Source organism: Sphaeramia orbicularis, chromosome 6 (assembly GCF_902148855.1).
Source record: "Sphaeramia orbicularis chromosome 6, fSphaOr1.1, whole genome shotgun sequence".
Classification (NCBI taxonomy): domain Eukaryota; kingdom Metazoa; phylum Chordata; class Actinopteri; order Kurtiformes; family Apogonidae; genus Sphaeramia; species Sphaeramia orbicularis.
The window spans coordinates 48,568,640-48,636,593 of NC_043962.1; the positions used below are offsets into that span (position 1 = coordinate 48,568,640).

Sequence of the window (67,954 nt, forward strand, 5' to 3'; positions counted from 1 at the left end):
TAGAATAGAATAGAATAGAATAGAATAGAATAGAATAGCCTTTGTTGTCATTGTGCGCTCAAGGAAATTAGGAGTGCTCCTCCAGTCAGTGCAAACAATATGAATAAAAACTAATATGTCAGTAAATAAGAATAGAGCAAGTATAAATTTACACACAAAAAAGTAAAATAAGAAAAATAGAAAATACAATTTTACAAAAGTCAAATAAGAATAGAACTTAGGTAAAATAAAATAGGAATAGACAAAATATGAATAGACACACTATTTACAATATTAATAGTACTGTATATCTATGAATATTAGCAATATTAACAGTGTATATCTATGAAAGTATAAAAACAGTGCATTTGTATTTGAATGAATATTGACTAAACATGGCATAAATATTGCATTTTTATTGTAAGAACAGGGGATTATTGCAAGACTATATGCACATAATACACATGCACAGAGTTGTTGCACATTATTGAAAGTGATTGCAATAGGATACATTTAGTGAACTGACTGTACAGAAAGAACACTGGAGTTATTATTATTTGCAGTTAAGTGTGGTGACAGCTCTTGGGGAGAAACTGTCTGCAGAAACTGAATCTATTTGTCCTTGTTCTGAGGAACCTGTAATGTCTGCCAGAGGGCAACAGGTCAAACTGATGGTGAGTGGGGTGGGATATGTCTTTGATTACGTTGCTAGCTCTGTTGTGGTAGTGAGAGCTAGCAATGTCCTCTAGGCTGGGCCGGGGGCAGCCAGCGATCTTTTGGGCGGTGTTGATCACCCTCTGCAGAGCTCTCCTGTCTTCTGCTGTATTCCCAGCATACCACACTGAGATGCAGTACGCCAGGATGCTCGCCACGATGGCTCAATAGAAAACCAACAACAACTTCTCTTCCAGGTTATATTTCCTGAGCACTCTTAGGAGGTGTCACTGTGAGGTATGTGACAATTATGAGGTTTTCACAGATGCAACTGTTACATTTTTCTTTGCTACAACCTCAGATATAGAAAAAGCAGATTAAAAACAAAGCAGCGATATTAAAATGTACTTTGATTTTAATTTCTTGTTTGAACTCAACATATTTCATTTTATTTTTTATTTTAGTTCTATTTTATTTTATTTTCTGGAGAGGTTAGCAACACTGCTATGCTCAGGGTATTTCCGACGTGCAAGTTATACATCACGCACTATACGCTGCGCTGCGTCACCGCCCCTTTCATTCCGGAACACAGGTCCGCTGTGTAAAAGTCCAGCCTATCTCACCTCTGTTACTCCTTTGTCTTGGCTGTGGAAATCGGTCACTGGTGGAAAAAAGGCGGGATCACCATCTCACCTTTTTTCCAGGATCTCTGTGTAAAAGTGGCTTTTCAGTCTAGCCCAGAACCTGCACCCTCCCCTTCCTTAGCCAGGCCATTGGACGATCCTTCAGTTGCATTTCTTCCCAAACATCCTTGATATATTGGAGCCTGATCCATGTTTTCATCGCAGATGCCTCCAAGCCCAGAGAAGTCCACAACACTTGTGGACACAATTAAGGTGTCCTTTAGGCTCAGCAGTTTGTTAGTAATTTGCTTCAAACATGTAGGAAGGACAGACACCTCAAGAACTCAATCAATCAATTGTGCAAACAGAAGTATAATAATAAATAGAAAGCAAAGCAGACTGTTTCTCTACATACTTGAAAGGGAGTGGGAAGAAGTAAGCACTTATTTAGTCCTACCCTTTCATACTTCATACTTACACATATACCTATGCAAAAAAAAAAAAAAAAAAAAACACTGGAAAGTAATACACAGCCAGTAATAATCAAACACCTGACATATTGGCATTAGTGTCTTTAACTTCAGATTATAGAGCTGGACAAAGGTTCTCTACAGTAATCCCAACCCAGCTTTAGATACAGATATAGATGAACTTTATTGATCCCAAGGGGGAAATTTACTTCTGTCAAGTTTCCAGATCTCTTCATATCTTTATTTGAGGCACATTGTTTTAAATCCTTCTCTTATGCATTTGTCGACACACCCCCGATCCTCAGTCCATCTTTGCTCCTGAAGGACTAAACCTAGATGCTGCTTTTGGACCATATTATTGATCACAATCACCCATTAAAAGCAAAACAGTTATTTAATTCATTATTACCCATAAACTGTCCCTATCCCAACTTTTTTTTGGAATTTGTTTAAGGCTTGAATGTGAGGAATGGATGAAATATCAGAACTAGAATGAGAAACAGGTAGGTCTTCACATTTTTTTTTTCTATGGATGCCGTAAACAATAGCAGTAGGCAATAAATGCACATCAGATACTGTATAGTGTAATGAATATAGAACAATGAACAACATGAACATAGTGCAAGGCAAACGTCATAAACACCACATGTGTGTATGTGTTGTTCATACAGTAAAGCTTTAAACCCCATGTTAGTTCAATGTCCAAAGTGGTCAGATGCAAATCTGTGGCCACTGCGCCTCATTTTACTTTTACACATATTTTTTAAAGGCTCTGCTGACTATTCAAATGAAATATTCTATTAAGATAAAAAGCACAAAGGCTATAGAAAAGTATTATATTTTCCTTTGTCGGACTGGGGTGGGGGTGGTCAGCGAACGGACGGGGGGGAGGGGACCAGTCAGCTGTCACCTCCTCCATCATCACTATCAGCAGCAGCAGCAGCAGCAGCATCATCAGCTCATTGGATCTGATGTATCTGTTTGAGCCGCTCCAACCCCCAAATAAAGTGACATTTTCTTAACCCACCCCAGCCCCACCCATGGGTCCCACGGGTTACCCCTATCAATGATCTATGATCTGTGATCATAGATGATCAATAATGACAATCACGGCCACGTCCCTAAATCGCTTTATCCCTTGGAGGTAACTCAATGGAAATGTGACATTCCTGCCAGTCCGCTGAAATGAAGCATCGAAACTGTGTGAACGCGGGATTTGGTTACGTCTCAGGACGGGTACACGGACCTGGCCCACATCAGTGTTACATGTTTACGCCAGCAGCGCCGGAATTTAATGGAATGGAACAAGTAAAAAAAAAATCACGGGGGTATATGTCCTCTGATATGTCTAAACCTTTTGGAATTAATAATAGTAAATAAATCCATTTAAATATAAAAAGCCTCATAATTGAATAATTAATTATAAGTAATCACATTTTTGAATAAAGGAATGAGAAAAAAAAAAAAAAAATCTATTAGTTGTTTCATTAAGTCTACCCCATTCAGTGAAGTTCACTGGTTCAGTTTGTCCAGCTCCACTGTCATCCGGATGCCGATGCATGGACACACTCCACACTATAGATGAATACTGTGATTTTTTTTTGTTCTGATTTGCTGTATTTGATTCAAAGTATGTCAAACTAGTATGATGATTGGTGTAACAGTTTTTTCCGAACATAACTCTGTTCACCTCAGTCAGTTGTATGTCTGTTTTAATAGAATAGTCGGTTGTTACAGTCTGGAAAGGGGAAAGCTGCCATGACTGTGTCTGATGAAAAATAATGATTAAATAATGTAAATTATTGAATAACGATTGAAAATAAAAATTATAGTAATGTTGTGTAGTGAGTTTTGAGGCGCATATGGATGCCAAATGCTAGTTAAGAGGTGAACTTCAGTCACACATTACACGGTAATGTGGTGACCAAAGTTACTATTAGCATCCGTTTTATTAGCTAACATGCTATGCTAAGCTATATGATGGTCATATAACAGGGCTGCAGACGAACAGTCTAAAACTGTGAAAGTAAAAAAAAAGCTGAACGTGGATTAATGTCTGAAAACTATGATCGTCACCAAATTTTGTGTGAACATATCTAATCATGTCAACTCTCACCACTCCTAAAATCAAAATGAAAACCCTAATATTATGGATGTTGTCCTGTTAAGCTTTATCAGGCGCACATTAGAGAAAAAGCTTAAAGTAGTTTCATGTCAGAAAACAGCGGCGGATCAACAGATTACAGATGGACTTGTTATTCTTATTCTATTCTATTGTTAAAGGTTACTTATCATTACCATTTATTAGATGGATTTTTCATATTTAAGATACACGCACACAGACAAACAGACAGACAATTTATTAAATAAATTTGTTGATGATTGATCGCAGTTTTTGGACATTAAGGGCCAGATCTATGAAGACCATAATTTGAGTGTAGTAATTTGCTTGCACAATTTTGCGTGTGGGGCTGGACTGTGGTTTGAGGGTGATTTACAAAGATTGCGCAAATAACAACAGGTGCAAAGTCTTGCAGACCGCCCTATTTAAATAAGGGTTTTGTGTGCGCTACTGGAGACAATACACTGTAGAAACTGCTGTGGGGTACACTGGCACTAATGGTAACAGTGCGCTGAATGATCCAGACACATGGAAATGTAACGTTGGAGGAGTTTAGTCATAGAAGGTATTGCATGACTCATTCATGCATTCATTTTTCATTTTAAAGGTGTGTGGGTGTGGGTGTGTGTGGGTGTGTGTGGGGGGGGTTGGATTGAATATACTGTATTTACATTTTCGCCTCCCAGCACACACACAATTGCGTTGTTACATATTCATTCAATCTGTTATTGTCAAGCCTGCCTCCAGACGATAGTCTGGTTTGTCTGTCTTTTATGTTGTCTGTCATTTCCTGTTTTATTTTGTTAAGTTTCCCTCGTGTGTCTTGTCTGGTGTCTTTGCTTCCTTTCCCTGATTGTGTCCACCGGCTCTTGATTACCTGACTCCGCCCTAATTTGTTCCACCTATGTCTCATTGTCTTCCCTCCCTTTTGTGTATGTAAGCCCTGTCTTTCCCCTTGTTTGTCGCCAGTTCGTATCGCCTTGTGTGTTACCTACCAGCGTTTTTTGGATCCTGTCTGTCTGTATGACCCGGTTTGCCATCTCTGTTTTTTGCCTGTTTGCCTGATCCCTGTCTGTACTTCAGCCTTCTTCTGACTCATCGTGTGTTCGACCTATATGCCTGTTTTTACGGTACATGAGCTAGCCTGATCCCTGTGTCCTGTTGCCTGTCTGACTGCCTACCCGTGTATGACCTGGTTCTGCCATTGACCTCCCTCTGCTTCTCCCCAGTCGGGATACCGACGAGTTCTACCGAACCGGACGGTGGGTTTTCGTCTTCGGTCCGGCGTACTCACCCGGAGAAGAACCCAGTGACCATTATCCTCAAGATTTTGTACTTTATCATTTTCATTGAACTGTCAGTGAGCTTGGTGTTTATTAAACACTGTGAACTTTTCAGTCTGTCTCTGGGTCGTGCATCTGGGTTCAGTTTTCGTACTCTGAGCATTACAGTTATGTCATTTATGCGCTCTTCCCACTGTCACATACTCAAAGGCAGCTATTGGCTTACCTGAAAAATTATTTGAAAAAATATTCACTCTGTTTGTGTCTATTTTACATTATAGGTGCTGTGAGAAAATGTGGCTCCACCAGATCCGCCACCATTGGAGTCAGCAGCTAGAAGATGGTTTGGACGGAGCAGACGTCAGGAGAGGGAGAGAGGCGTCAACGCTGAGCCAGGCATTAAGTTTTTGTTTTCGGGCTTTTCCAGTCAGTTTGACAGTCACTTAAGTTTTTGTCCCAATTGTCATGATCTGTGCCTGTGTGGCCCTCAGCTCCTCCCTCTCTGCATCTCCTCATTTACCCATTATCTGACTCACCTGCTGGCGCTGCGTGGCTGCAGCCAATCACCTCCCAGCCTATTTAAGGCTTAGGTTTGCAGCCATGCAGCGCTGGTCCATTCGTCTCCATCACCCACTCCATAACCTGGACATTCATCCATCTTCCTCTACGGACTCTGACCCAGGTTTTGTGTTTTCCGTTGATTAGTTTTCATTTATGTTTAATAAACTTGTGGTTTTTTTTCCCTTCAGTACCGTGCACTTGAGTCCTCTCATTTCCCCCATTGTGACAGAATGGACCAGCCATACCTGGACTCAGCCGGTACTGAAGGGACCCGTTTTTTCGTCTCTCCGTGTTTTAGTTTTTTATCTCTGGTTTCGTTCGCCTTTCCTTAGTTCTCTTCTGTACCGTCGCTCTGCGCTTCCTTGCCCCATATCCGGCTTTTCCGAGACTTACCTTTGTCTCCACCCTTGCCCTCAGCGCCGGTGGCTCGGTCTCCTCCATGCCGGTTGGTTCGGGAGGTCCCGGAGCCGGGTGCACACCCCGGTTTTTTCTCCCAGTGCATCTCTGTCCCCTGTTTGTTTCCTGCCTTGTATTACCAGCGTTCCCATGTCATGTGGGGCCCCGGACCATGTGGAGTCCGGGCTCTCCTCCCGTGTTGTTTTTCCGGTGCGTCTCTGTCTCTCGTCCGTTTCCTGCCTCGTGTTTCCAGCGTCCTGTTCCATGTGTGGACCTGGGTCTTCGTGGTGTCCGGGTTCTTCTCTTATGTCTTTTCCTTCGTGTGTCTAATGGTTTCAGTGAGTTCATTAGTTCTGATCTGTCTGTCCATGTTAGTTTGTTTGTTCTGCCTGTTTTATTCGTTCCTCCCGGTCTCTCTCTGTCAGTGTGTGTGTATTTCTCAGTGGGTGTGAATTTTTTAGTCAATGTGTGTTTATTGCAGTCCATGTGTGTTATATGTTCCCTGTGTTTCTTCAGCCTCCATGTTTTATGCCATCGGTACTTTGACTAGTAGTTTTGTCATTTGTTTTCCATTCATGAGATTTCTATTTTCTTGTCTCGTTATTTCTTGACCTTTGGCCTGCTTCATGTTCTCTGTTTTTTGTTTTTCTTCCTCCTGCGTTCCTTATGTTGTCTGTTGTAGAGCTTTTGTCCCCTATCATTTCAGTTCGCTTGTCATTTCTCCTGGTCCTTCATTTCTCTTTAGCTTGTGTGGTTAGCTCATGTGTTTAGCTTGTGTCATAGTTTATATTTTTTAGTTTTTGTCTTTAACTCATGCCTTCAGTCTCTGTCTTCAGTCTCTGTCTTTATACTCTGTCTGCAGTTTCTGTCTGCAGTTTCATCTTTTCCCCTGCAGTTCAACTTTTCCCCTGCAGTTCATCTTTGTTTCTCTGCAATTCAGCCTTTTTCTCCTACAGTTCAGTTTCTGTCTCTGCAGTTCAGTCCTTTTCCCCTGCAGTTCAGCTCTGTTTCTTCGCAGCTCATATCTTCAGTTTTTCCCATCTATTCAGGTCTTCTCCTAAGTTCTTCTCTTCACTTTGCCCCTTTTCCTCTTTTTTCGGTTCAGTTCTTCTCCTCAGATCAGTTTCTCCTTAGTTCAGTTCTTCAGTTCCATTTCATCCTTCTCTTCAGTTCAGTACTGTAGATTGTCTCTCTGCCTGTCCGTGTCTCTGTGCCTGTCTGCCCATGTCCCACTGCCTGGCCTCAGTCCCCTTTTCCTTAGTACTACCCGGAGGCTAGTACGCCGTCTGGTAGTTTCCCCCCTTGAAGTCCGGTCCGTCCATCCGTGCAGTGTTCCTGAAGTCCGGTTCTGTCCGTCCGGTTCCGTCCGTCCGCGCAGCGTTCCTGAAGTCCGGTTCTGTCCGTCCGCGCAGCGTTCCTGAAGTCCGGTTCCGTCCGGCAGCGTTCCTGAAGTCCGGTTCCGTCCGGCTGCGTTCCTGAAGTCCGGTTCCGTCCGGCAGCGTTCCTGAAGTTCAGTTCCGTCCGGCAGCTTTGTGTTTCCCCGTCTCGGTCTTGCTCTTCGTGTTCCCCTGTCTCAGTCTCACTTTTTGTGTTCCCCCGTCTCGGTCTCGCTTTTCGTGTTCCCCTCAGCCCAGTCTCAGAGTCCGTAGTCCTGTCAGCCTTGTCTCAGTCAGCCAGAGTCATGGGTCCAGCCATAGTCCAATTCCAGTTGATGTCTGTAGTCCAGTCATAGTCCGGTCTGCCTTGTCTCAGTCAGAGTCATGAGTCCAGCCATAATTCAGTTCCAGTCAACATCCTTAATCCAGCTAGAGTCCTGTCTGCCACAGCCCTGGAGGTCCACAAACCAGGGGATTTTTCTATGTCCTGTTTCGGAGGGTTTTTCACGTCCTGGTCTGGAGGTTTCTCCATGGCCCGGTCCGGAGGGGTTACAACATCCTGGTCTGGAGGTTTTTCCACGTCCTGGCCCGAGGTTCTTCAGCCCATCTACCTAGAGGCTCATCACGCCGTTCCATCAGGAGGTTCTTCTGCTGTCTGCCCTGTGGTTCTTCAGCCAGTCTACCCGGAGGCTCTTCACGCCGTTCCACCGGGAGGTGCTTCAGCCTGTCCGCCCTGGGGTTCTTCAGCCTGTCTGCCCTGAGGTTCTTCAGCCAGTCTACCCGGAGGCTCTTCACGCCGTTCCACTTGGAGGCTCTTCAGCCTGCCTGCCCGGAGGTGCTTCATGCTGTTCCACCAGGAGGTTCTTCTATCTGCCCTGAGGTTCTTCGGCCTGTCTGCCCGGAGGCTCTTCAGCCGTCTGCCCTGTGGCTTTCCATGCCATTCCAGCGGGAGACTTTCCACACCGTTCCGCCGGGGAGGTTTTTCACACCCCGTTGCCAGGATGCCCCCTTTGCCCGGATCCCCTCTACACTCCAGGATGCCCTGGTCTCTGTAGGGGCTTTTCATATCTCTGGGGACGTCAGGAGCCATCCCTTGAGGGGGGGGTCCTGTCATGATCTGTGCCTGTGTGGCCCTCAGCTCCTCCCTCTCTGCATCTCCTCATTTACCCATTATCTGACTCACCTGCTGGCGCTGCGTGGCTGCAGCCAATCACCTCCCAGCCTATTTAAGGCTTAGGTTTGCAGCCATGCAGCGCTGGTCCATTCGTCTCCATCACCCACTCCATAACCCAGACATTCATCCATCTTCCTCTACGGACTCTGACCCAGGTTTTGTGTTTTCCGTTGATTAGTTTTCATTTATGTTTAATAAACTTGTTTTTTTTTTTTTCCCTTCAGTACCGTGCACTTGAGTCCTCTCATTTCCCCCGTTGTGACACCAATTTGCTGTGTTCTATCAGTTGTTTAAATTTTTTCATCATGTGTTTGTTAATATGGCCAAGCGTTAAATAAAACTGTTTCATCTACATGGACTGGTTCTTGATTGAAGATCTAGTTGTACAGACAAACACAATGATTCAGACTAAAAAGTAAGCCAAGTTAAACAGATACATAGACTACATCCTTGATTCAGCTTCATACATTCATTTGCATATAGAAATTTTTGGTCTTAATTTTTCCACAGTCAGGTATTAGCCCCTGCAAATTCATGACCTGTCTAGACTGATCTGATCTTGGTATTTTGCATATAGTCTAAACAACGACAACAGATATTAGGCCAGTTAATGATGATAGTTATGGTGATAATAATAACAACAATAATAATTCCATACATAACCCAGAGAGCAAAGAGATGCTGGTATAAGCAATGTTTCTGTGCTGCTGATTTATAGATGATTTTTTCATGCGGACTGACAGTATGTAATACAGAGTGCTTTTATTGTGAAGGCAGGAAGTGTGTTATGTGTGTAAAAACACAGGTTGTTCATGCTGGTGTTGAAGACAGTGCTGTGAGGAAATAAAATGCCTCCAAAGTTAAAACTGTCATCCTTTTTACACATCATGCCGTCAGGGCTCATCTTCCAGACGCTCGGTTACACTGGGACAGATCTGGAACAGAATCGCTGACCGATTCGGCCCGAAACCATTTGGCGGATCTGGCCCGGTGTCCAAATGCACATCGGGCCAAAACAGGTACTGCTCCGCAAAACGGATCTTCTACAGGGCTAACGGGTCTCGCACCAATCTGGCAAACGGGTCTGAAATGCATCTGGAATGCGGGAGACTCCAGCACAATGGAGATGGGCCAGAGCTGGACCGCTTCTGTAGAAGATCTGTTTCACGGAGCAGTACCCGTTTTGGCCTGATGTGCGTTTGGACACCGGGCCAGATCCATCAAACGGTTTCGGCCCATGTCGGGGTGCGATTCTGTTCCAGATCCGTCCCAGTATCTCTTTGCTATTTGGGACGGAACTGGGCCAGAGCTGGACCACTTCTGTAGAAGATCCGTTTGGCGGAGCCGTACCTGTTTTGGCCCGATGTGCATTTGGACAATGGGCCAGATCCGCCAAACGGTTTCGGGCCGAATCGGTCAGCGATTCTGTTCCAGATCCGTCCCAGTGTCTCTTTGCTATCTGGGTACTATCTGTAATGGTAGGCAAGTCAAAGTGCATTTTGATATTATCACTTTTATTATTAAAAGTTTTATATATATATATATATATATATATATATATATATATATATATATATATATATATATATATATTAGACCTGTAACGGTACACGTACTGAACCGTTTCAGTACACACCTGTTCGGTTCGGTACACAGCTGTGGTATGGTGAGAAAAAGAAAAAGGAACGAAAGACGTCGTTCGATGCAGTTCGGATGCAATCCGCGCAAGTTTCACACGGACATATTGAAGGACGCACACATTGACCCGAAATACCAAATAGCAGCTGATATAAGGTTAAAAAAAAAAAAAATAAAATATGGTGTGAACCTGGAAGGAAGAGACTGGAGACCCTCCACCATCAGTACAGTCCAGTTTGGATCAGTTCAGGTTCAGGTGAAAGACAACAACGAGGAAACAGACGTTAATAAGACGGACGTTGTTGGGCCCCTATGAACTACGGTAGTTCTAAAACACTTACACTAGCTCTGTCTGTTTGTCTGTCTGTCTGTCTGTCTGTCTGTCTATCATGCATGCTGTATAATAGAGGAATAAATAGAACACTGAAAGTATATAAAGTTTCACTTTCGTTTCACGACAGCGTTCGTTACATTAGTTATAGACCGCACCCCCAGGTATATAACTGTGCAAAAAAAAAAAAAAAAAATCCCCCGTGCACACAGGCACACAGAAATACACACAGTGTTCTAAACAGTTTGTTGTCTGTCCTAAAATACATAATTTGGTTCATTGTGTTGTCAATGTTTCTCTTCAGTTTGTTTAAACAGAATACCAGTTTGTCCTCCTGTTAATGTTGCACTTGATGTGGAATTTTTATGTTATTTTTATGCAGAATGTGAACTGACAGAACTGTGATTAGATTTTTCTTGTTTGTTTGAAACTACCTTTCAGGGAAAAGTGCAATACTAATGTTTAAAATACATTTAGTAATATTAATAATTTATTTTATTTTCTATTTGATTTATAACAGCAGAATTATATTATTCCTGTTTTTCTGTATTCTATTGTCTCCAAAAATTGGGGGGAAAATGTTAAAACATTCATAAATGCATTAATAGACATTTTGAGGGGTTTTCTTTCTTCCCGTACCGAACCGAAAGAAAAACGAACCGAGGCTTTGAAAACCGAAAATGTACCAAACCGAAAATTTTGTCTACCGTTACAGGCCTAATATATATATATATATATATATATATATATATATATATATATATATATATATATATATATATATATATATATATATATATGATCACTTTTAAAAGTACTTTTTTTAATTTGAATTTTCCATTCTTTTCCACTATTTCTTATTGAGGTCATTGAGTCTAATTCCACCTCCAGCAGAAACAACAGTAACATGATGAAACCCTGATGACTCACTACTAATTAAGTATTAATATCACATTAAAATATACATATCAGTGTTTATTTTAGTAGATACTCATACATTTTCAACTTATACAAGCATTGACGCATTTTTCCTGTGGACAAAGTGTTTTTATTGGCTCACCGGCCAATTGGCAATGAACTATTATGTAGGCACTGTGTCCAGCATTGTCACTGTCTTCTTTAGCTTTTCTTCAAACATCTTCTCTGATGAAACTACTGGTTGGATTCTTTTTTCTTTTTTTTATTATGTAGCTTCCTTGGGACATTGTCTACACATTCTATTCACAATTTTGAGAAATTCGGATTTAAAATTTTTAACAAATATTTGAAATATTAAAAATTTGCCTTTACTTATAATGGTCCATATTTTGATGGCTTTTAACATGGAAATGCTTAGAGATGGAAAGTCATATATGAACTTTCATTTAATTACTTGAGTTCTATTCCGGTGAAAGTACCACCCACTTCTGTTGGGAGATTGCTAACTAACATACTAACTAACACTAACATAGCGGCAGAACCTAACAACCTCGCAAATTCAACTTGTTATTGAGTCTTGACAGAACATGCCGGTAAGATACAGGGACATTCCTCCTATTTTTATTTGTCAGAATGGTATTTAATACATCCACAATAACACTCTTATTAATAGCTATTTCTGATAGATTATTCTTGGCAAAACTACATTTAAGATGAGAAATAAAAATCTTAAATTACTAAATGTAGCAGGAATAAGTATGAACTTTAACCTTTAAAGACTTAAACATAGTTAGGCATGCTATTGACCATGACCAAAGCATCTGCTGATCTAAAATATTTAATAATTTTCAAACTGCTAATCCTATATCTATATCGATAGATCGATAGATCGATAGATAGATAGATAGATAGATAGATAGATAGATAGATAGATAGATAGATAGATAGATAGATAGATAGATAGATAGATAGATAGATAGATAGATAGATAGATAGATAGATAGATAGATAGATAGATAGATAGATGATTATTTGCTAAATGTAGAGGATAATATTTTAATACATGGTGATAAATCAAGGATAAATGTAGAGGAAAATGATTTTGAAGTCAGACAAATATAGTTTTAGGTCTGTAAGGGTTGAGTATCCACTTGAGAATCCCCTCTTTGATCCTGGATGCTTTCTTCTGTGTAATATGTGAATAATATAGATTTTCTCTGTTAATGTTCATAGGTAGTAGGTTGAAATTCTGACTTGGAGGAACTTGATCTGAAATAGTCATGGATTCCTGCTGTTACATATCAGAAGGTCTTACCAAACCACCTCCTGCTGGTCTCAGATCTGAACCCTGACATGCTGTCATCACAGCTCATTCATAAAATTTCACGATGACATTATCATGTGTTGATCCTGTGAAGAGTCGTCTTTTTGAGAAGTAGGAGTCTGGAAGTGATGGATGAGAGGCGACAGATTAACACCACATGTCAGTCTGGAAATAAAACATGTCACGTGACTGAGAGTCATTAACGACTGTATAATAACAGCAAATTGTGATGGTTTGTACATTATTTGCGGCAGCAGGAAACGACACTGAAAAAACATTATAACACAAGGTGAAGCTACAGGAAGACAGAAACAAAGGAACAACGGTAGGTTATGATACTGTTTGTTCATTTATAATATGAAGGTTTTGTTCAGTTTGAGAATGTTTCTGTTAGACGATAGAAATTAAAAAAAAAAATGGTTGATTTTATTTCAGTGCAATAAGACTATTTTAATGCGTTTCATTTATTCCTTGATGCTCGTTTTGTGATTTTCTGCTCTTAATTCTCTTTTTTATCTGTGTGTCTGATCTCAGCAGAGCTAAATGTGCTTTATAAATAACCTGACTTGACTACTGTAGATATGAAGGAGAGGCAAAAAGTTCTCAGACAAATGTAATAAAAAAGTTTATTGATCAAATAACAAAATTATTTTTCTACAAGCTCCATTAGAGTCCAAACACTTTTGCAATCTACAGGGGTTGGACAAAATAATGGAAACACCTTAAAAAATCAACAAAATATAATTTAATATGGTGTAGGTCCGCCTTTTGAGGCAATTACAGCCTCAATTCTCCGAGGTATTGATTCATACAACTTGTGAATTGTTTCCAAAGGAATTTTAAGCCATTCTTCAGTTAGAATACCCTCCAACTCTTTTAGAGACGATGGCGGTGGAAATCGACGTCTTACTTGAATCTCTGAAACTGACCATAAATGCTCAATAATGTTGAGGTCTGGGGACTGTGCCGGCCATACGAGATGCTCAACTTCATTAGAATGTTCCTCATGCCATTCTTTAACAATTCTAGCTGTATGGATTGGGGCATTATCATCTTGAGGTGAAGGTGTTTCCATTATTTTGTCCAACCCCTGTATGTTTCCATCAGTAGATTCTTTCTTTGTAGAATTGCTGGGGCTGTCTTTGACATAGTCTTTGTTTTTGACATTTGTCTGAGAACTTTTTGACTCTCTCTTGTATAGTTTCATTTTTGACACATCTTGTGCTCTCTCAAGTTATTTTTTTATTATTTATATTTTATATTTATATTATTTATACTTCAGTGATGGCTCTTGTCACAATGCTTGTGCTGACATTGATTTCTCACTGCTGGAGTGCACCTCATGTGAGTCAGAGCTGGAAAAATCATTTCATGTTTCAACTTAATTAAATCACTTTCAATTTAATGCATCAATTTGTTTCTCACTTATGTTTTCCAGCGGAGAAACTGGACCCCTCAGGCTATACTGTATCTAAAAGGAGCACGTAAGACATCACAGAGAACACATAGCAATTATGAATCATGTTCTTATTAAAATACAAATGTTGATATTTTGTCTGTTTTTCTAAACAGAAGGACATCGTTCAATATTAGAGCGAAGCAGTAGAGATGAAGGGGAAACTTTACAAGTAGGTGAGTCAGAAACATCTCCATAATGGTGAAATGTCAAAAAATGAATTGAATGAATGAATCTATTTTTAAAAGAAAAGAAATGACCACTGCATTGGCTGCATAACTACTCAGACGTATTTAAATTTTTCTTCTCTGTGGAAATTTTAACCAAAATAATTTCTCAAAACTACAGTAAATCAAACAATATAATGGAATCATGAAATACCCACTAAATTATCTATTTTAATCAGTTTGTGTTCTCTTTTTTATATTTTTCATGAAGAATTTTTTTTACAATTCTCTATTAGTGAAGAGAGATAAATGAGGAAAGTGCAGAGACATAAAAACTCATTCTTAAGAGATAATGTGTGATTTTTAGTTCAAAATAAGAGGTTTTCGTTCCAGGGGGCTCAACAGGACATTCAACCTGCATTTATTCTGCACTTATTTTTCATATGTCAAAAAGCAGGTTCAGATGATGAATAAATAAATATGCATCATAAGTATATATATATATATATATATATATATATATATATATATATATATATATATATATATATATATATATATATATATATATATGTGTGTGTGTGTGTGTGTGTGTGTGTGTGTGTGTGTGTGTGTGTGTGTGTGTGTATATATATATAGTATACATATATATATATATATATATATGTATACAGTATATATATATATATATATAAATATATATATATATATATATATATATATATAAATAAATATATATATATATATATATATATATATATATATATATATATATATACTATATATATATATATATATATATATATATATATAAAACCATGTTTACAGGAGCAATCGTTCAAGTAGAGCATGGTTTCAGGTTAAAATGTGAATAAAGTCAATACCTCAAGCTATAAAGGCTTGGGATAAACAAATTGAAACATTAGACAGGAAAGACAAACATTTACACCTTATGTGAGATTAAATATGAAAAACAGAAACCATATATTTTGCTTTATATGATCAGATGAAAGTAATAATAATAATAATAATAATAATAATAATCACAATCATACAGTTTAAAATGAAATGTATGATTTTCAATACCCAGACACCATGAAAATGCAAAAATAAAAATTAAATAAATGAAATTTTTTTAAAAACTGATCAAACAAAAAAGGCCACTGTCTCTCCTTGGTATATGTTTCAGTATCAGTTAATTCTGCCTGTACATGTTCTTATTTTTCTTATTTGTTTGTTTTTGTGCAGTCACTCTCAACCATGACAGTGATCCACAAGCTGGAACATCATCAGCTGCTTCCTCTTTTCTGGATCTTCTGCAGCAAATCATGGATGAAGGTAAAACTCTGCAACTATTAACAGACTTTGAAACCATCTGAGCCACTTTCAGTTTCTGTAAATGCATCTCTGTTTCCAGGTGGACACGATCCGTATGAGGAGCTGAATTACTTCTAAACCTGTTTTCAGTCGGTTTAAGAGTCGTCACTTGGACCCTCCTCTTCCCTGTTTCTGCTTTTGTTGCATTTTGTCTTATTCTTGTGTGCCTTTTGTTGCTTGGACTTCAGTGTTTAATTAAATGCTCCATATAAGGCCTCTGAGTTTCATTTCATCTAGACTGTCACACATCATTTTACAACTTGTTTAAAAGAAAAAAATAAAAGGTTTAATTAGCTCCGGGCAACAATTAAGCCATTCACACCACACAGTGATGAATTAACACCACAGTTATCACTCAAACATCATCACACTGTCAACCTGATGTTTGGGTTAAACGAAGGTCACAATCAGCCCAGTCGGACTCTATATTATGGTGTCCAATCTGAGAGTAAAACCTCTCCACAGGCATAAATTCAACCACGGCACCTTCATTTACAGTAAGATAAAAATTCTAACCATCCTGAACATTTTTCTTATACATGCTGCAAATAAATACACAAATATCAGTGCAAGAACCCCAGGTGCTTCAACCCAAACAGGATGGTGATTACTGTTGGACCTACAGCAGGAAATTGCCACAACCACAAGAGACAGTTTGAAATATTTTGGAACAGCTCTGATTCAGTCTAATGGGCTCTAATACAGAGGTTTACTATTCATAGAGTGTTATGCTCATATCTAGGAGTACATTTAGACAATTTACCACAACTTACCTTCAGAATGTGCAGGCTCAATAAGTGGTGTTGGCACAAGTTTAGAAAATGTGTCTTTTTTACATGTTCATCACTCCAAATTATGAACACGAGAAATTCTGGTTTGAGATTTGGAACCAGCCTGATTTGGTGAAGATCAGATGTTTTTCTTTTGTTGCTGTCCAGTGTCTTATGCACGATGTACCTGCTTTGTGTTATGAGAGCACATCTACTGGTCATTGGCTGTTTAATAATGAGAACTTAAAATAATATTAAACCAATCTCATTACGTCTGAATGTCAAGACAGAAAGCTGGCTTCAGACTGAGTTTTATGACAATATCAAACCAAATGATTCAGACAATGGAGCCCTCAACTCCATTAGAACTCTGACACTGGAAAGTTACTTCTGAAATTGCTTGAAATGGCATCTGTGTGGTTGACTTTAGAGAGGTGGAAGAAGTATTAAAATCCTTTACTCAATATTAAAACAAATGACTATTGTAAAGGTGATGCACATTGAGAACAGTGGACATCACTGTTGGATGTATAGATCTGTGTTGCATTGATCTGATTGACTGCTGTTCTAGTTGATACGGTTCATATGCATGGGAATATAAGTGATAGGGATCTAAATATTTTTTCTTTGACCATAACCTCTCCGTCAAAAGCATTTGCAGCAGCACTGTTTGCATTTATATTTGTTTTTTTGAAATTGTTACATCTTTTAGTTTTGTTTTAGAATTATTCCTGCTGTGATGTGCAGCACTGACTTATTACAAACATGTGCCAGATCCCTAATGTCGATCCTAATGAACCAACTCACCTCCAGAGTTGGATACCTGCAGCTTTCAGCCTGAATATCATCAGAATAAAACCAGAGTAAACTCACTTAATACTAACATTTTCACTGATAAAAAAAAAGTACAAAGTTGGATCCCAGTCCTCAAAAACCTAAACAGCAGCCAGAGACCAAATGCATATTTTGATGTAGAATGTTTAATACTTGTTGAACCACTGATTGTATCAATGCATGTAAATAATTAAGGTAAAATGCAGTTTCTCAGCCTTTCATTAGATATGACACATTCATTATTTAAATGAGTCATATCTAACAAATACTGAAAAATCTCTTAGGAACAGATTAAATGTACAGAAAAATTCCTTTGAAAGTGACCACAAAAATAGATCTAGGTCATTAAACGTTAATGTCACTGACATAGAAAAACAAACTCATAAAAAGTGCACACTTTATTTCAAGTACGCATTTACAAAAGTTACAGTAAAACACCTTCACGATGAGCATCACTTTGATCAGTTCTGGTAACGTTTAACTCAGTCTTTTTTGTTTGTAATGTACAAATCTTCAGTAACTCTTTACTGATCAGTTCAGTGGTCCAAAGTCAGTCCATAAATAACAAACTGGAATGATACAAAAACAAAGACCTGCTTCAAGTCTTTAAAAAAAGGAATCTCTTGGTAACGTCCAGTGGCACAAAGTACAAAACCATTTCCTTCTCACAGGAGGAACATTATGCGATCAAACATCTTCTGGCTCTTTTCTGCAGTAACATGTCTGGATTCACATTTGCTGCTTTGAGGAATGCTAAAGTTCTTCTGCGATAGAAAAGGCAGCTGTTATACCATAGTGTTGCTCTCTCCAATTTTATCCACCAGCTGGAATTAAAAGACACAAAAACAGACTTACTAAAAAACAGAACTCAACTGGATTCAGATGAAAACTTGAAACACAAATATCTTTAACATGAATAAAGAATTTAGCAAAAAAAAGGATAAATATTTGTCTGGCACTGAAGTAGAAGGACAGACTGATAATTTTCATATCCACTTCCACTAATAAGGATTGTAATAATACAGCTTAAAAAATTATTATTATTAATAATAATAATAATAATAATAATAATAATAATAATAATAATAATAATAATGGATTAGATTTATGTAGCACTACTCCATTTACGCTTACTCAAAGAGTGTACATTAGATCCATTATTCATTCCCCCGACCACCACCAAACATTCACATGCATTCATAAACCAGTGTGAGTAGCAAAATAATGCAAAAAAAGAGTGTTTTTGAGCAACTAACACTGACAGCAACAAGTAAGCAATCAACTAAAGAATCTTCAAATAGAAGCTTTGATGTCTGTAGAGTCGGGCTTTGATCCCTGATTGGTCTGAAAACTCACTCACCCACCAAGTCAGACAATGTAATACAACACATTTTTTCTTAATTGAGAACTTTACTGTAGATATGGTCGACAGATTTCACCTGAAATACTGTTAAATTACTTTTTTAATTAACATTTGATGAAGTTCACTGATTTGCAGTCAGTAAGCTAGCATATAGCATTAGCTCATTATACTACTCTCCTGACTCTTTTTGAGCATGGTAGCAACATGGTAATGGCCAAATCACAAACTAATAATAATAATAATAATAATAATAATAATAATAACAATGATAATAATAATAATAATGGATTAGATTTATATAGTGCTTTTCTATGAATACATACTTAAAGCACAATTTAATACTTACAGTTCGAATTCCTGGTAAACTAAGTAAAGACCCAAGCACTGGTACTCGTCTGATGAACCCCACCGCCACTGGGAAGAATCCCCTGTTACACAGACAAAAAAAGAGGTCAAACTAAAAACAATAAAAAGACACATTCATCTGAGACATGAGAGCAGTATCTTCTCTTTCTTTCTATTTGAGCTGACCTGAACAAGAGGAAGAAACCATACAACTCTAGAACAACTCCAATGATCGGCCAGCCAATCAGCACCACAAACACCCCTCCCAGGAAGAAGCTGGTAGCTTTCACTTTGTGTCTCTGGAAGAAAAATCTGAAGGTTCGCTCCAGGCCAATGACAAAGGACAGGCCTGACACAAACAGAATCTGCACAAAAAAAGACAAACTGAGTGAAAACTTTCAGATCAGATGAGGCAGATATTCAACTGTCGGTTTCATGATAGACTCACGTTTCCAATCGCAAGGAGAGCTTTGTCAAAGAAGAGCATCATCCCAAAGAAGAGGAAGAAGACACCGAAACCAGTCAGCCCCATCCCAATCTCTGCAAAAAACAAAGACATTATTATGACTAGGGCCAGACAATTAAACAATAATGAAATGTATCATGATATATTTTTACATCATAATATTCATCAAAATGTCAGAATCAACATTTTTCCTTTGACTTTATGGTTTAAACTGTTCACATTTTCCGTTAAATGTAATGCGTTTTGGTCTTACATCTTATTAAGTCTTTTACATTTGCATCTTTTACTTTTTTCATCTGTTGCATTATTTTAGTCTTTTTGGATCTCTTGCATCATTTTTGTTGTGCTGCATCATTTTCAACAGTTTAATTTTGCTGTAATTTCAACATTATTTTCTTCTTACTGTGACTAACATCATGTTTGGCTTGTTGCATCTTAACAGCATTTTATGTTTTGTGTCATTTTTGTGTCAATTTTTGCCATTGTGTAGTTAAATCATGCATTATTATTATTACAATAAATATCAAATTCTTTTTAGGAAATAACAAAATGAGCTGCAAAATAAGAAGTGAAAAGGGATATTTAAAAGGGATGCAAATATCGGTGAGACATTGGCATCGCCTGATATTTGCTGGTATCGGTCATTCAGCATATCAGATGTATGTTCTCATCTAATGTGTTACATTAAAACAAATATGTGTGTAGGTTTGAATTTGTTCATTCAAAGATAATATGATGAAACACTGAAAGACTTAAAATAGTGTATTTGCATTATAATGACGATTTCTTTGTTAAGGGAAACAACAAAACAAAACTAGAAAAGCACTCGGAGAGCGCAGACCTCCGCCAAGCGCAAAAATTCCCCACATAATCGGTGATACAAATCCTACATTTATTTTTTAAAATAAAATCCGCCTTCTGGATCAGATCCGGATCAGCCTTTGAAATGTGATAGAGGACCCCATTGTCAATTCCTGAGTTAAATTTCATGAGTTTTGGTCAATAATTAAGCGAGATATTTGGAAACGAAAATTTTGGCCCCATTTACCACAATGTTAACGAAAATTTCAAAGTGATCCAGAATCCAGGATTTCTTCCGGATCACCCCCAAAAGTTAATCATTTCTTCCTTATCCCATTTCCAACAAACCCTGAAAATTTCATCAAAATCTGTCGATAACTTTTTGAGTTATGTTGCACACTAACGGACAGACAAACAAACAGACAGACAAACAAACCCTGGCAAAAACATAACCTCCTTGGCGGAGGTAATAAAACAGATAGTAATATCGGCATTTGCATCCGCTATGGGCCACAATATCATTTTATATGTTGGTGAAGGTATCTACCAAGAATACTGCAATCAGTGCAACACTAGTATATGTTTTAAAATATGCACACAATATGAGTCAGTATTTTATAACCATTAATTTTGTAAACCTAGGTCTAATATATCTAATATAAAACCTACTATTCTTCTTTTAAATTTTTTTGACACTATAAAATGGTCGCCACATTTTCATACATCAGAAATTATTTTATCTAAACACGTATCAAGTAAAATCAGCAACTGAAACAAAAAAGAGGAAAGTAACACATTTTCTGATATAAAAGCGGAAATTTGGTTGTTATATTTATTTCTACAAACACATTAAATGCATATTTCCTTGGTTGACTTTGATCCATATATCCGTATACAAATTTATTTTACACCTAATTTTAATGTTTTGATGATTGTTTTAAATCCTTAATGGGGTCCTGTTACGTACAGACTTTCAGCCAATTGCGTTTGAGCTGCGAACATCATACATTTAACGCAGGAAACGCTACAAAGACAAAGAACGGCGGAAACACCAGATATAGGCTAGTCTTACTTTGTGAATCCGTGAGTGAAATCATTTTTGCAGCTGCTGGACGATTTACTAAATCAAACCGAACACGTACAGACCCGAACCGGCGGATTTTGATGCTAAACTAAAGTGTTGACGCCGCAACAGCGTTAGCAGTTTACGCCGGTCTACGCAACGTTTTCCGGCGCCACGCAGCCACGTCGTCTACCGAAGATCGTCCGACACGAGGAGACTCACTCCCATTACATATTGTGGAAGCCCAAGCCATTAAATGTGTCTTACTTAATGCCATTATCGATATTTTTTACTTTAACTTTATGGTTTAATCTGTTTTTATTTTTATTTTATTGATTTATTTAATAGGGACCATGCAAATTTATGAACATTGTTATATGAAAAATATACCATGTGAATATGCCAGAATTAGTAAAAAAAAATAACTACTTTTCATCTGCAGTCCCTGGGCAGGTGACAAAACAAGACATAAAACAGCCGAACATAAAACAGCCAAAAAGCCAACACTGATACAGCACTCACCTGTCAGTTAAAATGTGATGTGTTATTATGTCTTTTACAACATGTGCATCTTTTATGATTTTAATCTGTTGCATCATGTTTGTCTTGTTGCGTCTTTAACAGCATTTTATCTTCTTGTGTCCTTTACATTTTTTCATTTTTGCCATCTTGCTTTTCAAGACAGTTGAATATTTATTGTAATAATAATAATAATAATAATAATAATAATAATAATAATAATAATAATAATAATGTATAATTTAATTACGCCATCATAAAAAGTTAATTTTAAAAAAAAGACAAACATGTTAAAGACAAAAACAATGTTAAACACGAAAACAATGTTGAAGACGTATCAAAAAGAAAATTCTGAAAATGATGCAGCAAAACAGAAGTAAAATCTTATCTTATCTTATCTTATCTTATCTTATCTTATCTTATCTTATCTTATCTTATCTTATCAAAGCTGTACGTTACTTGTTTTTGTCCATTGAATTTTTTTTAGAGTGAGCTCTCTGCATGTTTTACTGCTGTTGTAATCTACGCATGTCCATTCAAACGTCTTCGTGCGTCCGAGCTGCGCAATGGACGCGCCGTGTAGTCGATTTGTCATTATTACTTAAATTTTTTTAACCGATATTTGTGTTATTATTTGTTAGAGTAGTTATATAAAACTAATTAATAAATTCCGTCTAATGCACAAAGAGTTTTGAGAGCAGTGCGTACGTTTTTCCTTGATTTCATTAAGGGACTACAACTCCCATGAAGAGGCAACGCGGAAGAGTGGATCTCTGATTCAGACGTGTTCAACTGAATCAGGAGTTTGTGTAGAAGCCGGGGTCCTTTTAAAAACAAAAAAATTGCCGCTTATTTGTAACGATGCACAGATCAAGACTCCCCCTAACTAAGTGACACATTTTATCTGTGCTGTGAAACAAAATGGGGCCAGTTTTCGCCACAGTTCTTGTTTTTGTCGGATGCTGTAGTAATGTGGTGTCTCTGGAGCTGCTTGTAAGGTCAGTGACAAACTTAGATTGTTTATGGACCTGCTGGACTTAAAGTACAAGTTTCACAGCTGGACTTTAGTCTTATTTTGCGCTTTTGTTTTTGTATATTTTGACATGAGAAAGTCTCTTTGAAATCAAGTGTTTTGTTTTATAAGATTCCTAGGTTCTGATAGAGAGAATTTATAGCAAATATAAGCTAAAGAGCTAAAAACAAGGAGCCATAAATACACAAGTGACATTTTAAAGAGTGACTAATATAAAGACCATAAACTTTTCTTTGTGATGTGAGGTTTCCTGCTTGTGTTGAGATAATATTTAGCAACTGAGAAGTTTCACTCCTTATTTACATTTTAATGGACTTAAACGTGTTTGTGGGTTTTACCCTGTTTTCATTATGGAACAGTTTTCGCTCATTTTCCATGTTTTTGTTCTTCTCTAGACATAAATATCAGTTACGCTCTTGTATATAATCATTATGATGGTCTTGTATATAATCATTATGATGAATTATAAAAATAGATTTGACAGACAAGAGAAAATACCATTTGTTGTTCATTAATGTCTATTACAACATTGTAGAATAGAAAAAAAAACTGGACTGAATGATCAATATTTAGTGTATGAGTTTTTATCAAAATGTGCGATATGTTTTAATATTGCTCTACCAGACAAACATTCTGGATAAAATCAGGCAACATGATAACAATTTTTTTTTTTTTTTTTTTTTTTTTAAATGGCTTCTGAAATCCTGGAAAAAGTGTGAATGTCCTGAAAATTATTTCAGCAGAACAGTACTGATTTTTGGAAGGTAAGATGGAAAATGAGCACAAACATACATTTAAAAAATTTGAAAGAAAAAAGGAGTCTGTTCAGCCTCAACAGAACTAAATCATATTTTAGGGTTTCATCATTTCATAATTTACAGTTGTGGAAGTTGATCAACATGCACTGAGGACATGGTAACATATAATACATACATAAACAAAAAGGTCTGTGAAATGCAAAATAATATTATTTTTCAAGTCTAGTACATTCAATATTAATATATAATTGTAGCTATCTGATGAAAATATGACTTATTTTAGAGAAAATATGAACCAGTAAATCATAGGGACAGAAAACTTGCTGAAGACCATTAAATATGTTATATGAGGCAGGGAAAGTTTTGAGTTCACTTTCACTTTTAGGCATTAATTGGAAATATTTTACATGATGTTAAATAAAATTTGATCCCAAATGAGTCATGATGAGGTAAATCTACAGCAGTCCTAGTTGATGTAATCTCAGGACTCTTCCACATTTTAATCTTCAAAGCTTAAATATAGTTTAATACATGGTAAATTCTTCAGTCTACCCTGCAAGGTTTATTCTGTGTTGATTACTTTTGATGCTTTTTGCTGGTTATAATTTGGAAATTGCAGGAATCTCTGCACTGATTCAATGTAAAGTAAACATTGATATATTGTGGTGGGAGTACAGTAGTTCTATCATCCATTAGTTTAATTTGGTTGTTTTTTTTTTCTTCAGGGAGTTTCCAGGATGTGGCAACATAGTCACTTTTGCGCAGTTTTTGTTCATTGCTTTGGAGGGTTTCATCTTCGAGGCCAACTTTGGGAGGAAGAAACCAGCCATCCCTATTAGGTAGAATAACGGTGATGGGATATACATATCTGCTTCAGGTCACATTTAGAACAAACACTGACAGTTTTTGTCTTTTTTCGCAGCAACTACGTGATCATGGTGACCATGTTCTTTACCGTCAGCGTGATCAACAACTATGCTCTGAACTTCAACATTGCTATGCCATTACACATGATCTTCAGATCAGTGCGTGTTGCTATTTTGTTCCTAAATCTTAACATGTTTCATCCAGTGCTTCTTCAGGAACTTGATCTATACTTATTGCATCTTTTCAGGGATCACTAATTGCCAACATGATCCTGGGGATAATCATCCTGAAGAAAAGGTATAAATCCTTCTCTGGACGAATTCTGAAGTGACACTTGAGAATCTCATTTTTCAGGCTTGGATAAGTTAATAGAATCAGCGAAAGTTTTGGAAAAGTCATGGCATTTAACTGTCACTGATGCAAACTCCATACATTTTGGTGAAATTATCATTTTGAGGTAAAAATACAATCTCTGAGATTAATGCAGATGCAAGGGGAATGCTGAATAACAACTGACAAATATGACCTTGTATTGTTCCATTTAACATTAAAAAAAATCTGAAAATGAAACAGAAATAACTTCCTTATATTCAAAATAAGATGTACTCAAAATAAGTGTGGTTATAGAATGTCTTTAAGAAAACATTATGAACAGAAATTTTTAAAGTCATACGTTTTGATGAAATAAACAGAAATACATTTGCTTTGTAGGAGTAAAATTAACTCAAGTGCAAGCTTTTCCCCTTCATACTGATGCAAAAAGATTGACTATAAATCCATATTTTAAAGCTAATATTACAAAATGTTTCCTCTTGGTGGAATTTGTCCCTGAACTTGAACTTGTTTAGATATTTTGGTTCTGTGTTCAACAGTCTTCATGTGCTGCGTCAGCTGATAGTTTACATTTTAGCTCAGTTAGACAGAAAACAGTCATAGTAAAACCATAAATTATCTCCATTTTCTCTATGGTGTAATGAACATGTCTTTACCTCTGCCTGTTTGTAGATGTTCTGTGCAGAACCACAGTACATCAACTATGTTTGTTTTCTTTTCTGCAGATATTCAGCCAGTAAATACCTGTCTATAGCATTAGTGTCTGCTGGGATCTTCATATGCACCATTATGTCTGCCAAACAAGTGGTGAGTCCTAACATTTTAGACATTCATACTAAGTGAAAAGGGAGTTCCTGGTTATATAGTAAGGCTTCTGGTGTACTGGTATGCAAACCAGAGTATGCGAGTCCAATGGGGAGATAGAATGTCCTCCCCCTTTGGAGTGAGCAATGGTGTGTGGCAAGGGGGGCTACTTTCTCCTGCACTCTTTAACGTGTACATGGACGATCTATTGAAACAACTTAATGGTTGCAAAGCTGGTTGTGTGTTTGGTAATAGTAATAATAATCACCTCATGCATGCTGATGATTTGGACATTTTTTCCCCTAGCAGCGCTGGGTTTCAGCAGCTGCTGAATATATGTTCTGATTATAGTCTAACATATGATGTGCAGTACAATACTACACAGAGTACAGTTTTGATATGCAGAACAAAAGAGGACAAGGACCTAAACTTTCCTAATTTTTACCTGTCAGGACAGGTGCTGAGTTTGAACACCAAAATAAAGTATTTAGGCCACTTTATTATGGATCAAATGTCTGATGATTATTATTTGTACAGGCAATATCGAATGTTATATGTGTATGTATATATGTTCTTTAATTAATTTGTCATTTGTTTTATGCAGAATGTGGCCAATGAGGGTTCAGAGGAACAAGGATTTTATGCCTTTATGCACTGGCTGATTGGTGAGTTTAGAACATTTTATTTTAGTCTGTAAATACTCAGTGTCCATTATAAATACCCAAAGACTGATTATGATTCTGGATTCACTGGTCAAAACTAAAGACTCAGCTGCAGTCTAGTTATCATGTAAGACTTACTTTAAGGCATATTATTGAAGTGTTTACTATATTTGACACGGAAATCAGAGGTAGGGAAGAATATCTGCACACAGAGATGGTAATGTGTTCTTAATTTCCTAAAATTACAAAACACTATTAATTACCTTATTTACTGTATATATTGCATTATATCACCATATATTGCATGATACACATAGTATCTTTTTTTAGCTTTTTTTTCTTGTGTATTTGTGGTTTTCAGGTATTGCCATGCTGACATTTGCTCTGCTGATGTCTGCAAGGATGGGCATATTCCAGGAAACTCTGTACAAACAGTATGGAAAACACTCCAAAGAGGCTCTTTTTTACAATGTAAGTTTTTTTTTTTTTATGGTCTAATATGCAGGACCCCTCACATTAAAGCAAAACAAGACAATAGCCTCTTTTACACAGCACTTCTGTTCTAGGACTATTTCACCTTAATTCCAGAAGGACCTCTGTGTAAACAAATTGGTGGGATCAATTGGTCCCACCTCTGTCACGGCTCTGTAACACCTCTGGACGTAGTAACAGAGCCGTGATAAAGGTGGAATCATGATTCAGAAAGGCTTTGTAAAAGGAACACCTCTCGCTCCGCAACCAAGGTGTGACGTTTTGATGACGTATTGCATGTGCGACCTCCACACCGGGGGGATTTAAAAATGAGCACTGTGTACAGTAAACAAACATGTCAACGCAACCAGAAAGATGTGAAACTGGGGAGACACCGCGATCCGCGAGCTGTTGTCACTTCGGGTGGAGGACTGTATCCATGCTAACATTTGTGGAACTGTGAAAGACGGGAGAGGTTAGCAACACCGCTATGCTTGGGGTATTTCCAGCGCGCAAGTTATACGTCACACTATATGCTGCACTGCGTCACCGCCCCTTTCATTCCGGAACGCAGGTCCGCTGTGTAAAGGTCCAGTCTGTCTTACCTGTTACTCCTTTGTCTTGGCTGTGGAAATCGGTCAGTGGTGGAAAAAAGGTGGGATCACCATCTCATTTTTTTTCCGGGATCTCTGTGTAAAAGTGGCTAGTAACAAAGCTGTGATAAAGGTGGAATCATGATTCTGGAACGCTATGTAACAGGAACATCTCTCGTTCCACAACCAAGGTGTGACATTTTGATGGCGTATTGCGTGTGCAACTCCTGCACCGGCGGGATTTAAAAATGAGCGCGGGCCATGTACAGTAAACAAATATATCAATGCGACCAGAAAGGTGTCGAACTGGGGAGATGCCGAGATCTGCGAGTTGTTGTCACGTCAGGCGGAGGACTCTGTCCATGCTAACAATTTGTTGATTTGAGAGCCAACACCACTATTCTCAGGGTATTTTGTGCAAGTTATATGTCACACTCTTCGCTGCATCACCACCCCTTTCATTCCGGAAAGCAGGTCCGCTCTGTAAAAGTCCAGCCTGTCTCACCTTAGTTACTCCTTTGGCTTGGCTGTCTGAATTGGTAAATGGTGGCAAAAAGGTGCCATTTACTGCTTCATATCAGGTTCATACTTCCCATTTTGATGATGAACTAGCCAGATTGCTCTGCATTAAGTAGAAAAGAAAAATTGTTCTGCTTAACACTCATTTTTGCCAAGGACAAGATTATCAGCATTACGTATATCACTAAAAAGATATAAATTATGCAGATAAGACAGTCCGTGTTCAAAAACGAGTATGACTGACACCCTTTTTTTTTGTTTTATTCTTTCTTTTTAGAGTTAACTCACAAAGAAAATTCACCTCTACCACCAGTTTCTACCAGATCCACATCAGACGATAAAACTATGAGAACAGTTCTGGCCAAAGTAAAACAAAAGCAAAAATAAAGTTTCAGCTAAAAGCAAATCAGTCAGATGTGAATAACAGAAACTTCATAGGTTCATCCTGGAACTCAGAGCTTTGGTTCTTTTCATTTCAGTTTTGTTTTCAGGTGAAGCACAGGCACCCAAACTAACCCTCCAATATAGTTCTGCATAGATATCACATGATTCTCAATCCTGCAGATAACCCTGAACTACCCCTGTCTCACACCTACATCTCTGTGTGACTCTTCTTATCCCTCTCTCATTCCTGAATCATGCGGTAGCTGTAGACTCAGCATTAGGTGTAGTTAGAGATGCCTTTAACCTCATAATTTGTCTCTGTCTTGTGTTTCTCAGCACTGCCTGCCTCTTCCCGGTTTCCTGATTCTGTCCACAAACATCTACAAACACTGTGTTCACTTCAGCCAGAGCAGTAGGTTTCAGACATCTACTGAAGTTTATCTGCTACTTTTATATAAATAAGACATAAAGGACTTCATTGTTTCTTTGCAGCTCCCGTCATGGTTCCTGTGGTTGGACTGACTGTGCCAATAATGTGGATCTACCTGTTCATTAATGTCATCACACAGTATCCTTTAAAACCATAATATGCTGTAACAGTTTACTGATGTTGTTGTCTGACGTGACAGAATATAAACATAACTTTAACAGACTGTGTTTTGTTAAGGGAGAGCAGCTAGCTTTATAGATCAATCAAGAAGTTCTTGAAAAAGATATTAAATAATAATGTAATAATGAAAAAAGTTTATATTTCTGTAAAAAATATGGGGGAATGTGGTTTAATGTAGTGCCATTTTATCCACTTTGTAAAATATTCATTATTAAAGCTGACAGTTACTGCATGTAATAGAGTAAAAAGTTTGATATTTATTCTGTAATGTCGTATAGTAGAAATATAGAGTAGCATAAAATGGAAATTAGTACAAGTACTGTATCTCAAAATTATCCGTTGTGGAATAACAAAGCAACTAGTTGAACAATAATAAACAAAGTAATGAACAATTCTCAAAATCAGCAACGTAATGAACTAAAATAAATAATGAACAAAAATCAACAAAATAAACAAAGTAAACCAAACTTAAAAAGTAAGCATCGAAATTGACAGAAATTGACAGTTTAAAAAAATCAACAACAAATATGGTTCAAAATAAGCAATGAAATCAATAAACATGAATGAAATAAGCAATAAAATTAACAAAATATGAAACAAAATGAGCAAAAGAAGCAAGAAAATGAACAAAAATCCACAAAATAAGTGAGAAAATGACAGAAATTGCAAATTTCAACAAAGCTAACAGCAAAATTAAAAATGAGCGATATAAGAAACAAAATGAAAAAGAAATACACAACATTAATAAAAACAAAAAAACAAGCATCTAAATTATAAGAAATTTACATAAAAAGCAACCAGGTTAAATAAAATTAACAAAATAAGCTACAAAAACAGCAATGAAATGAATATAAATAATCAAAGTATGCAATAAATGACATTTCACATCACGATGAAACATGAAGTGAGCAAATTCTTGTTCAGACTTAACCAGTTTCTTCAGGTACGTGTGCATCCGTGGAGTTTTCATCCTCACCACGGAGTGCACATCCCTCACCGTCACTCTGGTGGTGACCCTCAGAAAGTTCTTGAGCCTCATCTTCTCCATCCTCTATTTCCAGAACCCGTTTACCACCTGGCACTGGGTGGGCACGGCTGTGGTCTTCCTGGGCACGCTGCTGTACACTGAGGTGTGGAGCAGCGTCCAGGCGGCGCTCGGCCGGCCGGGCATCAAAGAGCAGAAGAAGCTTGAGTGAGGAAAGACTGCAACGGATTGATCTATGGACTCGGAAATTACTTTTGGTTTTATATTCTGCAGTAGTTTTCTACAGTCATGTCTTTTTGGTTAAAAACTGTAGACAATCATTCACACACGCAGCAGTAGAGCTGAGTATTGTTAAAAAAATAACACCCTGGCTTTGATACGGTTCCTAAATAATACATCTTTTACCTTAAAGGGGTTCTATGTAGTATTGCAGTGTGAAATTGTGTACCAGAACACACATAGGACTACCACAACCACCAACAAATTAACACTATGTATCCACAGACTGTATCACTCCCTTAAAGTATAAAGCTCATTGTTTTACACACATCTGTATTACGCTATCATCAAGATTTCTTTTTCAAACTAAAACTCAAAGATGCTTATTTTGACAGTCAGTCAAAAAAACACTGTCTGATGAGCTTCATGTGCTGCATCAGCTAATAGTTTACCTTTTAGCTCTGTTAACTTACCTCTGTTTTTTAGACAGAAAACAGACACACAAGTGCTTCTAGCTTTTATGAGTTAATTTCTTTGACTTTAAAAATATTTGTGCTTCTCATCCCATCTGGCCACTTTCTGACACTTTGGTCAAAGGTCCTTGGGGTTTGTTTTCTTCACCATGGGGGACCAGGAGAGTGACTCACTACTAGTGGTCAAATTAATCCCTCGGCCAGTTGCTGGAAATAAATTCTATTCATATCTCTACAATACAAAACACAAGCATCTTTTTCAGAACTTCAGAGCCCTTTATTATAAACATTCAATGACAATTCATTTTCTAATATTTGGAAAATAGAAAAAAAGACAGCTCTACAGCGTAAAAACTACTGTTAAACCCTTTCATCACAGTATAGTTAAACTGAACTGGTTTGTTTTTGCCATGAAACTTGGCATTAAATGACTGAACACTCAAAGTTTGGTGCCCAGCCCTGCTCAACACAGCATAAAAACTGAACAGAACATGTTTTAATTTTCAACACATCCTCTGAGCAGCTCAATACTATCAGCAGTTTAGTCCACTTTCAAATCAAGACCAGGAATTAGTTATCAGGAGACTTACAAAAATAGAGTCCATATTGTCATTATACTGTATGCACTGAGCTCAGGAGTGTGTCTCCATTGTTTTTTTTTTTTTTTCATGGACAGCTGTGGAAAAGAATGAGATGTACTTTTAACCTAAATGTCAGCTTTTTATAGGATTTGTTGCATTGTAGACAGTTTTTCATCATCTAAAAGTGGGACCTTGTGAACTTGACATCTCCTTTTGAATATGTATTTCTTAGACAGAATCCTCCAGTGGTAACATGAATATTTAGGTTAAGTATTTCAGTTAATTGGAATAAATGTTTTAGATGCAGCTGGAATATTGAGTATGCAGAGGTTAATTTATGCACATTTCATTAGGCCTATTGTTGTCTCAGGTGTTTAGGACCAGTTTACAGAAAATGTGTACAGTATTTACACTGCCTGCTCATTGAAATTAAACTGAAAACCTGGCTGCATTAAAGAGGATTGTGCTTGGTTTGTTGCAGAATGGAATCAAATGTAGGTGGTTTTATTATTGATTTAATATGGGACACAATGTTCCCTTTTACGCATAGGCTGCGCACCAATCCGGAGCGGCAGTGTTCAGCCTCAGCCAATGGCAGCAGCTGTTGTAGACTCGCAAAGAAGGAAGGGCACAGGGTTGCAGCTGTTGGGAGGTGTTTGCACGCCGCTCAGATCCACGTTGGGGATTAAATATTTTAGAGTAGGTAACAGGTAGTGGTCCGTGGCGCGGCACCGGGTACGGATGGGGGGAAACGGGCCGAGTCACTTCTCTGCAGGGGAGGATGAAGGCGGAGGGGTTACTTTTGTGAAGGGCATTCGGGTGAGTGAAGGAAACTTGACGAGCAACATTTCAAGACACATTGTTTCCACTGTGGCGCATTCTTATACTTTATGCACGTATGATTTCTGCAGGATTTATTTACATTCAGTTTTCAGCTTACTGCACAGATAGTTATCAATAAACTGAGGAATGAAGGTTTGTTTACAGTCACCTTCAGTTTAGCGTAACGATGAACAGGGAGACCATGTCCAAAAAAAATAAAACCTAAAGGACACGGGGAATGCCTATGTGGGATGACTTGGATATAATATCTAACTTTCGAAATGAGCAAGCACAGCATCAGTGATTAAAAACACAAGGATATTTTGTCTCAGATTGACTTCTCATGATTTGACATTTCCACCTCCTCCTGCATGAAATAAAAAGAATAAGAAAGAAAATTTAACAGCAGTGAAGACTGAGTGTGAAATGAGCAGCCAATCAGCAAAACAATAAACAATTGAACAAGAGAAGCATCAAATTAAATGAAAAATAACTTAATATGCCTGAAAGTTTTTTAAAAATGTAAGAAAATGAGAAACAATGTTGACAAAACAAGCAACAGAATGATTAAAATTAACAATATAAACAACGCGAACAATGTTTTCGTACAAAATGAAGCTCAGTGAATTAAGTAAGCAAAAAAATCGACATGAATCAACCTAAATGTTTAACAATGTTTCCCTACGGATAAGAGACAAGAAACATTTTGTTTAGTCCTTCATACAGTAGGTTAAAGTGGTCACTGACTGGACTGATGAAGCAACGTGAAAACTCTGGGTTTTAGCTTCAATGTTATTTTTCTTTTTTTTTTGCATATGAATTATGTCAAAAAGAATACTGTTAGAAAAAAATGTCCTGTTGAATGTGTATTATATTATTAAACTGTTATCAGCGTTTTCATTATATATTTAAATATAATTCTCCTATTTTCTCTCTTTAACATCATGAAGCAAAATATAATTTTTGAGAATGAAAATGTAAAAACTTTCTTTTCACAGTAATTAAAGGGTGTTTCAATCTCCTTGATGCTATGTGATCCATTAAAATGATGAAAAAAAAAACCTAAGTTTAAATTTTACAGACTTTTTTTTAACCGTTCTTTCATCTCAGCTTTCAGACAAAGTCATAAACCGGATGCGACAAGGCCCAAAGGTCGTTCCTCCGCTGCCTTCGCAGACTGGACGACCTCCTGCACCACAGTCAGAAAGCGCAGCACCCACTGCACCTCCAGCCCCCTCTGTTGAAGACCTTCTGCCTCTTCTGGCTGCTCCTGCTGAAGCCCCACCTTTACCTTCAGCTCCAGCAGTAGAAGTCAGTCCTCCAGTAAAAGTCATCCCTCCTCCACCAGTGAAGTTCCACTCCCTCCCTCCTCCCATCGTGGAGCCTCCAGCTGCAGCAGATGTCTCTCAGCCTGAAGCTAGTCCACCATCTGTACCTTCTTCAGTAGTAGAAACACCTGTAGAGCCTCCACCTGCTCCCGAGCCAGTCCCACCTCCTGTTGAATCCTTCATTCCGCCTTGTGTAGAGCCAGAAATCCCATCTGCACCACCTTTAGCTGAAAGTGGTCTGGTTCCTCCACCTGTAGAGTCAGTTATGGAAGCCAAAACCTCACCTGAACCTGTAACTTTATCTCTGCCTCCTGAACCAACAGCTCCAGCTGCTGAACCTTCACCTGTACCTCCACCTTTTGAATCTGTCCCATTGACTCCACCTGAACCTGTAGTTTCATCTGTAGCTCCTGAACCTCTGGAGTTAGCTCCTCTAGTTGTCCCATCACCTCCACCTGAACCCTTATCTTCATCTCTTCCTCCTGAACCGACACCTCCACCTGCTGAACCTGTTGTCCCATCACTTCCACCTGAACCTTTAACGTCTGTGCCTCCTGAACCTGTGATAACAACATCATCTCCAGCTGTTGAACCTCTGGAGTTAGCGACTCCAATTGCCCCATCACCTCCACCTGAACCCCTACCGTTATCTGTGCCTCCTGAACCGACACTTCCACCTGCTGAACCCGTTGTCCCATCATCTCCACCAATGGAAACGGTTCTGCCCTTAGCTGATGTCCAACCGGAGACATTTCCAGTTGAACCTGTTGTTTTACCTCCTCTTGTTGAGCCTACAGTTACCGAGTCCTTAGTCCCGTTAATTACAGCAGAAGAAGTTTCTCCATGTGAACTTGTTCCACCTTCTCCGGAGCCTGTGGCAGCACCAGAGCTGCCCTTTGAGGAGCCCTCCCCTCCATGTCACTGTGTGGAACTGGCTGTTTTACCCGCTAATGCACCTGTAATCGAACCCCTTGTTGAACCTTTAACCTCCTCAACTGCTGAACCAGCTCCACCAGCTGTGGAGACCACTGTGACCCTGCTTGTGCCCCCCACTGTAGAAGATGAAGCACCTGTCATCGTCACAGCACCACCACCTGCAGCAGGTGATTGTGTTCTTTCTCTCTATCATGGTTTGACAAGGTTTCTGCAGGTCTAAAATCATATCATCTGAATTTTACACCATAAAGGAACTATATCTAATATTTCTATTTTCAAATATTTAAAAAATGATCTAAACTTATCATTAATGTTTAGAATAAAGAGCTCTGAATTTATGCCCAAGACACCAGTGTATTGGATTGGACAGATATGAATTAAATTTATTTACACCAACGGGCCAGGGCATTTATGTGACCACAGTTCAGACTAAACTGTGACAGTTCTGACCTTGTTTGGACATTTCCAAACAGATCTTTTGTGCAGTTATGGATAACACAAAACCGTACAGAAAACTGAGGCCATTTGTGTTTTTTCTGTGCCTGCTGTCTGTCTAAAGTCAGAGCTAAAAAATTAACAGAGCTATAATGTAAACTATCAGCATGTGAAGATTATAGGACGCTATTATTTTGAGCAACTGTCAAAAAAAATTGTTTTTTTTTTTGTTTTTTTTTTTTCAAAGTCAGCTTTATTGTCAGTTTTGCCATAAGCACAGTGCATATAGAATACAAAAATTGCAAATGTCTTAGGCCGTTGGTTTAACTATGAACATAGTGGAAAAAATAGAGTACAATTATAAACAGAATATAACTAAACAATAAATAAACAATGAAGTGGCAACAGTAAAGTGACAGATGAGTTATTGAGTTACAATGACATATGCAATTAAAGTGTCAGTTGCAATGGAGTGGCTGGAGCAGACCCTGAGCAAATGAAGAACTTTGTGTTTAAAGGCATTGGAGTCACAGTCAAAGTTAAAAATATCCTTTATATTCTTAGGGAAATCTGGTTTAGTCAGGAGTAGAGTATACAGTTGTTATGGCACATAATATAAAAGCAATGCAAAGGGCCTTGTGCAGAAACATTTTTATACACACATCATGACAAGTGACAAAAATCAAAATATTAATAAAAAATCAAAAATATGTTGAGTGCAGCAAGTTCTCCCTAATTCATTTTTATGTGACATTTATAAAGTAGTAGAAAGTGTAATGCTATATCAGGTCACAGAAGTAAATGTGTATCATGCTATGAAAGAAATTCCCCCAAACAAAGAAAAAAATAAAAATTTGGTTGTCAACACCTGCCTTTGAGAATCATCAGAGTCACCAAAGTTCAGCCCCCGTGATACCGCATTCAGTCCAATCTTACTAAATTTTAATCTTATTTGGATATTGTGTAGGTATCCATGTAGGCTGATTTTTGCCATTTCTACTGTGTTCATTCAGATGGTGCCATTCCTCATGAAGTGGTTGAGGAAGAGTTGAGGAAGAAGATAAAAGCAGAGATGCAGATGAGTCTGGAAGAGGAGATCAACCAGAAGAGACGGGAGCTACAGCAACAGTAAGGACAGATTATTGTCAATATTAAATGCAAAAATAAAAACAATAAACTTGATTTTTACAGCATTTTCTAAAACAAAGTTCGATATTGCTTTTACAAGACAAATGGTAAAAGCCAAGTAGTTTATGTGTGGGAGGAGATTATGTATATTGTATTCGGATTGTATGTTAGCCACATACTAAAAAAAAAAAAAAAAGAGATGTCATTGATTAATTATGACCTTGTTCTTCAGTTTTAACCCCTGACTGGACAAAACAACAACTGAAGTCTCAGATCAGATTATCAGCAGCTATGCACAATATGGATCTAATAAATTTAGGTATGACATATTTGCAGACTCTTTATCAATATAAGACAGAGAATCTCAGGCTGAGACACAAGAATTAAACATCATCAATTCACATCTAAATTAAGCTTATGATGCAGATAATACAGCTAACATTGTGTTGCAATAGTTGTATTTGTATCTACAGAAAAAATTCCATTGCATTCATCAGTGTCTTGATTCATGTCAAATTCCTAAGTAGATGTTGGATGTGGACCAACTCTAATCCTAATCGAATGTAATCTACTGAGATTTCTGACGTTGATAGAATTTCATGCAGTGTTATCTGGGACAGTGTCCATCAGTAAATGTCTCTCTCTAAGAACGCTCATTTTTAGCCATGACCAAAGACATCACAATATTATGTCATCTTCTGTCTGAGATAGAGAAGTGAAGTCCTACCCCTTCAACTGTGACCCATGGCAAATATTAATGGTGGTCATTGGCAAGAGATTTTAATTCCATTTGGATTATGGCATAATTGACATATTTAGAGGATAATTTTATCAGTCAAAAAAAAGATAGTTAGTGGTATCTTTACCACTTCATGTTGCTCTCTTGAGCAACATGAAGTTTTGTGTGAAACATCTGTGAACTGCGTGTTGTGAAATGCATCATGATGGCATAAATATGTTAGGAAATATTAGAAGGGATGAAAATAATTTCAAGTCTGGTCATGTTGCACCTGGAGAGACTCTTCAACAGCAGCTTGTGGAGAAACAAAATATGGATGACTTCACTTCTGCAACTTTTGGGTGCGCCGCCTTTTTAGTACTAACAGTCTCATACTTCAGCCATTTTACAGCAAACTGATTTGACTAAATTACAGAACTCTTAAATTGACAAGACATAATATGTGTAATTGAACTAGGACTGGACTATACAATTTTTCCAACCAGTTTGATGTGAAGCCAAATACTGGACTGAATTGGAATTTTAACATGAGGCATGGTGCTTCCATTCGGCAGTAGGGAAGAAATTAAACTATCAAAGCCCAGGATTGAGAGTGTAATGACTCTAGTCCACTTGATGGCAGTAGTTTACCTCAAATAGTGTTTTTCTCAAATAATGAGAAGAAAAAGCAGGAGCAAGAAAGAGACACTGTCCTCAGTGCTTTGGAAACGTTGCTGGATATTTGGCACTAGAACACTATAATTGCTTTCTTCCTGCAACATTTACATGCTGCGTCTTTTTTTTTATTTTTATTTTTTTTATTCATAGCCAGTTTGACAAAAGAAATATCGCCATAACGGTGCAGTTTTAGGCTCATGTTCCGCCAAAAGCACATGAACTTAGTATACGACGGGGCATTCCCCTCCCTCAGCAAAAATGTGATTCTCCTTCATGATGCCATTCTAGCTTGGCAGTAAATCATGTATGGCTCATCAGACATATCATTGTGTTGCTTATTATGAGGCAAAAAAAGATGGATTTAGTGATATGAAATGTCACTTGATTTGAATAAATACAACTGGTTTAAACCTCTACACAGGACTGGACTGAACAAACCGGAAATCGACTCAGCTGTAAATTGAAGACATAACTCAGAAGATAAGGAAAATATTTTACAACTATGCATATTTTTTTAATTAAGCAGCACAAAAGGCTGGACTTCACCTCTCTGTACCTGACTTCAGGAGGGGATTTGTGTTTTTTGTCCACCATAGGGCAGGGTGAGGCAATCTCCAACTTTACCACTAGATGTCACTCAAATATCATTCACTGAACCTTTAAGTAGTGATTTAACAGATTAAAAGATTCAGATGAGCACACATTGAAAAGGGATTTAAAGGAGGTTAAGGAGCCTCCTCTGATCCTCTGGGAGTTTATTTCATAGAGTTGGAGCTCTAATAAATGAGTCCTGGTCACCAATTTAGAGGAAAGTCCTGTTACCCTCTGGTTGTGGTTTCTAAAATGTATCTGTTTGTGGAGGCTGGAGGAGCTGAGGGCCCAGGTCAAAGCTGAAGCCCAGGCAGCGGCTCAGGCTCAGATCCAGGAGCAGGTGAAGATGACCCTGGAGGCAGAGAAGGTAGCGTACATGGAGAACTTGACGGAGTCCATCACAAAGGAGCGAATGAAGACGGAGGACGAGAGGCTGATGGTCCAGCTTTACGTAAGTACACCAAGTAGATGTGTATGACCTGTAGATGAGTGAGGATCGCTTGAAAATGTGAAATGTTTTCCTTCTCTTACTGTGCCTCTTTCTCTTTCTTGCCCTGTTGTCTTCTCTCAGTGGATGGAGATGAAGGTAAGACGGGAGATGATCGTTGCATGCGTGTCTGTCTCTCTTTCATTTCACTTTCATTCAGCTGCTGCACCACTCTCCTTTTTCCTATACCACAGGAAAAGTAATTTATCACAGTGTAGACACAGGATAACAGTGTCAAGAATATTACAGGATTAAAATGCTTTGTTGCTCATTTGCTGAGGTCATCTGGGGTCATCATGAACATCCTGGACCATAAACCGTTGTTTTGGATTCACAGGCGCATAAACTGGAGGAGAAAGAGAAAGATTTGAAGAAACGAGATGCTCTCTACAAGGAACATATTGAGAAACTTGAAAATAAGGTAAGTGACATCTAGATATTTCACGAAAAATTTGTTTTGGGGTTTTTTTTGTTTGTTTGTTTTTTACCATGACAGGACATTAAGATCAGTCTATGTTAAAAAAAAAAAATCAAGATTTGTGGGGGATGTTTCAAGAAGAAATCCCATATTTTATAATGATGTAAATCTTGATATTCTTTGAAATTACAAAGTCAGAATTTAGCAAGAAAACACTCAACCAAAAAAACATGGTATTAGTATTTAAGTCCTGCAAAGTATGTTGGTCATGTCATGACCAACACCATAATCTGCCACAAAAACAGTCTCCTGTACAAACAGCAGGGAAAAGAAACTAAAAGTCAAACTGCGGCTCATCTCCCCCGGAATGAGACCAATGTAGCATTTAATGTTAATTATGTAATAAGAAGAAATTAAAACCACAAAATAAGTGAAAAAAAGTCACTGTACTCTGATGTAGTGGCTACAAATTAATTTTAAAAAGAAATGAATAATCTAAACATAAAGAAAACTATACAAGTATTAACTTGCTACTTGCAAGACTATCATTTATGACTAACATGGCTTCCTATTTTTTTCAGGTTTTTTCTTTAATTATTATCCTGCTTGTCCCTCTCAATAATTCTCTTAAAATGTGCTGTCATGTAGAACTGTGTATAAACATGGTGATAGACTGCAAGGACGTACATATTCATGTATTTTTGACAGTAAGTGTAGGACCAGATGAAGCGAAAGTGAACATCAGCGTTAAAAATTCAAGTTTCATCTATCATTTTTCAAATAGGCCAATTTTTTTAGCTTAAGAACTCTGTTTTATGGAAGTGTTTACAAAATTTCATTATTGTAGAAAAAATATAACTGATTATGTGAAGTTATACTTCTGACATATATGTAAATGCACTGTTAACTTTAATAATAATAATGTTTTTTCTTGTTTGTATAAGTGATATTTTAAGTCTGTGAATCTGTGGGAACTAAGTATTCAACAGTGTAAGAATATAGAAAGGTTAAGCACAATCCAATTAGTAGTCAAATATGCTCTGCTATTAGCTGCATATATCACTGCAGTTGTAATGTATATGTTAAATAAAAGTTTATTAGCATATTTTTAGTGTTTTATTTCCAGCAAAGTCTTTTATTATGACTACTAAACAAAGTAACAAACTGCTGTCCCTGTGTCACAGTTCCCACCTGTCCCCATGTCACAACATATTTGTGTTTGTAAAAAACTTATCATTTAAACATTTTTATCCAATATTGATCCCAATTGTAGATTAACATCATAACTAAAGCATGTTTTGAGAACAGCATGTTTTGTACATTTGTGTAAAGTGAAAAAAGTATTTTTACCCCAAAATTTAATTCTGTAATTTGTAAAATGTGTGATGTGAAAGTACTTACTGAGACCTATTCATACATGTAGTACATATATATTAAGTTATTTAGTTTTCAACACAGAGCTTATTGAACATGAAATGTGTCCCCATGTCACCGCTTTATCTGGCCCTGTCATGGATTTAGACATTTACTGCAACTTTAAGTTATTTGTTTTTCTGTACTCCTTACAATCTGTTAGTGGTGGAACTTTGTAATGATTGCAACAATCATTTGTGAACATAATCTTGTGAGAATCTGCCATAATAAGTTAGGCTAATAATAATAATTTTATGTATATGACACCAAAAGATATTGCTCAGAGATAATTCTGTAATCAGGAGAGCAACAGCACCACTATTAGGTCAAAGTGTAACAAAACAGAAGGTTAAAAATGAAGAGAAGCTGGCAGAAGAAGAGAAATGATACCAAGTGAACAGTAAAGGTTCGAATAATTAACTAGAAAAGGGTCAAAACACAGTATTCGAAATCTCTCTGATGGGAGATTTTAGAGACAATTTGATAATTAGTGTTGCTAAATCACCCACATTTTTTACTTTAAAATTCATTTTTGCTTTAGTTGGACCATAAGGGATTATCCAAAACAAGGAGCTACTTTATATTGAAATGAATGCTGGAATGGCAATCAATTAAACTTCGCTCTCTGACGGGACATTAGACAGACAGAGACAGACAGAAAGACAGACAGAATCACAACACAACAGTGGGTTAGTAGCCAGGTTGACATCAAGGTTAGTATATAAACTCTAAAAGACACTTGCTAAAGAACTACTCTAAAAGAGCTTCCTGTACAATACTGTAAATAAAGTCCTCTGATTGTATTTACACATTACAGGGCAGTGATGTAAAGTGAAACAGTTAAATAAAGTGTAGCAGTGATATAAAGTGAAACAGTGATTTAAGTGTAACAATTATTTAAGTGATCTATAGTGGTTAGAAAAGTAGGTGTAGTCCAACTATATAAGGTGCTTGGATATTTTAAAGTCTCATTAGATCAGTCCTAATGTTGTCATGACAGAGACCGAGACCCCCCCTGACCACTCAGTGATGAGTTGTACAGTCTGATGGCCAGGGGGATGAAAGAGTTCCTGAGCCTTATTACTGTGTTTTGACCAAAAAGAGGACAATAAAAGGTATAAAATGAAAGCATGGACAACACCAGACAAACAAATAGAAAGTAGAGAGACATCTAATCACAACAATAAAAATAACTGGAGAAAATAATTAAAATAGTGGGAAAACAGACTAAAACCAGTAAAAGTTAACAGCCGAAAGCAAAATAAGAACAATAAAACTGTAAAAGGAGTATAATATTAAAATGACAAAAACATGTCTATGAAAATGTGTCTTAAAAAGTGATTTAAAAGAGATTCCATGTCTGTAATTTGTAAAGAGCAAATTCAGCCGCAAATTACCTCCAGTATTTCACCAAATCCTGAGTTTCTGTGATAATACTTGAGTGTGAATCAATATCTGTGTATGACTGCCCACCCCTTTGAATGCTCTGTCACAGTGGAGCGGGGGTGTCCTCAGGGGTGGATGCTCCTGACAAATTGTTTTTTTAGTGTGGACTCCCCTCTTTTTCTGCTACTAGCATTGAGCCACTTATTAACAAGTAGGGGCTCATTCAGGATCTAAACCCAAGACCACATGCACGTGTCCTTGAGGTGCTGTTTTTTTTTTTCCTGTGGTTACATTTATTCTTCACTATGGAGGTTGTGCTGGAATTTGTAAAGGAAAGTTGACAAGTATGTTGATGCAGATTTAGAAGATATATACATGGAAACTCAGAATGAGATACAGAATGAGAAAACTCAAAAGCAAAATCTCAAAAAGTGAAGAGTGTGAATGGCAATAATAATAATAATTATAATAATAGTAATAATATCGGTAAGTTTAAGTAAAACAGGCTTTTCTTATTCCATGTGACATCCTTTTTTTTTTTTTTTTACTGATTATGTGGAAAAGTGTTATTTTCAGTGACTGTCATCTTTTACCACTTTGACAGTGTGCTCAGTTTTACAAAGTTACCGCAGACAGTTTCCAGAAGAGCAAAGAAGAGACACACAACCGTTTTGCGTAAGTTGCATGAATCCAATAAATATCCAGAGTTTTTATTTGAAAGTATTTTTTACAACTTACAGAGATAATAAAGTTTCATTGGCACTCGGAATAATGACTTTTCAGCAACAATACAAAGGGACAGTGAAAAGTGGCATTATGTAGGATATTTTGTGTCTTTGTGTCTCTCTTTAAGGCGTTTCAACTACCAGCCTGTGTGCGGTGATCTGCAGAGTCAGATCTTAAAATGTTACAAGGAGAACACAGGAAAGACTCTGTCCTGCTCAGGGATCGCCTCCGCCTACATGCAGTGTGTGGACAATGCCAAGAAAGTACGACTCCGTATTCGTACACTTTTTTTTTTTTTTTTTTGGATCACCTGTTCGCAACCACCTTCAACTTTACTCCCATGTATGTGTGTCTAATTTGCACTGATTTTCCCTTATTTGCAGGATAAACTGAGCACTCGAGGTTAACACATACCACTCAACAAGGATGACTGCACATCCTGACAGCTTTACTGCCACAGCAAAGAAAAAAAGATGGACAAAATTCACTACAGAGACTCAGGAGACACCTTTTCAGTCATCTCTTTTACCTTCAGGCTGTGTCTGGTACCACAAACACTAGTTTCTTTGTTTGCAACATATGGTTCTTGGGATTATCTGTAAACCAATGGTGCCAAAAACACAACAAAGGCTTATGCAAGTTAGTTGTTTTGGAATGACTCAAAGATATAAGCTAAGGATTTATGATTACCTTGTGAGTTATTGTAAGAGAAAACTGAACAATGATTAATTGTCATGATTGTGTGCCTTAGAGAAATGAAACCAATTATGAAATGCATGAAAGAAGAGCACTGAGTAATCAGACTTCACATAAATTGAAATGGGAAATTTTCACTTGGAACTTACCTTGTGTCCATGTAAAATGACAAAATGAGTTCCTCAATAAATTGTGTTGTAGAACCACAAGCTGGTATGTGCCTGTATTTATACTGGTGACTACACATTTTTTCACATTTTTAACACATTGGGACATGAGATGTATGTAATAAAATGTAAATGTCAAAATAAATGAAAAAAGAAGACAAATTAAAATATAAATATAGTGGATTGTAAGAAAATGGAATTATTTGCCAGTGGTATTAAAAAAAAGGCTAAGGCTTCAAAAAAACAAGGAATTGGACATGTAATTAAATATAGACAATACTAACACTGTAGATAAAGACAGACTTTTATGACTAGTAAGGGCTTTTTTAAACTTTATGAAAGGTTAACTAAAGCCACAATATTGTCAGTAACCACTCAACATTTGGCCTGATACATACCACTATAACAATGAAAAATAAAGTATCAAAATAACATAATATTGTGTTTTTAGCTGTACTGTAGTGTTGTTTATCTTGTGAAAAATTATGAGTCTAAAAAATAATTGGACATATTTAAAGCTTTATTTGACAGTAATGTGTTTTTATGCATGTAGGACTGAAACACTGATAGTGATATTACTTTGAATATACAAGGTATTAACCTTCTAAGACCTGGAGCATTTTTTCTGGTGACATCCAAACAAAGTTATCCTACAGCTTAATTCCTAAGTGACTTACCACCATTTATCGTAATATTCTTTGCATTTTAGGTGAAAATGTTTTTCCTATATATGATGTACCTATTATGAGTCAATTTTAAGGTTATTATATCACAATGAAGAAAATAGAGGCAAAGTTTTCTTTGACAACAAAATATATCATTAACTGGGCCTAAACACAAGGGTCACCAACTACTGTCAGTTGTTAAACAACATGGGTTTTACTGGTGAATAAATGTTACAGAAGATGACAGTGTTTCCATGTTTGCTATGGAGCCTCTGAATGTCTAAAGGAGTCATATCTGATGATGAAAAGCTGAGAAACTACATTTTACCAGTAGTATTTACATCTATTAATACGTAGGATTAGTGGTTCAAAGTTCTTAAATATTTTAGATCAGTGGATGGTTGCCAGTGACTGTTTCGGTCATAAAGGTTATTTATATGGCATATTTCATTCCAGGTGAAATACAAAAAACCAGCAATGGACTATCAATACCAAGAATAAAACTTTATTCAATAATGAGTAAAACAAAGTATGAACCAATAATATATACAAGAGCATGAGTTCGAACTAATAAAAGTTCAAATAAAATAAAAGAAGACCAGGATAAAAACAGAAAAATAAAAATAAGTGAAATGAACAAGATAATATTAAATGACATAACATATAAATTATAAAACAACAAAATAATTAACCAAGCCAATTGTCCAATGACATATGGAGCAAAGAAACCAAATCTACAGCCATGTTTAGACCTTGAAATTAATAGTTTTACACACTGTTTTTTGCAATTTAAAAAAAAATCATTGGCAGTTGCTCCTCTTCCAGAGAGGGGAAGCTCATTGTCAGCTTACATTAACAAAAAAAAAAAAAAAAAAAGTCAAGTTATTTAAACAAAAATTCGGCCCTCCGTTCCTTTTTAAGAAAATGGTCAGTAACCTTATCATACCAGCTAAACAAGAAAATGCTGAAATTATGGTAAATTGAAACAAGGAAGTATAATGAGTGTGTTTTATTTACAGTGCAAGAAATGAACAAGTAATTTCATAGTGATTTCTCTCTCGATTTCACAGCAGAATGCGCAACGGTATTAAACTGAACTCTGTCAAGTGAAGGAGTAGATCTCAAACTAGCTGTCAATCAAACTGGATTCAACCTTTCGACTGATCCTCCAATCAGCATGTGGAAGCCTGGTGTCCAGCCCGGCCAAGCTCCGCCCACAGCTCCATTCACCCCCAAAGACGCTGGGCATCCGGGGGCGGACAACATCGTGGCATTTATCCAATTACCATCCAGTTTTGAGGCAATGAAAAAAACTGTTCCATGAAGTCCCATAGAAGTGCATGGACGCCGGGCTTCTACGGGCAAATGCAGTGATCATAGATTGTATGAGAAAACAGCGCAATGGGAATGTATGAGAAGTGAACAACATCGAGTCCATTGATTTGTGATAAAGCTGATTCTGAACGAACTCATCTGTGAGATGAACGTGTTTTAACACATTTGTAGTCAATGAAATGTTAACACAACCATACATATTTAACTATTTAATTTTCGTAAGTTTAGGGGAAGCCGGGCTTCCCTTGCAGTCTATGAGAAATCACCACGGAAAAAAATGTATTGTCTCCTTTTCAGGACATAATTTTTTTTGCCAAAAATTACCTTATGATCAACGACAGCTGTTATACTTCTCATATCCTATTAATAGCAAATAACTGGAGAAATTAAAAATGCATACAAAAGGAGTTTCTGGTTGACATCCATGACAATAATACTCTGTTTTTCCTGTAAATATCAAAATTCTTGGCAGCAGCAGTTGGAGAAACCTATATGTAGACTAAAAAGATGATTTGCATGCCTCTGTACAACTGTAGAATGAACTTTGTCCAATTCTTTCTACTCCTATTTTTGGTTAAAAACAAAAAAACAAAAACAGCAGAGCTGAACCAATTACTTGTGTGCAGCATAAAGATGCACTATGTCTGGCTTCATCAGCAGAGGAAATGAGTGTTTTCATGGGTTTGTGGGTTTTTGGATGATGATGTGGTGTTGGATGAAAAACTCTTCTGACAGTTGAAACAAACAATGAAACAAGGGTAAAATACATGGTTCTATTAAAATAAGGAGGAAAAGAGAAGAAAAGAATAAAACAAAGGAAGACGATAAACCATAGCTAAATCTTCTCTTCTCCTTTACTCGTTTTATTTCATTTCAGCTCAGAATGTTGACCTCATCCTCTCTCCATATGCGAAGGTCATGAAAATAAAGCTGAAGTGAAACTATGATCTCCAGACCAGACCTGACATCAGGGTCTTATATTAGCTTCAGAGGAAGTGGCAGTTGGTCCACCAATGTTTATTTGTGGCTTTTTGTATTTGTGTGTCGAACATCATGTAATTTGAAAACAGTCCAACTTGTTGAAAACAGTCTACATAGTCATCATATTTGTCTCTGTGTTGTTGTTTTTAACCTTTAGCTCAGTCTAAACATGGAAAATTATCACTTGTAGCCTTGTTTTTCACCAGAGATACAGTTGTCAGTCACTGATCATAGTTGAAGAGCTATTGTTTTGGTCACTTCAAAAGGGTCAGTAAACAATTTGTTTAATTGTTGGCTTCTTTGTTTTAATCTGGAAGATTTCTTTAGTTTTTTATGTTGTCTGTTGTTGTCTGCAGCTTGCTGCATGCTGCCTCCATGTGGCCAAACACAATCCATTCAGATTAAATGACCATTGTGTAAAGTGCATTTACTCCCATGCACACTTCCATCAGGTGGTTGGATGAGGAGGTGACGCAAACAGACTTCCTCACAATGGTTCTTTCTGTTGACTTGTTCCATCTCTTCCTTCCAGCTGCTGTTGTATTAAGCTGAGCACATTAAACATTACCTGCTCTTCTCATCTGCTATTCAGGATTCACAGTGAAGTGAGGTAAGGCCAGCAGCGGAGGCTTTTGCCTGGGCAGCAGTCAGTTGAGGTTGGACACTTACCTGCTCCACAATGGACTCTTCACTGACACACCTTTGAATTTTTCCTAAACACAGAAAATTAATTTGGCTAGTGTTAGGATTAAGGGTAAAGTTCAGCATCACCAAAGGAGTTTAATTAAATTCTTTGCAAAGCCTGCAGAAGATAGTAAACACAGAAGAAGCTTAATTTCTGTACGGAATGTAGAGTTCAAAATAAGTGTCAAAAGATGCTAGAGATCTGAGTTTTTCTGACACATAATATTCTAAATAGCACAGTGTTTATGGTTGGCATCTGCTCCACATTTTAAGGACCTAAAAGATTTTGTACGAAAGATACACTGTTGTTAACACAACTATGAAGTTTTGCTCTTTGTTGTTTTGCATTTGAGTTTCTATGGTTTCAGGTGTTTCTCTGAGTGTCAGCCAGAGGTTCTTCCATCAACCATAGAAACCAGTTTCTAAAAAAAATCTCATATTGTGTCTATTAAATGACCTGTAACACACACACAGAGGATTCCACAATCGCAAACCCACTTTCTTACTTCTATAGTATTTCAAATCTATGACACAATCTATCAAAAATGTCTAAAAACACCAGAATAGACTGAAGTTATTAAAGTAATTCAGGCGGGTCTGAACTATGTTTGAATAATGTCTGGCATTTAAAATAATGTTAGGTATATCTGGAAATATGCTGGATTTCGCAGAAACATTCATCATGTTCTGTTTGGTGTGAAATCCAAAAGTGCATTTATTATGTAACATCAGGATCGCCACAATCAGTCAGGATTTGATCATCATTAATGTTGTGTTTCTATGACTTACATTGTGGGACTGCAAGATAATAGAGACATATGGATATGTTATAAAGTATTTTGATCATCTGCTTTTTATATACAGTAAATATATATATATATATATATATATATATATATATATATGGAGAAAAAAAAAGGCTATTATTAAAACTACTATTATTCAGTCATATATATATATATATATATATATATATATATATATATATATATATATGACTACCTGAAACTCAGAGATAAAATAGATTTCAAACTTGATATCTTTACACATTAATTCAATATCGTTCATGCCAGATGAACTTAAAGATTTGGAAAAACTGAGTGATGTAAAGGGAATCAGTGAATTAGAGGTGAGTTCATGCTCAGTGTTTGTACAGTTTTGGCATCAGCCAAACTATGTATAGCAATTTGCACTGGCCTTCTGTGAATTACAATTTTTTTCAATGATTTGGATAGAAAGGGACAAATTTTGTGCTGTAAGTATTCATATTCCAAAATTTACCCCTATGCATTGACACAATGATGCACAATGTTAGCATTATCTGCTTGACAGTGGAGTTTGCAGTGAATACCCTTCGTGCAGAGTTTTTCAACCTTGGGCTTGGGACCCCATGTGTGGTTGCCTGGAATTCAAATGGGGTCGCCTGAAATTTCTAGTAATTGATTTAAAAAAACAAAAACAAAAAAAAACATACTAATAAAAAATAATGGTGAGTTGAGAAAGACAATCACAATACGTAAAAGACATGACAAACTCTGAAGCTGAAACCAAAGCACTGTGGTACTGTTTATCTTTCATATGTTCATTGTGGCCGGTTTAATATGCTGCAGCTCTTTTATAATTCATAGTTTGAGTTATTGTTTGTTCAGTGTTAATTTGCAGCCTTGTAAATACAAGCTGGACTGACAGTACATATCCCGACCAAGGAAAATAAAATTCTCACTTTGTGCTGTAATCTAAACCTGGCTTTTCTGTCTCCTTCCATAATAATATACATTATATGGCCTAAGTGTCATCTAAAATTAATGTTTATTTGCAACACAGTTTAGCAAATTATTACATGATCAAAAACAAATTAATTTTAGCAAAAAAAATTTCTCCATTTTGAATGTCTGGGGTCGCCAGAAATTTGTGATGTTAAAATGGGGTCATGAGCCAAAAAAGGTTGGGAACCACTGCCCTTAGTGTATTCTGTGAATTACATACAATATTTTTTGTCTCCACTCTAATTTTGCATCTACAATAGACAGCAAGTCCTTTTGTTGATCTGGCCCTAATGTTGACTTTTCTGACCCCATCGGTAGCTCAAAAACCAAAACTAATGAGCATGTTGTCCATCACCACATTTTGAGGCTCTGAGATTGGGTCTGTATCTCAGTACAAATATCTTTGTATTTTAATTGGTGACTCACCCTCTTTTACACCTCATATTCAGCAGTTGGAAAAAAAACTGAAATCACTTTCATTTCAGAATTAATTCCTGACTTAAGGCTAAAAAAAAAAACACTATTCTGGACTATGGTGATGTTTTTATAGGCATACATTTTTGAAGTACTTACATACTCTGGATGTGCATTAATCACTATTTTGAGGTTTATTAAACCTTTTAAAGTAGTCCTTCATCCTTGTTTGTTGTATGCTCAGGCTGGATGGTCTGTTCTGTCCATCCATAGACTAAAACATCTTCATTCCCATGATTTATACTTACTATCTGTACAAGTGGCGTGCACAGACATTTTGGGGGGCAGGTGCTCATTGAAAAATAAGGGTACTTTATGATCAGTCAATCACTGTTGTTTTATTTCCCTGGAATAAACACACATTGAAGGTTCTTAGCAAGTTAGGAAGCTACAACGATAGATCAGTGTATTGGTTGCAAAATAAGAAAATTGGGGGGGGGGGGGGGTCTGACTCTGTAAGTGTGCATGACCCCGGTGCTGCTCTGGACTCTGCTTTGTCTGTGTATTCTGGGGGTTCAACTCCCTCATCTTCCACGCTGCTGGTAGATGGTCTATTGTAGTTTTTATAGTACAGAGGTGCTTCCGTGTTTTAGCTGCCTAGAACTGAATAATAGTAGTTTTAATAATAGCCTTTTTTTTTTTTAAGTTTTAATAATAGCCTATTAAGGTAAATACAAGATTACTGCAAGTCTTGTAACACAGAAATAACTTATGGTTGGTACAAAATAATATAATTAGCTTATAAATAGGGATGAGCCAGACACTCAGCTGAAACAAGTATCTGGTACAGATAATGCACTTTTGAGTATTATGAGTCAATATCTGTACTTGTGATGAATGAAAATCCTCATTAGCTGACTGTATTCTACTGGAGAGCCTCATGCCTGATTTAATATTACAAAACCACTTTTTGTTATAAAAATAAAAATGTGGACAGCTTTTAAGATGGAACAGTTCAACTTTAAAATCTGAGTTAAAAGGGCCTAAACAGTTAACATGACTGTGGTCTTAACTCTGGCCTTTCATCTTCTTCTTCTTCTTCTTCTTCTCCCTCCTTGCTGCTGGTGGATAATTTTATCCATTAGAGCACAGAGCTGCTCTCCTGGGCTGCCTGCTGGAGCTCCCTTTCTTTTTCTCTCCTAATCCTCTCCTTTCTAGGCATTATGCTGTAATTGGTAAATAAAAAGAGACCAACAGTATGAATAAGACTCCTTGGTTACATTACAACAACTTTTCTTTTCTTCTTTTCCTTTTTTTTTTTTTTTTTACAGGCAATTAGGAATTGCCTGTTCGTCATTTAAATAAAATTACTGCAAGTATTAATTATTTAGCCTAATGTAAACCTACACAATACTAAATATTCAGCCCAAATATACTGATAGATTCACATGCTGTGATGACAAACTACCAACATTAGTGGTGCTCATTACATCACGTCATTTTGGTTTGGGCTAACGTCTAGCTTGTTAAGCTAGTTTACTGTGGGCAGTGGGCTATGATCAGTTGTGTGGCGCTGTATGAGACAGGCTAGTTCACAACAGAGAGTTTAAATGCAAGTTATTGTTTGGCAACTGAGGTTTAAGGAGCAAACAAACACTTGACTTGATTCATTTCTGTGTGTGACCTGGCTGTTGGGGCAGGGGAGGCGATGTGTGTGGGCAACGCGTCATGTCTGTGGAGACGGGCTGTGCTGTGTGCGAAGGAGGGGGCAGGGGGAATAACTGGGGCATTATTACACACTTTTAATCATCCAGTATTTACAGGTGATTATGTTGGCATGGGCTACAAACACTAAAAAAAAAACAAACAAACAAAAAAAAACTCTCAAAAGGGCACTTGCTTGGTCCAGAGGGCAAGGGGCAGGTGCTAGAACACCACCTAGTGTCTACCTGTGCACGCCACTGATCTGTACCAAAAGGCTTACACTGAAAAACAGGCATTTACATATACAGTGGGGCAAAAAAGTTTTAAGTCAGCCACTGATTTTGCAAGTTCTCCTACTTAGAAAGATGAGAGAGGTCTGTAATTTTCATTAGAGGTACACTTCAACTATGAGAGACAAAATGAGAAAAAAAAATCCAGGAAATCACATTGTAGGATTTTTAAAGAATTTATTTGTAAATTATGGTGGAAAATAAGTATTTGGTCACCCACAAACAAGCAAGATTTCTGGCTCTCATAGACCTGTAACCAGGGCCGTTTCAAGATATCTGGGGGCCCTAGGCAAGAAAGTAAAGTGAGGCCCCTAATACACAAAGATGTGGTGGTCGAATCACTGAAGAAGAAAAATAAAATCCAGATGCGATTTCCTGTTTTCTGGTGCATTTAATAAGTCATGAATACTCTGTATTACGCTACACAGAGAATCCACTAAAGTGTAGTAAAGGACACAGTGTCTTCAATTAGGCATTGTTGATGGGAATGACACAATTTGGTTATATTAATGTTTATTTTTGTTAACAGGTCAAAAACATGGTAAAACATTATTATTATTATGATTTTTATTATTATCATCATTCTTAAAAAGAACTATACATGCCAAGACTTTTTGGAACAAAGTGCTTTTTTCTTGAACTACACAATACATGTGTTAAGAGATGTATTAAAACAGTGAAATAACGCACACTATCTTTAACAACATGATACAACAAGGATTGCTGTTAAAAAATAACCATCAAAAATTAAGTTTTAGAAACATTTGCGGACTTTAGCTCGCACAAAAGCAGTGACCAAATCTTCCATGTTCAACAACTTCCTGATGTTGCACTCTATTGATATAAGTGCCAGCCATATAGATAATTACAGAGTTTAAAGTGTAGGATTGTAATTACATGGTTCACAGACACCGCCATTCATTTTTTTAAATGTTGTATTTGAATATTCTGAATATTTGACGATTTTGTAAAGTGTGGTAATTTCCTAATTATTCTAATTGTTCCTGAACGCCTCATGTATTGTTTACGTGTGCGTCCTTGAACGTGAACAGAACTCAGTTCTGCAGTGAGGGCACAGAGCTGATGTGAGGGACTGAACAAATGTTGGCTTGAAAATACAAACTTTTGCCTCAGTCCTACTCTAGTCCTCTTCTGTGCTTAAACCAGCTGACACACAAGGAACATACGTATGGATGAGATGGACAAACGCAATGGAAAAGGGACATTTTTCTCCTAATGGGATGGACAGATCACCAACGGAAATTGCTAGCTAACTGAAAATGTCCATTGAACTGGATGGATTATTTGTCCAAACTGGATGGGATTCATAGGACCAGACGATTTAGTTTGGAATACAGTTGTGTTGGTGACCACAGCAGGGGGCAAACAACCGTCCAGAGTAAGTGAAAACACTTAAGTAGGCTTAGCTTTGGCTTTTCATGACTACTTTTAATGCTGTCGTACTTCGGTCCTCCACATCCAAATTATTTAACTCCAAAGAAGTTTTGGAACGCTGTACAACAGTAGAAAAGGCCGATGGAGAAGTTGTGTTTATTCTGTCCTTAAATTCTTCCAACAGAACACAGTTGTGTTGTGTGTATAGGATTAGTTCTTGAACTGAATCCTCCCCCTCTCATGCTAACATCTATCTGTGTGTTTGGTCACTGATGTGAGGGCTTTTGTTCGCACACTTTCAAACATATCACACAGTTGTAGCCTATTTGGAGAAAACACTGGTTTACTTAATACTTAATACTGTGTTGTTGGCGTTTTTCCTCTTCTTCTTTCTTTTTTTGTCTTTTCTCAAACCCTGAAGGGTAGGAGCGCTTCATCATTGCTGTTCTTTTAAAATGGCCGCCGCCGTGCTCAGTGTGGACAGACCGTTTGTTCCACTGACAGCAAGTGGGGGGTGTGATGGGGGGTGCGCGAGGGCAGAGGTCACTTCTACATGATCCTCATAGTGTTTGTCATTGCATAGGGGGAAACCCTCTAGTTTGGGGGGGGGACCCAGTCACAAAACATTACAGGAGAGGGTTAGCGCTGCCTCACTGTGGTGGTTTGTTTACAATGGATGGTTTTTAATTAGTTGTACAGATAAATGACCATGCGGCCATCGGGGGCCCTCTTCAGCGAGGGGGCCCTAGGCAGCTGCCTACCTTGCCTATGTCATCTCGACAGCTCTGCCTGTAACTTCTTCTTTAAGAAGCTCTTCTGTCCTCCACTTATTACCTGTATTAATGGCACCTGTTTGAACTCGTTATCTGTATAAAAGACACCTGTCTACAGCCTCAAACAGTCAGACTCCAAACTCAACCATGGCCAAGACCAAAGAACTGTCAAAGGACACCAGGAAGAAAACTGTAGACCTGCACCAGGCTGGGAAGAGTGAATCTACAATAGGCAAGCAGGTTGGTGCGAATAAATCAACTGTGGGAGCAATTGTAAGAAAATAGAAGACATACAAGACCGTTGATAATCTCCCTCGATCTGGGACCTCGCGCAAGATCTCATCCCGTGGGGTCAAAATGATCATGAGAACGGTAAGCAAAAATCCCGGAACTACACGAAGGGACCTGATGAATGACCTGCAGAGAGCTGGGACCAAAGTAACAAAGGCTACCATCAGTAACACACTACGCCCAGAGGGACTCAAATCCTGCAGCGCCAGGCGTGTCCCCCTGCTTAAGCCAGTACATGTCCAGGCCCATCTGAAGTTTGCCAGAGAGCATATGGATGATCCAGAAGAGGATTGGGAGAATATTATGTGGTCAGATAAAACCAAAATAGAACTTTTTGGTAAAAACTCAACTGGTTGTGTTTGGAGGAAGAAGAATGCTGAGTTGCATCCCATGAACACCATACCTACTGTGACGCATGGGGGCGGTAACCTCATGCTTTGGGGCTGTTTTTCTGCAAAGGGGACAGGACGACTGATCCATGTTAAGGGAAGAATGAATGGGGCCATGTATGGTGAGATTTTAAGCCAAAACCTCCTTCCATCAGTGAGAGCATTGAAGATGGAACTTGGCTGGGTCTTCCAGCATGACAATGATCCCAAACACACCGCTCGGGCAACGAAGGAGTGGCTCCGTAAAAAGCCTTTCAAGGTCCTGGAGTGGCCTAGCCAGTCTCCAGACGTCAACCCCATAGAAAATTTGTGGAGGGAGTTGAAAGTCTGTGTTGCCCAGCGACAGCCCCAAAACATCACTGCTCTAGAGGAGATCTGCATGGAGGAATGGGCCAAAATACCAGCTACAGTGTGTGCAAACCTGGTGAAGACTTACAGGAAACGTTTGACCTCTGTCATTGTCAACAAAGGTTATGTTACAAAGTATTGAGTTGAACTTTTGTTATTGACCAAATACTTATTTTCCACCATAATTCACAAATAAATTCTTTAAAAATCCTACAATGTGATTTCCTGGATTTTTTTCTCATTTTGTCTCTCATAGTTGAAGTGTACCTCTGATGAAAATTACAGACCTCTCTCATCTTTCTAAGTAGGAGAACTTGCAAAATCAGTGGCTGACTAAATACTTTTTTGCCCTAGTGTATTTTAATTGTGATGAGGCCTTTTTTTTATACTCACTTTTTGCTAAACAAAAGCTGGAGTTTGTATTTTGACTTTTGTATTGGGAGCAACACTGAAACTGTCATTATTAGTGCATTAAGCATAATAAATACCTGACAACCTTGTTTCAAAATCTGACAAATAACATAATAAAGAACCTTGTGCAAGAACCACTCACACTCACACTCACAAATTTGGTCATAAATTTTGTTCTTACTACATTTTCTCTCTTGTACTACCACATTTTATGACCAGTCTGGAACTGTTGCAGGTGTCATTTGTAATTACTTTATAAAAATTCGAATTAATTTTTTCCCAAAAATACTGTATGTTTTTGTTTTTGTTTTTTACTTTGGACTTCAATTAAGGACTATCCCTGAATCATCCTTTTCCTGATGCATGCATGAAAGGGTTAAAGTGAACACATTATCTACAAATAACTTTGTATCACCTGTACATACTGTATATATAGATGTCTTCTGAAATACTTTTGGAAGCCACTGAATGTGTTGTTATGCAATCCTGTCCTTTCCACTGTGGTGCTGTAGTGATTGTTACCAAGGATGCATCTGAAATTTGCAAACTACTCGAGTAGGATTGTTACATAACACAATTTGTGTTATGTATGTGTGTGTTTATCTGTTGCCTTGCCTGCTGACCCCTGGGAGGTTGTGACGTTCAATCAGATGACACTTAATCAGTCCCTCAAGGCACAGCTACAGGTGCAACAATGTGCATTTCTAACACACAAAGTCACTGTATGAGCATCTGTTTTTGTGTATTTTACACCTACAAGATGCACTGAAAGACAAACGGGACAGGCCACATTTCTGTTATCTGTCCATTTCAACATCTAATCATTTGCCTTGTTCTTCAAACATGTAAATTCTTTACTGTAGTTTTTCTTAAAGCCATGTATGACTTTCATCACAAGTTTTTTTCTAATTTGTAAAACTCAAGTGATAGCCTAATTATCACTAATCCATTAGTCTTTCCGTGCTTACACATCTGAATCGCTTCCCTCACAGTGAACAACTTCGAAGATGACTCTATCATAAACATAGTCCACTTGTTTACATAATAAATTGAAACATCACTCAGGCCTTTTCGGAAATTTTGTCGCAAAGTGCTTCGTGGGAATGGGAATTCCACACAGCAGCAACAAAGATGGCAACCAAGCTAAAGTGGTTTCTCACAGATTCGGCAAGAAAGTGATTCCTACAATGCTCTTCGTGACTGAATTTGAAAGTGCGTACGCTGCTTTAAGTTCACCTGAGGGTTCAGGCGTGGCCATGACTGCAAAATCTGCACTGAAACAGTCTAGATATAGTGCATCTGAGAGAAGAAAGGAAAGATATTTCAGTCTTTCTGAGTCTTTATAGCAGTGTTGCTCCAGGCAGCTGATGAGGATTAAGGATTGTGCAGTTGATGGTCAGGATGTTGGGCAGCGGGTGGAGGCTGTTTGTGGGGCAATTCAAAGAAAAATGCCGTAGCGATGCTGTGGCAGCTGGAATGAAAGTAAAAAGAGCAGGGTAGAAGGAGGAGGTGGGAGGTCAGAGGAGGTGAGTGGAGGGTAAGGATACGGGGTGACTGACAGCTGATCAAGTGTGGATGCTGTTGAAGTGATGATGATAATGATGATGATGATGAGGAGGAGGAGAGGGGGATCCGGGTGAAGGGTGAAAAGTTGACTCAGTCCTCACAACCGCTTCCTTTGGCAAGATGGATGGATGAAAGGAGGAGCTGCGAGCCACTCATCATGTGGTCAGCTGACTCATCTTAGAGGAGCGGATACTGGGAAGGAAGCACGTGCCGGCAGCCGAGGGGGGTTGGCCTACTGAAAATCAAGTGTGTGTGAACGTGTGATGCCTTTGGTGTTTGACAGAGGCACAATTATTCTGTTTCCCGTCACAGCAGAGGAATGCAGGCTGAGATTCCTGCTCTGTGAGTCGTGCCCTCTCACCTGCCATCACCATACGGATACTATTTCATCCTTCCTTTTCCTTTCCACATGGGAATTTCCCAGTTTGTGTGGTTGCACTCATGGAGAAAGTTACACAGTGTTTGTATAAGCCATTTTGTTCTGCCAATGGACTTCAACAACCCTTTGACAGCTCTGTTAATCATGACTAATTTCACAAAATTCTGCTTCTGCTTTCTTTAGAAACAATTTGTTTTACTTTTTTATTTCAAAGGGGTCACAAGCTGAACTGGAATGAAGAGGAATACAACTGTGTAGCTGTTCACGTATAAACACAGAGATGAAAATCTACAGGATCATGTGAAATAAGTGTGTAAATAGGGTAATTACTTGTTTGGATTGGCAAGACCAAGGATGCTTTGTCCTGCTGTGTGTGTGTGTACTTAAGTGTACTACAACTACAAATGTTATATGCTTTTTATCTGACTATATATACAGGGCAGACCTCTTTCTGTAGGGCATCATTTTACGACTTACAGTAACTATAGATATGAGCTGACAGCAGTCTGCATCTGTCTTTGAGTGTAGCATGTGTGGGAGCTGTGTTGACTCACAGTTACAATAATGACTCTGGCAAAGCAGTGGATGAACAGCTCACGCTGACTGTAAAGAGCAGAGAGAGAGGCGAGGGGGCTGTGCTCTCCCTGGCATCTCCATCTCATAAGTCCTCTGCCGCTCACTGCGTTCACACAAACACACACATGTATTGAGGAGACAACCCCGAGGACAACAGCACCCACAGTACAGTGCAGTACAGTATAGGACGTTTCAGCACAGTAAAGGGAGGGACCAACCTTTGGAGGAGCAAAACGTCTCCAAGGAGGAAATAGCCCACGGTGTGGTAGATGACGCATTATTTGCAACAGGTTAGTGTTTGTTCTTGTCACTATGTTTATGTCCAGTGTGGTGGTGTTACAGTCATATCACTTTGCAGGTTGTGTTGAATTGCATGAATTTGCTCAGAAAGTAACATAGCAGTTTTACTTTCAGAGTATTTTTGGACAGGCAGTCACCTGTAGCCTGGCTGAGTGGCATTTTCTACCTATTGAGACTTGTTTGCCTTTGAAGGTATTTTTCTATTTATCTAAGTGATCATGTCCACTGTGAACAGGATGAACTAGTTTGTGCTGGTGGTTAATGGTTATCAATGCTCTTTTTATCTTATGAGCAAGTAACAGAAACAATACATGTATTCCTCCTTCTTTTAAACCCTCTCAGAGTAAACACCTTCTGTCTCATTACTTTGTGAGACTCATTTTCTACTCTCTGTACTCTCTGTCCTTTGTCTTGTTTCTGTTTGTCTGTGCTCCCCTCTGTTTTTACACACACACACACATACATATATATATATATATATATATATATATATAGAGAGAGAGAGAGAGAGAGAGAGAGAGAGAGACCTCCTTGCCTGAAAGGTGGATACTAATTAACAGTATGGCTCTATAAATCCCCTTGTTACTCATTATCCAACATCAAGGACAGTGATATTTTTCCATATTTTAACAAAGATGATGCTGGTTCTGTGTCTCGCCTGCACATGTCTTCATACATAACCATCACTAAGACGCTGCCTGATGTGTTTGCATAATGACTGTTGGGTTTGCTGCTGTTGTTTCAAAATGACACGTCCAAGAACTGTTTTAATGACTCATTTGTCACAAGGTTGATTACAGAGTTGTTGTCTTGGCACATGGCACACATTCCTCCTGAAGTGTTTAGATCAGTGGTTTCCAACCTTTTTTGGCTCATGACCCCATTTTATCACAAATTTCTGGCAACCCCAGACATTCAAAACTGAGACTTTTTTTTTTGCTAAAAATAATGTGTTTTTGATCCTGTAATAGTTTTCTATACTATGTTACAAATACAGGTTAATTTTAGAGGACATTGAGACTATATAATGTATATTATGGACGGAGGCAGAAAAGCCAGGTGTAGATTACTGCACAAAGTGAGAATTTTATCTTCCTTGGTCAGGATATGTACAGTCAGTCCAGCTTGTATTTACAAGGCTGACAATTAATACTGAACAAACAAAAACTCAAACTATGAATTATGAAAGAGCTGCAGCATCTGAAACTGACCACAATGAACATTTGACAGATAAACAGTACCATAGTGCTTCAGTTTTGCACTCACAGTTTGTCATGTCTTTTATGTATGTGATTGTCTCTGTCAACTCACCTTATATTTTTTCTAGGTAAGTTTTTTTTTGTTGTTGTTTTTTTATCAGTTACTGGAAATTTCAGGTGACCCCATTTGAATTCCAGGCGACCTCACATGGCGTCCCGACCCCAAGGTTGAAAAACACTGGTTTAGATCATTGACTGTATATGATCTAATGTTCAGCTGGGTCTAACCTGTATGCCTAAAAAGTCTTCCTGAACCAAACAAGATGCTGAACATTTCTAGAATAAACTGTATTTCCCTCTTGGTCCAACAAACCAACCATTAAATTATGATCTGCCTGATTCAATTAATCAGTCCAGAAACTTAAAGTTACAGTGTGTCATTGGGCAAAAATTTCATAGCTACCTTTGAACATATTGTGATTCAAGTAGTCTGAGAGGAAACACGACAACTAACCCCTTTTATGGACTCTGGACTATGGATTTTCAGGCTGTAGAAAATGTCCTCTGCAGCTTCAACCCAACAAAACCACAATTCTTTAAGCAATGCTATGTATCTGCGTGAGATAGTGTGATTAATTTGATTGAATTAGTGGTTTTTGTTGCATTTTACTCGAGTGGAAGTTGCATGATGAGTTTTGCTTCGCATCATTAAATCGTGATCTGTCTGACATATGATCATACATCATACGACCATAAGTACCTTTTAGTATGTTATGATTCAAATGATCCAAGAGGAAATAAGACATCTAACCTCTTCTTTAGACTCCACCCCATGTTTTTCCCGTGATTTCCATTTCTGCAGCACCATGACTTTTCAAATAATGCTAATTTGTGTTGACATGCTAAAAAAAGGTTTGTCTGAAAGACTGTAGTTACAGCTTGATTAGTTCTGATGAAAATAGTGAAGTTTGATGCTTTTTAGTGAAGTGAAATTGGCATTATAATGAGTTGTGTGTCAAATAGCTAGTTTAAATCATCAAATCATGTTCTGGTTGATTTATATTCATATTCTAAATTCGTCATTCAGCGCTGCAGTGCATGATTATTTATTGGCATCACTGAACCAAAATTCTATAAATAGTATTCGACAAACTGTGACTCAAGTGGCCTGACACAAAACAAGACATCACAGCCCTACTCTGGACTCTACTTTTGGGCTGCAAACCTCCTGCTACTCCTGATTTTGGCTCCTGTAGTTTTAAAGGTCCTGTATTTTAACACCTTCAGTTAAATCTATGCCATTTATATGTGTACAGACTTCTGAAGACTTCTGTAATGTTATTGACAACAACAGATTATAGAGTCTATCACAAATGGCTCAGATTATACTGTGAGACAAATGTCACTGCCAACTTTTCATTAGCAAATGCTCTGAATGGCTAAACACAAATGAACTTATAACATAAACCTACAATAAACACATGATAAATGTACAGTTTACAACAACATATAACAGCTCCAGTCGTAGTTTTAGTCATCATCAAGCCCTGCATGAACAAGCATTAGCCAGTAGCCTGCACACTGCAGCTAAATATGAGCAGTGCCTAAAACATTTACACTCACCCATTGACTACATCTGTGGTTGTCAACCGGGGGGGGGGGGGGGGCAAGCACATCAGGGGGGCACGAGCAACATCATCAGGAAAGCTGAGAGGGGGGCGCATTAGCGACTACTATTGTACATCACAACATTAAACATCATTGCCCCCCCACTCCCCGTAAGCTCCAACTGGACTACATCTTTGCTCTCCAAAAGAACTTCTAAAAAAAAAAAACTGTCTGTATGTTACCACTTGTATAAAGCTAAAAGGAAATGTTTTCCATACACATGTAACAGAGTACGGTGGCCCAGAGGTGCAACAGGCCAAAAAATTATCCACTAGACAAAAAAAATTATCTACTACAAGAAAAAAAAAAGAGAACAGCCGAAAAAAATTATCCACTAGATGAAAAAAATTATCTACTACAAGAAAAAAAAGAGAACAGCCTAAAAAAATTATCCACGAGATGAAAAAAATTATCTACTACAAGAAAAAAAAAGAGAAAAACAGCCCAAAAAAATTATCCACTATAAGGAAAAAAAAAAAGAGAACAGCCTAAAAAAATTATCCACTAGACAAAAAAATTATCTACTGCAAGAAAAAAAGAGAACAGCCTAAAAAAATTATCCACTATAAGAAAAAAAAGAGAACAGCCCAAAAAAAAATTATCCACTAGATGAAAAAAAAAATCCCCTATAAGAAAAAAAAGAGACCAGCCAAAAAAATTATCCACTAAAAGAAAAAAAAAGAGAACAGGCAAAAAAAAATTATCTACTAGCCCAAAAAATTATTCACTATAAGAAAAAAAAAAAAAAGAACAGGTGAAAAAAATTATCTATTATGAGAAAAAAAAAGAGAGCAGCCCAAAAAAATATCCACTATAAGAAAAAAAAAACACATCATCCACCTTTTCAATTACGGGGGCGCTGTTTACCCGAAAGGTGCCTTGCTTTAAAATTAAGGCCACCACAAAAAATAAAAGGATAGGCTGAAAAATTTTAAGGCTTTCGGCTAATGTGGCTAATGCTAAGGAAGTACCCCACCGGAAGTGGAGGTCGTGCGCTAAAAAATAAAGTTATTTTAAAATATAGATATTTCCATTAATATAGTTTGCAAAGCAGTTAAATGATTAAATACGGTTTCAGTGTCTGCTCAAGGTTAGGCATGGGCGTTAAATGGTTAAAGTTAGGGTATGGTTGGGGTTAGTTTTCAGTGGTAAATGGCCCTTGTGTGCACTGTGTGAAGGTTCGTTGCAAAGTTAATGCTAACGCGAAAAGTTGACGGCAACTTTGTGAACTACCAGTGCGAGTAAACAATTGTGTGATTACGGCGTTGAATTGTTCAACTGCCTGACATTCAATATCATTTTTGATGAATATTCGCTACAAGAAGTTCTAAAATTATTTTATTTTGAGAGGAGGAGAAGAGGAGCTTCCTGTGGAGCTCCACTATCATGGCATCGCCCATTTGTTGAGAGACAGCGAGTGCATATTGCGGCACCGACACCTGGTGCCGTGGCACCTCGGCTGGTGCCGCGAGGTACCGTGGCACCTCGGCTGGTGCGGCACCACGGTTGATGCCGCGAGGTGCCGTGGCACCTCGGCTGGTGCCGCGACGTACCGCGGTACCACGGCTCGGTGCCAGGTACCCCAGCACGGCACCGCGTACCATGGCTCGGTACCACAGCTCAGCTCGTTGCCAGGTGCCGAGGCACTGCGGTACCACGGCACACATCTTTATCTCCACAAAATGTCCTTCTTGAACTAGTGTTAGTAAAGACACTCCGTTTGAGTTGAGGAGGAGAGGTCTACCTGCAAACAAATGGGCAATGCCATGATAGTGGAGCTCCACAGGAAGCTCCTCTTCTCCTCCTCTCAAAATAAAATAACACAAAGTTGCCGTCAACTTTTCGCGTTAGCATTAGCTTAGCAACGAACCTTCAAACAGTGCACACAAGGGCCATTTACCACTGAAAACTAACCCCAACCATACCCTAACCCTAACCTTAACCATTTAACGCCCATGCCTAACCTTGAGCAGACACTGGAACCGTATTTAATCATTTAACTGCTTTGCAAACTATATTAATGGAAATATCTATATTTTAAAATAACTTTATTTTTTAGCGCACGACCTCTACTTTCGGTGGGGTACTTCCTTAGCATTAGCCACATTAGCCGAAAGCCTTAAAATTTTTCAGCCTATCCTTTTATTTTTTGTGGTGGTCTTAATTTTAAAGCAAGACACCTTTCGGGTAAACAGCGCCCCCGTAATTGAAAAGGTGGATGATGTTTTTTTTTTTTTCTTATAGTGGATATTTGTTTGGGCTGCTCTCTTTTTTTTCTCATAGTAGATAATTTTTTTCACCTGTTCTTTTTTTTTCTTATAGTGAATAATTTTTTGGGCTAGCAGATAATTTTTTTTTGCCTGTTCTCTTTTTTTTTCTTTTAGTGGATAATTTTTTTGGCTGGTCTCTTTTTTTTCTTATAGGGGATTTTTTTTTTTTTTCATCTAGTGGATAATTTATTTTAGGCTGTTCTCTTTTTTTTCTTACAGTGGATAATTTTTTTGGGCTGTTCTCTTTTTTTTTCTTGTAGTAGATAATTTTTTTCATCTAGTGGATAATTTTTTAGGCTGTTCTCTTTTTTTTTCTTGTAGTAGATAATTTTTTTCATGTAGTGGATAATTTTTTTTAGGCTGTTCTCTTTTTTTTCTTATAGTGGATAATTTTTTTAGGCTGTTCTCTTTTTTTCTTGAAGTAGATAATTTTTTTCATCTAGTGGATAATTTTTTTTAGGCTGTTCTCTTTTTTTTTTCTTGTAGTAGATAATTTTTTTCATCTAGTGGATAATTTTTTTAGGCTGTTCTCTTTTTTTTTCTTATACTGGATAATTTTTTTAGTCTGTTCTCTTTTTTTTTTCTTGTAGTAGATAATTTTTTTCGTCTAGTGGATAATTTTTTGGCCTGTTGCACCTCTGGGCCACCGTAACAGAGCCAGCTACTTATTAGCAAGAACAAATGTAAACCTATTTACTATGCACAGTATACAACCAAAAACACTCAAGAAAAGTTTAAATAAGTCTTCAAAAGTACAATTCGTCTGTAATATTTCTCTCCTTTAGAGGCTGTGCACAAGGATTTATGCACAGAAACAGAAATAATTAACTTTTTGGTATGAATGTGTTAAATTCCATACAAACCTGCTAATTAGTAGCTAAAACAGAATGCAACCTTTTTAGTATGTCTGAAACAATAATATGCAAACTACATACGGTTTGCATACATACAGTAAGCATTAGAGTACACAAACTCTGGACACATAACCAGCATAAATATCCCATAATGCAATGCAGCCATGGCAACAACAGTCCATGACACAAAATGGACAGAGCTCAGTAGTCAGTAGCAACTATTATTAGACAGATGTCAGTATAATCTGTAGTATTACACAAATATTGGTACAGTCTGTAGTATCACACACACACTAGTTGAGGTGAGATTGGCCAGTTACCATAGCTACATGCAAATAGTAAGGATGTTTACAGGAAATAACATATATTCATACCCTGAGCACTGCATCTGGAAAAATGCATTTTATTGTTCATTTACACCAAAGTATGCTAAAAGTTACAACAAATCTGTGAATGCAGCACAGACAATGGGATCCTGGATGAAACAATGGTTGCTGATCTGAATTTAGTTGCTGAAAAAGAGCAAGACCACAAATCTTTACTGAATATAATTGGTTCTGCCTTACTACATCAAATAAAGGATTTTGTAATTTTGTCTGGGGGTGATTTTGTGGTGGTGGCACTGCAGGATTGGAAATACTGGAAAAAATTCATATTTTCACAGCTTTTATTTTACCCCACAGAGTTAATATAAACCTCAAATTTCAATAAAGATCAACTTTCATGAATTGGGACCTTTAACCAAACAAAACCATAGTGTTTAAAGTGATGCTGTCCACTTACCATAGCTGGAAGAGGATGTTTACAGCTTGATTTGATGAATCAAGAGACATTTCATCAAATACATAAAAAATTTTATGTAATCTATCTGACTCATTATCATTCTCTAAATTCATCAGTTTATAACCTTGAAGCTGCTAACGTCAACTAATTTCCCTCCAGCATGTAAGGGGTCTGAAGGGAAAGGAAGACATCTAACATCTTCTCTCGACTCTGTTTTCAGGCTGGAGAATATTCAGCTTCCACAGCTTTAACCCAAAAAAACTGTGGCTTTGTAAGTGATGCTGAAGTGTGTCTACATGCCAAAAAGAGCAAACTTGAGGAGGAAAATCTGATCCCAATTAGTTTAAATTAGTTATTTTGGTAGATTTTTTTAAAGTGAAAATTGGAATTGTAATGTTTCAAACAACTTCTGTAAATGAACTAATCATCATGTGGCTTACTCTAAGTTCACTTCAGACTTAAATGACATGTGTGGTTTGAAGGGTTGAAAATCCTCCATCTTGAACTCATGATGTATGAGACATTTTCTCTAGAATCCACCTCCAGGAGCAAGTCCTCTCCACCCCATCTCTCCTCACTCCATCATTTCACTGCAACAAGAACACATGATTGCACATATTCATAGAGTTACACTCTACCTTCTTCCATTAAGGATAATTGCTCTGCTTGCCCTATGTGTGAACTCATCTACGCATGCTGAGGAGTCTGAAGCTGCACTGAAGCTCCGAACATGAAGCTGCACCTGGAGACACGCCACTTCAGAGATAAGCTGAAACGAATATACATTTCGTTCATCATATCTTCCTCATCCCTGATGCAGAGTCTCCGCTAGTTTGTGCTCCTTGTAACCCAGCAATGATTGACTGACTCCTGCTCCATTTTTCAGACGGTTGATGACACCAGAGGGAAAATATTGGAGTCATGAAAGACAAACTGATGACTCCTTTCCTGCGGATACCTCACTCTGATTTAGCTCATACTGGTTTGATGATGCAGAGCATTTACCATCAAAATCAGAGGAGGCAGAGTGAATTGAATTTCCTTTGTCTTAAATCATGCAGTGTTGTTTTTTCTAATGTGGCATGATGCATCACATTCCTTCCTTGAATGAAAACATGTATTTAGCATCTTTTTTTCTGCTTGTCTCTTGAGTGTTACATTTATTTCAGATGATGTGCCAGTAAGAATGAAGGGGAAGTGGATGGGTGATGAATGGTGTGTCATATGATAAACCTTCACCCCTTTCAACACTTGTTCCAATGAAGCCATCTGGGAACAAAGATGAGTCACTGGTCCTGTGGTAGAACCATTATTAACACCTACTAGGTCTGATACCATCATGTTATGTATAGTTTATTTTATCTATAGCATCGGTTATTCAGCTTCTCCAACCTACTGCTGTTTTATATAATTCTGTATGATAAACTGTGGCTTTTTTATTTTTTAACACATGAAGCCAGTCAAGTTTTATTTCTTTTTCACTGCAGTTTGACCTGGAGTCCATCCTGAATGGAGGATGTGTCCTTGTACTGTGACTAATCTGCCTCTGCATCACAATGAAATCATACTGTATGATCTTGAAACCTGCACCACATAGGCTTACATTAAGAACAGGACTGCTAATACACATCTGATACTTGTAAGGTAAATTGCCACTGGTTTGTAGGTCTAATGCATAAATGTACTGTATCTGCTGCTGATGACTTTACATTTAGGAAAAACAAAGATGGCTGCACAGTTAACAACAATCAGCGGAGACGTCACCAGCCTGAACCAGTGTGTTTTTGTATAAGATCAACCAACTAGTATAAAATCTTAATAGAAAGTCAAAGCCCTTATGTTGTGCCCCATAGGGCCTAAATTTGGTCAATGCACAGAGATAAATTTTTTTTTTTTTGTCATGTTTTTTAAATTGTGTCACCATTTACACATATAATGTTTCCATGTATTTACTGATGATAACGCCTATGCGAACTGATCTGTTTGTGCATTATTTTATTATTGTTTAACTGACACTGTTTAATTTCATTTGGTTTAGCTGGGAGTAGGTTTAGCTGCAATGCATTTGCTCTAGAGAACTGTGGCACTGAAACCGGATCCAGGTAAGTGGAGCATCTGCAGACACAGAGGAGTTTCCTGCAAGCTTTGCTGACACTCTGGTTTCAAAAATATCCCTATGAAACACGCCTCACTGTGGGATTTCCTCCACCGCTGGGTCACTGGTTTGGTCCCAGTCTGCTGCTGTAACCACACCCTCTGCTGTTCATTCGTGGAAACAGAGAAGAAAGTACAGGACAGGACAACCATGGGAATGAAAGTTCTAACCAGTCTATTTTCACATCATGTCACACATATCATGCATCTGTTTTTCTGCATTTTACATGGATTGTGCGCAGATATTAAGCACAGTTCGCTGTCTGTAACTGCACTCAGAAACTGATTTCATTTGGTGACATAGATGTTCATACCCAGTCTCTAGCACCATATGAAATCAGTGCTCTGGGACGTGGACTGTCACCATGTACAGACGCTGTACATGAGTATTCTGAAATATGATATGTTCCTTCCTGTGATGTCAAAAAGTAGGTCATGTTTGTGAAAATGACTGCGCTCTCCTGTTCTGAGCTTTGTTTCTAAAGTGGTCACAGCTGCTGTCCTACTTTCCCTACTTTCCATTAGATGCATTTCTCTTGTCAACTCATATATATATATATATATATATATATGCGTGTGTGTGTGTGTGTGTGTGTGTATATATATATATATATATATATATATATATATATATATATATATATATATATACACACACACATACGTATACAGGGTGGGGAAGCAAAATTTACAATGAACATTTAGTTGTTTTTTCTCAGCAGGCACTACGTCAATTGTTTTGAAACCAAACATATATTGATGTCATAATCATGCCTAACGCTATTATCCATACCTTTTCACAAACTTTTGCCCATATGAGTAATCAGGAAAGCAAACGTCAAAGAGTGCGTGATTCGCTGAATGCACTCGTCACACCAAAGGAGATTTCAAAAATAGTTGGAGTGACTGTGACCATAAAGACTGTTTATAATGTAAAGAAGAGAATGACTATGAGCAAAACTATTACGAGAAAGTCTGGAAGATACTATTAAAGAAGAATGGGAGAAGTTGTCACCCGAATATTTGAGGAACACTTGCACAAGTTTCAGGAAGCGTGTGAAGGCAGTTATTGAGAAAGGAGGACCCATAGAATAAAAACATTTTCTATTATGTAAATTTTCTTGTGGCAAATAAATTCTCATGACTTTCAATAAACTAATTGGTCATACACTGTCTTTCAATCCCTGCCTCAAAATATTGTAAATTTTGTTTCCCCACCCTGTATGTATATATATACACACACACACACACACACACACACATACACACATATATGTATATATATATATATATATATATATATATATATATATATATATATATATATATATATATATATATATATATATATATATATATATATATATATTCCATGATCTCTGCATTATTCATTGCATTATTCATTGATAAAATCTGCACTCATTCATTTAGCTGTTGAATGAATTTGGAAATGTAAACATAAAATTTATCATTTCCATAAGTGACAAAATGAAAGAGTCAGAAATTTGTAATATTTATCCAAAACTTG

The 67,954-nt window shown here is 37.5% G+C and overlaps 4 protein-coding genes across 12 annotated transcripts; 3 read left to right on the forward strand and 1 right to left on the reverse strand.

Moving 5' to 3' along the window:
* The first annotated feature begins 12,675 nt into the window (after positions 1 to 12,675).
* LOC115421262 (spexin-like) lies at positions 12,676 to 16,065 on the forward strand. Of its 6 annotated transcripts, none has more exons than XM_030137062.1 (6): positions 12,676 to 13,178; positions 14,132 to 14,193; positions 14,288 to 14,333; positions 14,422 to 14,481; positions 15,721 to 15,810; positions 15,890 to 16,065. In XM_030137062.1, the coding sequence occupies exons 2-6, from the start codon at positions 14,134 to 14,136 to the stop codon at positions 15,925 to 15,927; spliced, it is 294 nt and encodes a 97-aa protein (XP_029992922.1). In that variant the 5' UTR covers positions 12,676 to 13,178; positions 14,132 to 14,133; the 3' UTR covers positions 15,928 to 16,065. The 6 variants fall into 6 exon arrangements, with proteins under 6 accessions (XP_029992922.1, XP_029992923.1, XP_029992920.1 ...); XM_030137063.1 differs by having other exon boundaries at positions 12,676 to 13,174; XM_030137060.1 differs by having other exon boundaries at positions 12,678 to 13,174; positions 14,083 to 14,193.
* A 1,768-nt stretch (positions 16,066 to 17,833) lies between these two features.
* On the reverse strand, positions 17,834 to 21,639 carry LOC115421261 (vesicle transport protein GOT1B). Its single transcript, XM_030137057.1, has 5 exons — positions 21,501 to 21,639; positions 19,610 to 19,701; positions 19,348 to 19,526; positions 19,163 to 19,244; positions 17,834 to 18,277 (listed from the first exon to the last, which is right to left on the reverse strand). The coding sequence occupies exons 1-5, from the start codon at positions 21,523 to 21,525 to the stop codon at positions 18,239 to 18,241; spliced, it is 417 nt and encodes a 138-aa protein (XP_029992917.1). The 5' UTR covers positions 21,526 to 21,639; the 3' UTR covers positions 17,834 to 18,238.
* Positions 21,640 to 22,729: 1,090 nt separating this feature from the next.
* slc35b4 (solute carrier family 35 member B4) lies at positions 22,730 to 30,482 on the forward strand. Its single transcript, XM_030137050.1, has 10 exons — positions 22,730 to 23,008; positions 24,527 to 24,640; positions 24,724 to 24,826; positions 24,916 to 24,965; positions 25,727 to 25,808; positions 26,410 to 26,470; positions 26,829 to 26,938; positions 28,771 to 28,846; positions 28,927 to 29,002; positions 29,988 to 30,482. The coding sequence occupies exons 1-10, from the start codon at positions 22,932 to 22,934 to the stop codon at positions 30,238 to 30,240; spliced, it is 1,002 nt and encodes a 333-aa protein (XP_029992910.1). The 5' UTR covers positions 22,730 to 22,931; the 3' UTR covers positions 30,241 to 30,482.
* Positions 30,483 to 31,917: 1,435 nt separating this feature from the next.
* Positions 31,918 to 43,273, forward strand: LOC115421245 (vegetative cell wall protein gp1-like). Of its 4 annotated transcripts, none has more exons than XM_030137034.1 (10): positions 31,919 to 32,121; positions 33,235 to 34,195; positions 34,247 to 34,555; positions 35,837 to 35,951; positions 38,209 to 38,389; positions 38,510 to 38,524; positions 38,763 to 38,846; positions 42,247 to 42,317; positions 42,496 to 42,631; positions 42,752 to 43,273. In XM_030137034.1, the coding sequence occupies exons 1-10, from the start codon at positions 32,044 to 32,046 to the stop codon at positions 42,773 to 42,775; spliced, it is 1,974 nt and encodes a 657-aa protein (XP_029992894.1). In that variant the 5' UTR covers positions 31,919 to 32,043; the 3' UTR covers positions 42,776 to 43,273. The 4 variants fall into 4 exon arrangements, with proteins under 4 accessions (XP_029992893.1, XP_029992894.1, XP_029992895.1 ...); XM_030137035.1 differs by having other exon boundaries at positions 33,235 to 33,792; positions 33,889 to 34,555; XM_030137032.1 differs by having other exon boundaries at positions 33,235 to 34,555.
* Positions 43,274 to 67,954: the final 24,681 nt, after the last annotated feature.

What these genes read in the sequence shown, in the direction of transcription:
- slc35b4 (XM_030137050.1), top strand. Translation starts at nt 22,932, where the DNA reads ATGGGGCCAGTTTTCGCCACAGTTCTTGTTTTTGTCGGATGCTGTAGT. An exon ending in TCTCTGGAGCTGCTTGTAAG is followed by an intron (nt 23,009 to 24,526) that starts GTCAGTGACAAA and finishes TTTTTTCTTCAG; the next exon opens with GGAGTTTCCAGGATGTGGCA. An exon ending in AAGAGGCTCTTTTTTACAAT is followed by an intron (nt 26,939 to 28,770) that starts GTAAGTTTTTTT and finishes TGTGTTTCTCAG; the next exon opens with CACTGCCTGCCTCTTCCCGG.
- LOC115421261 (XM_030137057.1), bottom strand. Translation starts at nt 21,525, where the DNA reads ATGATTTCACTCACGGATTCACAAA. An exon ending in CTCTCCTTGCGATTGGAAAC is followed by an intron (nt 19,527 to 19,609) that starts GTGAGTCTATCA and finishes TTTTTTGTGCAG; the next exon opens with ATTCTGTTTGTGTCAGGCCT. An exon ending in GTTTACCAGGAATTCGAACT is followed by an intron (nt 18,278 to 19,162) that starts GTAAGTATTAAA and finishes TTTTAATTCCAG; the next exon opens with CTGGTGGATAAAATTGGAGA.
- LOC115421262 (XM_030137062.1), top strand. Translation starts at nt 14,134, where the DNA reads ATGGCTCTTGTCACAATGCTTGTGCTGACATTGATTTCTCACTGCTGG. An exon ending in ACTGCTGGAGTGCACCTCAT is followed by an intron (nt 14,194 to 14,287) that starts GTGAGTCAGAGC and finishes TATGTTTTCCAG; the next exon opens with CGGAGAAACTGGACCCCTCA. An exon ending in ACTGTATCTAAAAGGAGCAC is followed by an intron (nt 14,334 to 14,421) that starts GTAAGACATCAC and finishes TTTTCTAAACAG; the next exon opens with AAGGACATCGTTCAATATTA.
- LOC115421245 (XM_030137032.1), top strand. Translation starts at nt 32,044, where the DNA reads ATGGGGGGAAACGGGCCGAGTCACTTCTCTGCAGGGGAGGATGAAGGC. An exon ending in AGCACCACCACCTGCAGCAG is followed by an intron (nt 34,556 to 35,836) that starts GTGATTGTGTTC and finishes GTGTTCATTCAG; the next exon opens with ATGGTGCCATTCCTCATGAA. An exon ending in GTGTGGACAATGCCAAGAAA is followed by an intron (nt 42,632 to 42,751) that starts GTACGACTCCGT and finishes CCTTATTTGCAG; the next exon opens with GATAAACTGAGCACTCGAGG.